Source organism: Lampetra planeri, chromosome 1, assembly GCF_965212315.1.
Source record: "Lampetra planeri chromosome 1, kcLamPlan1.2.h2, whole genome shotgun sequence".
Taxonomy (NCBI): Eukaryota; Metazoa; Chordata; class Hyperoartia; order Petromyzontiformes; family Petromyzontidae; genus Lampetra; species Lampetra planeri.
This window is the reverse complement of record NC_136107.1, coordinates 24,840,348-24,912,436: the sequence shown is the minus strand read 5'-3', so window position 1 is coordinate 24,912,436 and position 72,089 is coordinate 24,840,348. Positions and strand designations below refer to the sequence as shown.

The following is a 72,089-nucleotide window of genomic DNA, read 5'->3' as shown; positions in this document are numbered from 1 at the left end:
GTCGGGCCCGGTACCCTGAGTCCCAGACCAGCGCTGACAGGAGCACCGGCTCTGGATCTCGGGACCACGCCGCTGGCTCGGTCCTGTTCGGCCCTGATAAGGACGGCGAACCAGGGGAGTCCAGGGCTCTAGCTAAGACGTCTTCAGTCTTCACTGGTTAGCTTAACAAGAACCCCGAGCCCTCCGATACATCCCCTTTTATACCCAACCCCCCGCTGAGGGGTGGGGCCCCCCCAGGGTGCCTGGCGCGGACGTCGTAGAGAGCACCTCCCCGTGCACTCACGTAGCCCCGCCCACTGTGTTTGTTTGCCATAAGCTGCCATGCATAACGGGCTCTCTCTCTAACACCCCTACATGGACATCAGGAGGACATCCGTATATATCAAAGTTTAACGAGGGTAGTTAAAATCTGTAATTGGTTCCTGCTAGGGGAAACTGTGTACTAATATTAATGTGTCTACTGATGCATCATATTCTATTACGAGGGCATAGCATGTCTGTAAAGTCAACTAAATACAACTACAATAATTTAAGTCAGAGCTATGTGTAATGGAACTTCATTTTGTTCTACAATCTAAATTCAATATTGGCTATGAAGTGTGTCCACTCTTGAATTTTAAAAACAATTGAGTAAAAAAAACTATTTACAAGGTCAAACATAAACCCACTTTTTCATTAATCCTTTTCCCAGAAAAGGTCTTCTGTTGTGAAAATGATAAAATAGTATAAGATAGCCACTTTCAGATTGTAACCTATCATACCATTTAAACTTGATAACAATGAATGCATCCATTTTGCCCTGAAATAAACTGTCACTGTTTCACAAACTGTTTTTTTTTCCACGAAACCAGAACCATACCATACATCATTCAGTCACATGACAGCAGGCTGTTCATAAAACCATAGCAGACACTATCACGTCTTATGCCTGCTTTATAAATTGAAGATAGCATTTTTTCCGTCACACGCTTTGTCTGAAACAAAGACAATACATGTTTTTTTTTGTATTCACTGTCAATGGAACTTTTAAGAATGTCAGATGGTTCAACAAGGTTTACACGTGGTATTCAAGCCACATTTAAACAAAACCTGTGACCTTAACAGTAAGAGCTTGTCCCTTGCTGGACTTTTGTCACTACCATGCAAAGTCAGTGCAATTGACTCACACGTAGCGTGCTTACATACACTGTTTAACATGTCTTGTTCATACTTGAACAAATACAGATTTGTATAAATGCTTGTGAAGAATGTATTTCGTCAACCCACATGTGTAATGTTACCTTGTTAAATATACAATATTTTATGTCTCGTTCCATATGGAGTCATAAAGACATTACCATAAATGCACCATTGGCCCATTTTTTTTTACATCATAAACAGTTCTGTTATCACAGGTCTATTATCGCTTGTATGCAAATTATTTTTAATGCCAATGGGCTTATGTTAAACGCGTAGCTAGATGTGTAAAAATTAGTATGTAAGGACAGTTACATATGCACTCTTCACAAAGTGAGGGCTTAAACACCCAGTGCATATTTTAGGCGAATCGGGAGCACGCTGAGTTTATCATCCATTGAAATTCCCATTCACATTTGGCTCGATAACTACACCTCCTAAAAGGGATGGGTATTGACCAGCGAATGCTCTAGGAGCAATGGTAGCAACATAATACATGGAATATAGCTGCCCATCAGCAGTATATGGGGAGGCAGAGCTATATTACCCTAGAAAGTGTGTCTTTAAATTTCTCCAATATGATAGGTGAAGCATTAGTAATAGCCTCATATGAAATGCTGTAATGTTATCAGCAGGTGATTATTGGGAGTTTTCTACATCAAGTAAAGGTTTCAGTTAAACAAGCACCGTACCTTAGCCTGTTTCTTGTTTTCCGCCGATGCAAGAGCAAGCGGGAGGTGTATGGCCTTGCAAGCGTGATTGTGCACACTCATTGTGTACGCGCCGCACGTTAATGGCTTGGGAGCAACATACCTCGATTGCTTTGAGTTATTGTGTTGGCTATGTTACGTGGCACATATGCAGCATCTGCTCGGTTACTAATCTTTTGGTGGAGAAATGCTGTCAGTGCGGTCAAATACACACATATTTCCAAGTCATCTCTCGGTCTAACCCAATACATGAATTCAGATTTAGAAAATTGTATACTGAATCAATATTCTACTTGTGTGATGTTTAAACATAATTCTCATAGATAAATGTGCATGTAAACCAGCCTCTGCCACAAAATGCCACGTTGATGGAGAACATGCTTACAGACCATGTTTGCCTGTCCTTGTGAGACATTATATCTCAAACTGGTCATTATGTTTTCAGAAAGGATGAAGAAGGATGAGGCTGACAGCCATAGTCACCACTTTCATTATGAATATGGTCTGAAGCAGGTGATAGCATGAATACATGTAAAACACATTCTCTTATCTGCTGTATATGACAGTGCACATACCATGCAATACGTTATCATATTGCCCTCTCTTCTTCTGTTGCATCCTTCTGCATATGTTACATCTGCAAATGTGAGCCATTCTGATTGTCTGTGATGTCTGTGACATCTCTTTCAATGTGTCAGAGAAAATCCCCTTTGCAAAATGTACAGCTGCAACGAAACACCAACTTGGAGCTGCTGGTGTGATTCTAGACTGTAAAGGCAAACTATGGATTTGAATATCTGGCATAGATATGACGAGGTGTATTTTAGATGATTTGTGTTTTGTATGTATGTATGGTGAACTCCTTTCGTGCCGTACGTAACCAACCATGCTAATCAGAGGTGCGTTATAGGTCGGCAGGTAGTCCGGTGTTTTTTTTAAATATTTCTTTGCTCGGTGGGTGAGACTCATTGCTCATAAAGTCCCTGTGGAAAGAGGTCTTTAACGTACACCACAACAGCGCCGGTGGCGACATCAACACAATTCCTGGACATCTGAAGTGTGATTCTCACGTGCAAAGAAGTGCCACGCAGCCCCATAGAAAGGCTCATGGTCCAATTGTACTAGGTTGAGCACTGGTGCAAGATACTCAACAAGGTAGGGGTCACTTTACCACAGTTGCAGTTGACATTTTTCTTCGATGAGTTGTGCAAGAACATAAAATGCTAGGGAGAAAATGGTGGTCCACGTGTTACTAAAATGCCATGTGATGATGCATAGAATCGTCAATTAAAATCGGTCCCGACACTCAAGAAACATTAAGTTAGTTCTATGTAAAGAACAAATTCTATAAAATGAATACAAATACAATGCTCATTATATACATTTAGTATAATGGAGTCGACAAAGCTGAGACAAAAAATGGTAAACCTTACAAACGAGATTGTAAAATTATATAGAAAATGTTTTAATTGTTTATCATATCACAACGATAAATCATAACAATTCTCCAAATTACTGGGGGCATTGAATGGTTATAAGCATATTATCAAATTACCCATGGCATATCACCATCAATGCTGGCTGTTTGCACTCTTTTGGCGTGTCTGTGTGTTTGTGTGTAAGTAGCACTGTATTAAGTTCAGCGACCCTGGTTTGATTCCATTCAATGAACGCCATCGGCATTTGGTATCTTGGAGTTTGGATTGTGTTTCGCCAAAATTAGGTTATCTTAAAATAAGGATATGGTATTCTCTGTCTACCTTTCTCTCTCCAGAAATTGTATGAACTCTCGCAGTGCGGTGCATCACGCCAAGTGAGAGAAAAGCCCAGAGAAGCTGATATCACGGACTCGACATACTTCTGAGATGACTTCAAGTGACCTCTTATTCACACTATGGGGTGGGACTTCTCCTCTGTTACGTGAAATGCACATCACATAACAGTTAGATATTTTGCTCATCAAGGAAGCGAAAACTTTAGCCAAATGAAGCCCAAACCCAAAGTTAATACGATGGCAAGTTTGTTATGCAGTCATTGGTAGCAGGGTTAACACAATCAACTCACTACACTTGAGAACCCAGTTTAATCACGGGGATATCTGTGATATTATGTGTATGGGTGGTGTCAAGCACGGCAGGAGTTAGGACACCTCCGGATCCTGATATTGACTTAGCCGCAGACAGAGTCAGTGCAGACCTACCTGCAAGAATTTAGATCAAATAACTACGTGGCTTTGCTCACCTTTTCGTGAGTTTAACTGTAATATAAAAAAAAAACGTTTCCAGGATTCTATTTTTAAATAGAAAGGCGCTTGCAGCAGGGGTTCCGTTTAACAGGGGACATAATGAGCATGCCTAGATCACTAAGTATTAAAATCAGATATTCAAACTCATAATAAAATATCCATATTCTAAAAGAAATTTTATTTGTAAAAATGTAATATTTCTTTAATTTTAAACCATCTGAAAATGCAGGAATTAAATTGCATTGAGATTGCTGTGCCACCTGAATTTATTTTATGTTTGTTTCCCTTTCCTGACCTCACTCAACCTATGTAAAAGCTATGGTCTAATGCTTGGATTGTAAAAAGTAAGATGCCTCGGATAAAATTGAGAGACTTTTGCTTGCCTTGTTAGATATAATACTTAGCCTGTGATGATTCATAACCTTATTACCTGTCGTGTCACATGCTTTATGCTTCAGTTGTGTTACCATTTTCTTTGCATATACAGTATAGGAGTGTAAAATATGAGCTAAAGGCTTCAAACAAACAATACCCAATATATATTGGGAGACTATTACATATAGGCTCTTATAGCCCTTAATGGTTGTGTGTATATTACCTTTCAAAATAACTCATTTATGATGGTGTATGCTGAGTATCCTCTGGGGTTCATGAGAATGGGAAGGTTGGGGGCAGGGAACAATGGGGTGAATGGTAGGAACGAAGAGGTATGAAATCACAGAACCAGGTTCACTTCGAGTGTGACAATCTAGAATATTCAAAAAGCCACATCTCATTTACTGAGATATATTGTGAGTGCAACAGCCAAGCGCAATGTTTACTAGGGACATGGCATATTGGTCATGTTATCTTCCACACACACTTCGAATATTCAGACATAGAAGCCTGTTTTTTATAAGATGTTGGTAAAATAGCCAAGTAATTTACAAATTGTAAACAAAATACCACACATTTCTCTGTCGCAGCAAGGTTTTTACATGGTCTAGCGTTTTGATTAGGGAATTCTTCTGGGATGGATGGTGGTGGGAATCAGACTTTAGGTAGGCGTCTGTTCCTGTGCCCGATTCCATTGCAATAATTGAAGATTTGGTCCAACAAGGACTGAATGCTGATGTACCAGCCCTGGCGAGACATTGAATCACCAAAACATACTTCACTTGGTATGGAATCTTCTACAAACAAACTGAAGGCACCCCAATGGCTTCTCCCTTATCTCTGGTTTTGGCCAACATTTTAATGGAAACATTTGAGACAGACGCCATCCAGGCATCCACTCTTCCCCCGTCCTTGTGGAAGAGATTCATGGATGCCACGTTTTTCATCTGGCCAAATGGCTGACCGGCTCTGAAACAATTCCTCAATCACATCAATTCCATACACCCAGCAATCAAATTCACCATGGAGGTAGAAAAGGATGGCATGCTACCGTTCTTGGATGTCTTAATCAAAAAGAGACCAGATGGCTGAATGAGCCACTCTATCTACAAGAAGGTAACACATACTAACGTCTACTTAAAACCTGATTCCCACCACCATCCATCAAAGAAGAATTCCCTCATCAAAACGCTACACCATAGAGCTCAATGTATCTCCGACCATGAACACCTGACCAGTGATCTCAAACACGTACACCAGACTCTCAAGGCAAATGGATATTCAGACTACACAATCCGAAAAGCCATCACCCCAACAGCGAAGAAAGAACCACCTGAGGACCCAATCAAAACCATCACCTTGCCATACATAGCAGGGGTCACCAAAAATATTTCCCAAATCGTTAACAAACACAAGATCCAGGTTCGATTTAACACAGTACATAAAATTCATGATCTGATCCCATCTGTGAAGGATGTGATCCCTGACATGCAATATCCCGGCATCTACAAACTAATCTGTGTCTGCGGCAGTAGTTACATTGGGGAAACTCAGCGACATGTCTCGGACCGTGTTCGTGAACATAAGGCAGATCTGAAACACGGTAGGACCAATACCTCAGCCGTTGCTGACCATTGTTATAATGCTGTGGGCTAGCATGATATTGTTTTTTCCGAGACCGAGATACTCTGCAAACCTTCGGGCTACTATCAAAGGTTTGTTCATGAAGCCATCCAGATATTTATACATAGACATAACTTCAACCGAAAAGATGGATACAAATTGAGCAATCATTGGAAGGATGTTATTCACCAGGTAAAACCTTAACTGTTTATGGTTGTTCCATCATATCTGCCAGGTACTAGTGTTTTTTCCCGAGTTAATTTCCCCCCGCATCCCCAGCATCCCCAGCCTCCCACTTCCAGCCCCGCCCACTTCCCCTCCCCCCCCAGCTTCACGTCCTCTCTCCCCCTAGCGCTCACGAAGCGTCCCCCCACCCCCCTACCCCACACCCCCCCCCCCTCTCTCTCCCACTTTGCTCCTCCCCCCTTTTCTTACCTATATAACCTCTTGCCACGGCAGCTCTCTCGCCCTCTGCATTGGCATTGTTGCTGCATTGGCATTGTTGCTGCATTGGCACTCGTGCACCGCCCATGCTCCTGGTGCTGTTGATATACTTGGGCTACGCCCATCCCCAAACCTTTATAAACGGTTTGCCTTTAGAGGCTGACTCATTTGCCTGATGACGACCGCTTGTGTTGCGATCTTAACGTCGTGATTTGTTATATTTTATTTTATTTCTAACAACGTAACTTTACCGAGAGAACCAAAGAGTATAGATTTCTGCAGTCACGAAAGCTTCAAATAAAGATTTTTTATTTTGTTTTCTATCTACGCTACTTTACTGAAAGAACCAAGAATATAAAAATGTTATGATGCTTCAGTGTTCATTCATTGTATTGATATTGCAAGTATTAACATATGCTGTATTTTGCGCTGTGCTTTTCCATCAGTTTTACCTCGTTCTATTCATTAAATACATTGGAGTCGGATGTTCACCCTGGCTCTGAAGGTTTATTGAATGCGAGGTTAACTACTCAGATAGTGGTGCAACGCAGCGCATAGCGAGGCCGAGACAACAAATATAAATTTTTGCGGTCGTATATATAATTTATTTCCTTCCATTTTAGTTAAATGTGTACATTCATTTCCATAGTCATTTCATTAACTCCACTCCATCTATGTTTCCATTTTTTACATTAAGCATTTTGCCATTAGGAATATAGCCTTTTTCCCTTCCTCCACTATCTTGGTCTCTCAGCACACCCTGTCAGTTAGGTTACCATGCTACATGGGGTGCATACTAATTTACTGTCATTTGATTAGTTTGTCATTAGTTTTTTAAAGTTTATTTTAATAGTTATTTACTGCCATTATTAAGTGGTTTCAATCTTCAGCTGCCACTTATCTATTGGGCACTAATGGGAACTATTCACTGTGGCCCCAGAAGACAAGTGATGGATGCAATGTGAGACGTGACATCATCGATTTATGCTCCGTTAAACTTTCCATTGTGTTTCACAAAACATGAAATTTCTAAACGTTAATAAATAGTTGATGGGTCCTTTTGATTTGTCTATGTTCTAAATGAGCTGGCACTGCTGAGAGGCTGGATATAAAATTCGATTTCAGCCACCCATAGTTAAACTGGGTTCTCAAGTGTTGTGGGTTTATGATCTCAGTCTGGTCACAATGAAAATATAAATAAAATCAAAATTTAAATCCACGACATAAAATCTAGTGTGTCTATATCTTTTTTTGTGGCACTGTTGACTTTAATATATTATGTTTTAAAATAAAAAGCTGTACTAGGCACAAGTACTTACATTTATTTATTTACAGTGTGCCATGTCCCATTGAGATTATTTTCGAATTTCATTGTACATGGTAATTGATATGCAGACTATTTATATTATGAGTAGACAGTGCATATTCATTAATTAAAGAGAGTTTATAAATTCAAAGTGCCATTCAATGACGACTTAAATATTTTATGCGAGAACTTGTAGAAGAGCCAGGTTGGACTGCTTTCATGGTGTATCTGAAGCGTCGGAAATACATAGCACACAACGCCCTGGGTATACTTACCTGTAGTTGCGGGTACGGGCCTATAGGGGGTGCCCCCCCCCCCCCCCCCCCCCCCCCCCCCTGAGCTAGAGAGAGACAGAGGGAGCCGGACCGTTGAGGGGCCGAGTTCCCCCCCCGTCCCCAGGTGAGGGTTTGGGGGGTTCTTCCAGAGCCCCCTGGAAGGTTCCAGAATGGGGGCGGTACCGGGGGCGGAGAGTCCCCTGGAGGTGGGGTATAAAAGACGGACCTCAGGACGGCTCGGGGCAGTGCTCTGAAGACGAAGACAGAAGGCCAGCTAGGCTAGGACCCTGGGACCCCAGGACCCGACGTCCTTTTAAGGGCCGGGGCCGAGCATGGACCAGTGGTCGGACCCGCACCTTGGCTAGGTCTGGTCAGTTAGCCTCCGCTAGGGCACCCTTAGCCGGAGGATCCAGAGCCCGTAGCCCCAGTGATAGGGCACGTCAGCCCGGAGGCTATACCTCCCCAGGTAGTGGGAGTAAAGGGGGGTTTTCTGATAAGAGTTTCAATAAACCCTGTTGCCTCTAAAGACAACGTCTCCAGTCTCCGTGGAACCCACTACATATCTATCATGAATGATACCATTGTGCCTCAAAAATATGGTTGTATTTACCTGCGTGTACTACCTGCTATAGCTCCAAAATGAAGACAAATATTGTTCTCAAAGCACTCTCCATTGTATTACAAGTATAAGAACAAACCTATTTGTAAATATTGAAAATGTCAATTGACATTGTTTTTAAATCACTCACGGCAGAACACAAACATCTATTCCATCTATTTATTTGTGGTATGTTTAATTAATTAATGTGCCCTTTATTGTTGTGGGTATAAAACTGCCACATGGCCTAATATAAAGACAGACCTTATATTTTATAATGTTCCAAGTACAATAAACTCTTTAATTGAACATGTCTGTTGTACACTTCAGTGCTCAATTGATACAGCTGATAATAAACGTGAGAGATGATAAAAGTCCCCTGAAAGTACGAAGTATACTTCATATTACATTTAATCTTTTCTTGAGACAGAGAAATGTGACCACCCGAGAGGCTGCCCCACACTGGATGTTATTGGAATGTCACATGCTGCTATGCCACAGTACAATCCATGCCCTAAAATTAAACTCTATTTATTCCTTCTCACCCCATTAATGGGTGTTACTGGACATGAATGCCAGAGGGGTGACTGCGGCTGTCATGGCACTTCCATTCATATACCACAGCTTTTTTTAAACTCATGCCTCAACTACACCACAATCCACCATAACAAAAAATCCAGAATATACAATACTATGGGATTCATAAATTGTAGATAGTAATGTAACAGGATTACTAAATAAACAGGGGATATGGATCCAGATAGGGCCTTGGGTTTTGCAAGGCATGAAGAAGTTATGTTAGGGTGCAAACCTGTCCTTTAAATTCATCGATTGTACCATGAAATCCATAAAACGCTAAGGCAAATTTAGGAAATTGAAGATAACCCACTTTTTAAAATCAGAGTTATGCATGAATAAAATTGCTAATTTTAGAGCTAGTTAATTATATTTTACATACCCATTTTTTGATACATTATTCTTCATTTGTATTCTCTGCCAAAATGTATGCATATTTACATAAATATATTTGGTGTGTCAATGCTGATTTACAGAAAACAATCATGCAACTTATTACAATGTGAATATGCTTATTTTGTATTTTTATATTCTCATAAATAACATGCGTATTATGTAGAATTTTGTATTCACATAATGTGACCTTTGAGGCAGAACACTCAACAAGGACGTTGAAAACAAGAAAATAAACATATTGGCAGCAGTAATAAGAAACCATCAACTGTTGGGTTATATAATTGAAAGCATTTGCAGAGAGGGCTCTGTGACGTGCGGACCTTTGATCACTCATACAATGGGCTCTTAATGTTCCTGGCCCTCTGGAGATGCCTGAAGAGCCACATCGCCATTAATCAAATCTGACCAAACAATCTCCCTCCCTTGGACCACAGTGCATATAGATCGTCACTCCAGCTTGTCTCATTTGTGCAACCGTGACCCTCAGTCTCTTCATCTTAAATAAAGCCCACATTCGCTGAGTTCGACCTGTGTGTTTTTTGGTTGAAGTGCAGGTGCCTGTATTTCACATCTTAATTGAGGTGGTGTACAAATAACATTTGGGAAAAAACTCGTCATAAAGCAGAATTCATCTTGTTAGACGTGTGACATTACATGTTTCAATATCTGCCATAGGATAACAAATAAAACAAACACATTCAGCATAAAAGGCCCCAGGAAATTGCTGCTGGCAATTCACGTTTTGCCGTATATGCTGGAGTTTCTATAATAATTTACATTTGTCACTTTATTGTACAATTATTCATGAATTGTAATTTTATGTTTAGCGATATTTCAACTACTTAGATGCCACCGTGGTGAGATATTAACTACCTCACTTGCTATACTGGAGGTCGTGGATTTTATCTCAATCCTGACGTCTGTATATTTGGAATTTGCACGCTCTCCCCATGGTGACGTGGATTTTTCTCCAGGTCCTCCGGTTTTTCCCTCCACATTTAAAAGCATGCGTTCAGAATATTTAGCTGCTATAAATGTCTACATGATAAGCCACTTCGTTGAGCTATTATTTGTAGCCTGGTCGCTTCTGAAAAAGAGCTATATAGCGCAATGGGACTTACCTTGTCAGAAAACACAAGTTAATTTTTGGTTATGGTTATTGTGTTATTCTTCACACGATAACTAAGCAGCATTATATGTGTACAAGTGTGTGTGGACTCAGCCTCAAATGAGAAGCATGTGCAGTTTGTCACCATCACCACTTGGGAGACAAAGGCAGCCGAGGATGATGCTGACCACCCAACCCATCGTGTGCTGTGCTGGGCCTTCATTGGTGCTCGCTAACAAAACTTTCTCCAACAGACTGTTCAGGCTATGCGGGGGATCTTTCTGTTTTTCTTTGTGAGCGTGAACTTGCGTTTGTGTTTGATATTCATATGCTGTCCTTATATTTTGCGCGAAATACATGTATGCATTACATACAGTATGCATGCATACAAACTATATTTTATATATATATCATATATATACATGTGCAACCCTTTGTCAGTCCACTCCTCGATTGTGGGGGTTATTTAACTATCCATCACAACGCTGAACCGTGTGGGTTGTTGAACGTGGGGAGCAAAGACGTGGGAACCAAAGGGTAAAATGGAACAATTTGTTTTGCTGCACTGCCCAATGCTGCACAATATGTGGCCCTTCAGGCTATGACAACATTTTTTTGAATGCTGGCCACTCTTCCATTACCGTGCAGGTTCAACCATTCTTAACTAATAATAACAACAACAATATTTTAAAGTCCTTCGTAAATCCACTGCTGGATGAAGGTCCTGGCCATGTCATCTGTGGGAGATGTTTGACCATACTTCACCACACTAGTCTGTGCAGGCTCGTGTCCAGGATCGGTTCAGATATTACTTGCCATTTATCTTGAAATAATTCATATAGCCCCTTATCCATGGTGCTGTACACAGAATTAACAAAAGCACATATGAATGTAATGGTGGAGATAAGGTGAATGAATTCGATGAGAGGAAGTAATGGGCAAATCTGTGACGATGCGTGAATTCGGTGAAAGCGAAATTGATGACAGTAAATTATGATGATTAATGGATTGAATGAGTGGGGAATGAGTGAAAGCCATATAATGAGAATATGAAGAGGGAAAAGTAACGGTGGCGGTTATGAAGGGGGGATTAAGGGGTCTTGGGGTGAGCTCGGGAAAATAAGTGAGTTTTGAGTGCGGAGTGGAAACTGGTGAGCGAATGTGACTGTTTAATGTGGAGGGAAGGTATGTTCCAGTGAAGGGGGCAAGACGAAAAAAAGCAAAATCATGGATTGAACACAAGGAGGATGAGGAACAGAGAGAGACAGCAAATATTGGGAACGTAGAGGGTGAGAAGGCACATAGAAAGATACGAGCGTGGCAAGATGTGGTGGGGCAAAACCATGAACGGATATGTAGACCAGGGTGAGGAGTTTTGTGAGGGCCGTTGGCCCCCGGGGTCCCTCCCGCCTGCATCCCCTATTTCGTTGTCGTTACCCCACCTCCCTATTACCCGCTACGGTTTCGCCGGCATTCGAACGCGACGCCCCTACTGTTACAACCTCGCGCCGCGCTCCCACGCTGTGAGCATACGTGCGCACAGCATCATCAATCAAACGCCACACTCCCCCTCTTTACACCGCTACGTACAGCTCTCGCACACTGCGAGCGTGTGCCCGTCTATAGCCCTGTGCGGCACGTTACCAATGCGCATCCGTATCCGACACGTAACGAACGTATGCGCACTCACGCACACAGCTCTGCGCGGCACTCACTCAACACTGACCACTCACGTTAGGATCGCGCACCTGTATTATACACGTCGTGAACGTGCGCGCACACGCACATACAGCTCCACACGCGATACCCACTCTTGCGCCGCTCTGCGCTGCGCTGGCCGCTCACGTTATGATCGCGCACCTGGGGTACGCCGATTACGCACGCCGCGAGCTTACGCATACACAGTACCACACGCGTTCACACTTATAACACGAGATCACACGAGGCCACGATCAGCTATTAATGATTTATTATCCGCTACCTGGAACTAGATGTTAAGTCAGTGAGTCGACGAGGCTGGCCTACGCTGATACCTCTATACCTATTCCCGATTTATTTGCTAGGATTCTAATTCACCTTCTTACTCACTGTTAAGTGTCCACGGCGGTCCGCTGATCCTTGTGCTAACAGCGCACCTCGGTGCGTCCCACGGACGTCCGGGTCGCTGGCTGGAGCTGCGTCTGGTCGCCTGGCGCTGGAGTAAGTCCCGATTTCCCCTTTGCGCTCCCCATTTATCCTCCCTACCTCAAAGGGAATAGGCTCGCGACCCTCTGGCACGCGCACCGCGGTTCCGGGCGCTTTTGATATGCTACTTAATGCTCAACCTGCGCGGCGCAAATTCCAATCAATCCGCTTTTGATATGCTAATTAATGCTCAACCTGCGCGGCGCAAATTCCAATCAATCCCTTTCTCACGCAGGCCCCCCCATTATCGCAGTTTATGCGGCGGCGTCCGTCACAAAGGTGCGCCATGGGAATTTGTGCACGGCTCCCCGCGTGACCCCGCTCTCCCGATTACTCATACTAACAGCCTTATCCTTTAACTCCCCTAACAATGGTGCCTGCGTGCCCGAGCGTAATTATGCCGTCCCTCCGCTCCCTGTGCGGGGGGTGCCTGATTATGCAATTCAGATGCGCTGCGTGTTTTCTAATGATGCTCCTCCATCAAAATGCTTATTCCCTCTGCCTGCCCCGTCGATACTTGCGTGTGTGGGGTGTGTGGGATGCGTTTCACCCGCGGTGGCCGAGTGGCCCCTAGCTGCGACCTTGCAATCTTAAGGCCGGTCGCAGCGCCGCGGTGCAAAGTAGCGTCGGGGGAGGTCGTCCAATTCCCTGGTCGCCGGAAACCGTGAAAGTTTCATCCCGGTAAGGGCTTCTCGGATAAAAACCGGTCGGCCAGGTGACCTCCCCTCGGAGCTCTATCGGGGGGGGGGGGGGGGGAATGCGTGCGGGTGTGTTCATGTGAGGTGAGGTGAGGGGGACGCGGGGTCGGCTCCGTCGCTTGGTGGTGGCGAGGTCGGAGATGGGGCGCCTGCTGAACGGCTTCGTGGCGGCGGCATGACATAGCCCCCGAGGTGCTGGTCCCCGTCCCGGGTTGACTGGAGCACCTTGCTTGAGTCGCGCCCACGAGGAAACGCTGCGGGGTCCGGGGGGTCCTTCCGGACCTCGTGGCTGGTCTCGGGGCGGGTGGCTCCATCCTCTGCAGCTCCTGCGGCGGCCTCCTCCTCCACTCCAGCGGCTCTCCCTGTCCCTCGGTACCTGCGGGCTGGGGTACAAACTCAGAAGCGGAGGGGTTTAGGGGCCGTCGTCCGCGCCGTCCCCTGGCGGGGTCGGGGCGTCTCGGGGGCCCGGCGGGGCCCATGTAGGGTGCGAGGCCCCCCAACACGAGGGGTGCGGGTACTCCGGGATTTCGGGGCCTTCGGGTGACGGGGTTCTCTCTCGCCGGGGCCGCTTTCCACGGTTTTAAGCGGCGGACGTTGACCACCGTCTCTCGATCCCTCTCCCCGCCATAAATTAGTACCGTCCAGGGGAAGATCTGTCGCACCATGGTCCAGGGTCCCCGCCAGTAGGTCGTCAGTTTCCCCACCTGCCCGGCCCCGACGCGAGGGGTGTGTAGCCACACCTTAGCGCCTGTCAGGAATAAGGGGGGTTCCATGCGGGGTCGGGTGCCCTGTTCCTGCCACCGATGCGCGGCTTCCCCTTGCGGGTATGCTCGGCCTCGGGCTTCTCGCAGGGTCTCCAACAGGTGTTCCATGGGGCGGCTTCCCTCCTCCGGCTGGGGGGAAGGGACGCCGAATAGCAGATCTGCGGGTAAACCAGACTCACGGCCGAACATCATTAAAAACGGGGTTTGTCCCGTCGACGTGTGTACGGTGGTGGCGTAGGCGAAAAAGGCGTAGGGGAGGTGTTCGTCCCAATCCCGTTGATTTGCGGCCGCCATACGTTTGAGTTTCCCCGCTAGGGTCTGATTCATGCGCTCCACCATACCGTTCGCTTGGGGGTGGTACGCTGTGGTTCGGTCCTTCTGGATTCCGAATTCTCGGCACAGTGCCTGGAACAGCTCGGCCTCAAACTCGCTACCCTGGTCGGTGAGGACTCGTTCTGGGATCCCGTGCTTCAGTACGTAATGTTCCACAAATGCCCGGACCACCACCAAGGCCGTTTTATCAGGGATGGCCACTGCCACGGGGTAGCGGGTGAAATACTCTACTGCGACTAGGATATACCGGTTGCCTCGATGGGATCGCGGGAATGGCCCCTGTAGGTCGATCCCGACCAGCTGATTCGTGCGGCTGATGCGGAACGGCCTTAGGGGTACCTGGTATCGTGCCGGTTTCGGCCCGCACTGCTGACAGGCGCGGCAGCCCTGTACCCAGGCCGCCATGTCTTGTGCCAATTTGGGCCAAAGATACTGGCGACGCAGGGTCTCTCGAGTGCGTCGTTCCCCATCGTGGCCCCCGAGTTGGTGGTCATGCACCAGCCGTACCAGCTGGGGTCGCACCTGGGCAGGAACACAGATACACCCCGGCTGGCCGGCCTCGGTTAACTCCCGTACCACTTTGTTCTGCACGCACAACCGGGCATACAAACCGCTCCAGGGTCCTGGTAGGGCGCTCTTTTCCTCCCGCAGTGCCGCCTCTACTGCCGCCAGATCGGGATCCCGCTGCTGGGTCTGTCTCAGCTGCTCGTCGTTCAGGCCCGGGAAGGCGCAGCCGACGTCCTCTTGGATCCGTCCGATCGGGGCGGGGTGATCCGCCGGGTCCCGAGCCGTGGGTCCCGTGCTTGCCGGGCGGTCGACGGGATCCTCGGTGCCACCTGTGAGGGTCTCTGTGGCGCACACTACACTCTCTCTCGCTGGGGGGGAGTCAGTGGCCGCGGCCCCTCGGGGGTCCGTTGCCTGCCGGCAGCGTCCCCCCGTGAAACACGGGCAGGCCTCCTCCGCCCTTGTCTCGGCGTACACCGTGGGCCGCCTCGACAAGGCGTCCGCGTTTGCATGCGTCCGGCCAGCCCGATACTCGATTTGCAGGTTGTACTCCTGCAACTGCGCCAACCACCGGGCCATCTGCCCCCGTGGCTCCTTGAATGTAAGAAGAAACTGCAGAGCATAATGGTCAGTGCGTACGCGACATTTCCTGCCGTATAAATACGGCCGGAACTGCTTACATGCGAAAATCACTGCGTACAACTCTTGGCGGGTCACGCAATAGTTCAGCTCGGCACCACTCAAGGTCCGGCTGGCGTACGCGATGACTCGTTCCGTCCCATCCTGTACCTGTGACAACACCGCGCCCAGCCCGCTGCTGCAGGCGTCGGTGTCCAAAATAAAATCGGTGGTAAAATCGGGGAAAGCGAGGGTGGGGGCGTGGGTGAGGTGGTCTTTGAGAGTGGTGAAGGCCGTCTGGCAGGCCCCCGTCCACTGATAGGGGTGCTTAGGGGAAGTGAGTTGGGTGAGGGGGCGTGCAATCTCACTGAATCCCTTTACAAATCGACGATAATAGGTGGCGAGCCCCAAAAATGATCTGATCTCCGTCAGATTCCTTGGCCGTGGCCACTCCACTACGGCGCGTACCTTCTCCGGATCGGTGCGCACGCCTGCCTTGCTGACGCGATGCCCGAGGTACCCCACCTCGCGTTGTGCGATGTAACACTTACGGGGCTTGAGCTTGAGATGAGCCGCTCGCAGTCGCTGGAACACCTCTCGAAGCCTGGACCAATGCTCAGACAAAGATCTACTGAACACTATCACATCGTCCAAGTAAATCAGGCACTGTTCCCATTGCAAGCCCCGCATCACCAACTCCATCAGCCACTGGAACGTCGCGGGCGCATTGGTGAGTCCGAACGGGAGTACTCAAAACTCAAATAGCCCCATCGGAGTGGTGAATGCGGTTTTCGGCCGATCCTCCTCCGCCATCTCCACCTGCCAGTACCCGGACGCGAGATCGAGGGTGGAAAAATATCGCGCTCCGGCGAGGCTGTCGAAGGTGTCGTCGATGCGGGGTATGGGGAAGGCATCGCCGAGCGTGACTGCATTTAGTTTACGGTAATCGACGCAGAACCGGGTTGACCCATCCTTTTTCGTTACTAGTACCACTGGGGCTGACCAGGGGCTCGCCGAGGGCTGAATTATGTTATCGCGAAGCATGTCCCCAACTGCCTCTTTGATTTGGGCGCGTTCGGGTGCGCCCACTCGGTACGCAGGGAGTTTGATGGGTCGGGCTGCACCGGTGTCAATTTGGTGCTTAACAAGATCGGTCCGACCCACGTCCGAGTCGTGTTCACTGAATACGTCGGCATACTCCCGCAGTAACTCGCGCAGCCGATCGGCCTCTCCCTTAGGTAAATCCGCCCATGGTACATGTAACGCGTCGAGCAGGGGAATGACCTCGGCTCGGGGAGTCGGGCCGACTCGCCAGGCCAGGTCCTGGTCACCCTCAGGACGACCGGGGTCCTCAGCCCAGAGTGCGAACACCGAGTCGTTAGAGTGGCGTGCGTGCAGGGGGTGTACGGTGGCTATCGGGGTGCGCCATCGCAGTATCGCTGGGGTACTGTGGGGGTTAAACATCCGCATAAACAATCGGTCCCCATCTGCGTTTACCAACGTGGCGGATCCCACGACCCCATACCGTTTTGCCAACTCCGGGTGAGGAGTTAGCATTACCTCTCCTGATGGTCGGAGCGCGGGGTCGGTGGGGGATGTTGCCACCGGCACCAGCATCTCGGTGAGCGGCCCGATGGTGACTGCCGTCGCCAGGATAGCGGCCACAGGTGCGAAGCGGGGGCGCGTTGGTTCTCGTCCCAGGAACGGTATCCGCTCGCCGTTGCTCTCCATGGTGGCGCATCGCTGGCGGGGTTGCACGTTGAGTCCCAGCCGTTCTAAGAGGTCGGTACCTGCGATACACTCGTGACACAACGCACTCGACACGTAGAACTCCTGGGTGCACACCTGACTGCCTATGCGGACCTCTAGGGTGGCTCTCCCCAGCAACCCCATTCCGGCTCCGTTCGCCGTGTGCAGCGCGCGGTCCGGGGCCTGCAGGTGACGCACGTCGACCCCGATCGCGCTGCAGTGCGCTGCACTCACGAGCGAGGCCACCGCCCCCGTGTCCAGCAGAATTCGGGTACGCACTCTGTTTACCTCCCCTTCCACCAGCGACGTGGCCCCCATGATCCCCGCCACCAGCTCCCGTAGCCAGTCGCCAGGAGTCACCGTTTCCGTGGGCGTTGTTGCTGGAACCTGTGTGGAGATCACTCGCTCGCCATTATCACTACAGCTTGTTTGTGTTGGGGCTACGTCGATTTCACCCCCCGGTGGTCCCCTCTCTAGGGGGGCCTTAGTGTTTGACCTTAGCTCTTGTCTATCTCGGGCGACCTGAGGACAGTCTCTCCTAAGATGCCCTCGCCGATCGGACACATAACACGCCCGGGGAGGGGTGGCGGCTCCGTAGTGGGCTCTCTTCCCACTCCCTCCTCCCCCAGTGCGCTGCTGCACATACTCTGCTTCTAGTCGGGCTATCCTTCCAGTTAGCCCTCCTACCGTGGAGTCTTGTTCCCCCATCTCTGATCGGATGGTCTCAATGGAGGATTGCAGTTTAGTCATATTGTTATTCGTTTCCTCGCGTACTTGGGTTATCTTACCGTCCATTTGGTGTACCTGGCCAGCAATATCTCCCATGCCGGTCTGTAACCCAGCTACCCACCCGGGGGTTGTTTCGCTGGGTCTCTAGGGCTCCCTTGCCCGTCCCCTTACTGCGATGGCGAGCTCTTCCTCCTCGTCGGAGAGTAGGCTCGCTACGGCGCACTCTCGTCCCCTCCCTCGAGGCTGCGCGCGCTCACCCGAGAGTTTCTCGCATTTGCGCGCGCGCTCGATGAGGGTGTTAAAGGAGAGGCGTACACCGTCGATATTTGGCTGCCACCACGGGGTGCGTGCCAAATATCGTTGGATTTTACCGGCGGCGAGGCCCTCAATTATTTTGGCCTCGTATTCTGGGTACGCGAGCTGGGTAAACATGCGTACATCCTCGGCGTAATCTCGCAGATCCTCGCCGGGTTGGCGACGGCGTGCCTCTAAGGCCGCCTGCGCATCCTCCTCGTCATAGGCGCCGAAGCGCCGTTCGAGTTCGCACATTACTTTTTCCCACTGAGTTTGTGAGCTTGCGGGCAAAGCTTCCACAAAGTCAGCTGCCCGCCCATCTAAATGTAGCTCTAACTGCTGCAACGCCTCCTCATCTGACCACCCATTTACCTTTTTAGCCCCCCTGATGCTGCGGGCAAACGATTTCCATGATGGAATTCCTTTGCCCGTAACTGTGCATTTGATTTTAATCTGGGTTGGGGGGCCTCTTTCCCTTGGGGGTGCGGGGGATCGTCCCGTTTCTGACACCAATATGTGAGGGCCGTTGGCCCCCGGGGTCCCTCCCGCCTGCATCCCCTATTTCGTTGTCGTTACCCCACCTCCCTATTACCCGCTACGGTTTCGCCGGCATTCGAACGCGACGCCCCTACTGTTACAGCCTCGCGCCGCGCTCCCACGCTGCGAGCATACGTGCGCACAGCATCATCAATCAAACGCCACACTCCCCCTCTTTACACCGCTACGTACAGCTCTCGCACACTGCGAGCGTGTGCCCGTCTGTAGCCCTGTGCGGCACGTTACCAATGCGCATCCGTATCCGACACATAACGAACGTATGCGCACTCACGCACACAGCTCTGCGCGGCACTCACTCAACACTGACCACTCACGTTAGGATCGCGCACCTGTATTATACACGTCGTGAACGTGCGCGCACACGCACATACAGCTCCACACGCGATACCCACTCTTGCGCCGCTCTGCGCCGCGCTGGCCGCTCACGTTATGATCGCGCACCTGGGGTACGCCGATTACGCACGCCGCGAGCTTACGCATACACAGTACCACACGCGTTCACACTTATAACACGAGATCACACGAGGCCACGATCAGCTATTAATGATTTATTATCCGCTACCTGGAACTAGATGTTAAGTCAGTGAGTCGACGAGGCTGGCCTACGCTGATACCTCTATACCTATTCCCGATTTATTTGCTATGATTCTAATTCACCTTCTTACTCACTGTTAAGTGTCCACGGCGGTCCGCTGATCCTTGTGCTAACAGCGCACCTCGGTGCGTCCCACGGACGTTCGGGTCGCTGGCTGGAGCTGCGTCTGGTCGCCTGGCGCTGGAGTAAGTCCCGATTTCCCCTTTGCGCTCCCCATTTATCGTCCCTACCTCAAAGGGAATGCGGCTCTGGACAATAGGCTCGCGACCCTCTGGCACGCGCACCGCGGTTCCGGGCGCTTTTGATATGCTACTTAATGCTCAACCTGCGCGGCGCAAATTCCAATCAATCCCTTTCTCACGCAGGCCCCCCCATTATCGCAGTTTATGCGGCGGCGTCCGTCACAAAGGTGCGCCATGGGAATTTGTGCACGGCTCCCCGCGTGACCCCGCTCTCCCGATTACTCATACTAACAGCCTTATCCTTTAACTCCCCTAACAATGGTGCCTGCGTGCCCGAGCGTAATTATGCCGTCCCTCCGCTCCCTGTGCGGGGGGTGCCTGATTATGCAATTCAGATGCGCTGCGTGTTTTCTAATGATGCTCCTCCATCAAAATGCTTATTCCCTCTGCCTGCCCCGTCGATACTTGCGTGTGTGGGGTGTGTGGGATGCGTTTCACCCGCGGTGGCCGAGTGGCCCCTCGCTGCGACCTTGCAATCTTAAGGCCGGTCGCAGCGCCGCGGTGCAAAGTAGCGTCGGGGGAGGTCGTCCAATTCCCTGGTCGCCGGAAACCGTGAAAGTTTAATCCCGGTAAGGGCTTCTCGGATAAAAACCGGTCGGCCAGGTGACCTCCCCTCGGAGCTCTATGGGGGGGGGGGGGGGGAATGCGTGCGGGTGTGTTCATGTGAGGTGAGGTGAGGGGGACGCGGGGTCGGCTCCGTCGCTTGGTGGTGGCGAGGTCGGAGATGGGGCGCCTGCTGAACGGCTTCGTGGCGGCGGCATGACAGTTTGAACAGGCAACGGCAATATATAGGTAGCCAGTGCAGTTGCACGAGGAGGGTCGAGGTATGGGAAACTGTAGGTAAGGTTGAATATGATCTGAGCAGAGATGTTTTGGATGTCAGTTTAACACGTAGGCTTTCACGACCAATATTGTTCATAATCAATGATTTTTGGGTTTAGATCGCGTTATTTATAAATGTGTCGTAACCCTCCACCACCCGACACGGCCAATCAGTAAAAAAAGTGTCACGTGGAGGGTTACGACACATTTATAAATAACGCGATCTAAACCCAAAAATCATTGATTATGAACAATGTTTTGGATGTATTTAAGGGGGGCAAAATAGTAAATGGGCAGTCCAGATGAGTATAGATAAGGGAATGGATGGGGTGTTTTGCAGCAGAGGTGGAAATAAGTGGTCGGATGTTGCGAATGTTGAACAAATGAAACCGGCAAGCACATGGTAGTGGCAGAGATGTGATCAGTGAAGGAGAGGGAAGAGTCAAAGATAACACCAAAGTTGTAGGCTGAGGAAATAGGGTAAATTGAAAAAGGAGGGAAAGAAATGGTGGGACAGGGAGGAGGGGAACGGGTAGCAGGGGAAAATATTATTTGAGTTTTGGAAGGTTTGGTGGACAGAAAGTGACGTGACATCCAATATTGGATAGAAACCAGGCAGGATGAGATGCAGGAGGCGAAGTCAGGGAAAATGAATGAAAGGAGAATAAACTTTGGCTGTCATCCACGAAGAAATGATGGGAAAAGTTCAGCGAAGTGAGGAAGAGATGCAAGCAGTGCGATATATAAATAAACAAATAGGGGACAAAGAATAGACCCTTGGGGAACACCAACAGTGAAGGGTGCTCGGGGGGAAGGTAGCATGATTGAATGAGACCGCAGAGGTATGCAGAGAGAGGTAGGACTTCAGCCAGGAAAGTGGTGTGCCAGACATAGCGAGAGAATAGAGAGGAGAGAAAAGAGTCGGATGGTCAATCGTGTCAAAAGCTGGGGACAGGTCGAGGAGTATAAAAATGTAAGAGAGCCCAGCATGAGTAGAGTTAGCCAGGTGATTATGAACAGAAATACGTGTTGTTTGGTTGAATGAGAGAGACAAACCCGGATTGAATTTGGGGGTAGAGAGAGTTGGAATATACGTAGTGGGTAAGGCGGGAATATACCAGGCGTTCTAACAGTTTGGAGAAATAGGGGAGAAGGGAAATGGAACGGTGGTTGGCAGGAGAAGAGGTATTAAGAGAAGATGTTTTGAGTAGCAGTACAATAATCGTCGACTTATAGATTGTGGTCAAGACACCAAAGGAGAGGGAGGAATTGAATAGGAACACTAGGTAGGGGAGAAGTAAAGGAAAGATTCGGGGTCAAAGGGAAGCAGGGATGGGATCGAGGGGAGAGTAAGTGGGATGGGCCTTCGAGATCATAGAATAGAGTTCAGTCATAGAAGTTGCAGGGGAAATTGTGAAAGCACAGTCATTATGGATTTGACGTAGGGGGAGAGGCTGCTGAGGTGAGCTAGGGGAAGATGAGGATAGAAGGGTCGAACGAACAGAGTCAATCTTGGTGGAGAAGTCATAGGCGTAGTTGAGAGCTGAAGGCGTAGAGGATAGGGAATCATGGGTTGGGGTCGGAGGCTGGAGGAGAGTAAAGAAGAGTTGGCGGGGGTGGCGAGCAAGGGAATAGATGAGAGCCAAACAATTGTCTTGTTTGGCAAATTCTAGGAGGGAGTGGTAGGAGGAAAGGTTCCGGGCTGAAGGAGTAGACTTTTAAAGCCTTTCATATTGACGTAGGTGTCGCCGCTCTGATTGAAGGGATGTTATAAGCCAAGGTTGTAGAGGCTTAGATGAGGTGGAGCAGAGATGGAGGGGAGCTAGGAGGTTGAGGGAAGAAGAAAAATAATTAGAGAATGTGGAGGAAGCTAAGTCAGGGTGCATGGAGGAGAAGTCGGAAATCGGAGGAAGTAGAGATGAGATATGAGTGGGTATTAGTTATGGGTGTAAATTAAACTCAGGTCGCAGGTTCATTCATCCACTCTGAGCACATGTTTATAGTACATAAACATATTACATATAGTTGTATGACTTCTACAAAATTAAGTATTTCGATACATTTGATTCTTGCACAACATTTTGACGTACACAATAATTAAAAAGCGATATTAATAATATAAATCATATTACTCTTCTATTTGATAACTATACAAATAAATAATTATATAACTGTGTTAAAACGTGTACATTTATTTTAATGAGTAAATATTGGTGTTCGGTTATTTAAATGTGTTACATGCTGTCACATACTATTTGAAATGTCGAACATATTCAGTGAGAAGGTGACTTCGATGTTATGGTGATATCATGTACCTCATAGAAAGGAGACATTTCAAGAAGAGCCTTTGGAAAATCACTGCATGTATTTCACATAACAGCCCAACAAAAAGGTCAGATGCGATGCCAAAATAACCAAAAAATGACGCACACTGTAATTCAATGTGGCTTTTGTTATATTTTTTTCAGGAAAAACGATATTGGCATAAGTGAGCATATTACAAACGTGGCAAAGGCATTATAAAAATGTATATTGATAAGTGTAGAAACATGTGTCGAGGTTTGCCGTTCGATATGCTTAAACGTGTAATTGACTTGCAGTTACATATTAAATCAATACTTAATTTTAAGTCGGGTTGAGGCTGTTTAGGTTTAAAAAGCACACAAGCTTGCTTACAATTTAAGTTGTATATATCACTTTCATTGTCACCGTTGCTTTGGGCACGAGTTAAACAGAAACATATTAACAGCCTATGATTTGTATAAGTTTTATTTGAAAACCAAACTAAAACACTACAGTGAGACAACTGAACATGATTTAATGAGTGCATGATACAGAGAGCACAGACCGCAAACAAATATCACACGCACACTTTTTTTAATTTATTTTTCCGAATGCTGTTGTTATGCAAACTGGTAAACTTGTTATTTTCTTGCGATTTGGGGAAATGCTTCAAAGGCAGGCATTCGGTTTCAACTGTGTGAGCAGCTTGCTCAGCGCTCTGTCTCCCGTCTCCAAGAATCTCCTGTAGTTAAAAGCCAAATGGCAAGTGCAATGATTTACCACCGGACATTCATCATATATCTGTCGCTTCCCCATGCGTTACAAAATTGCAGCCATAAAGGAGGCACTGTTTATGAGCAGATGTACAGCGATCAAACACTGTACACTGTTAGGCATTCTGGATAATGCATGCAAACAATTTATCTAATCATTAAAGCCAATCTTGGTATAAATAGTGTTGGATATTACTAGTGTTTAAACTACGGCCGTATACGCTGTAGGGCACACTGGCTGCTTGTAGTGCCCATCTATGATTACGATTTTTTTGATTTTGTAAATGTTGACCTCGAGTGAAGTACATGGGAAATTAATAAGATTAGAAAATAAATGACATTTTCAATGACAGTTGAGATCAATTCATGCAGAAAATTGTAACAAAAAATCAAGTTAATTAAAAATCTGAGGCGAAATAGACAGGACAAATATTTTAACCAATATTTAAGGATCTTGACCATGGCTGCAGACAGTGCAGCATTTAAACACCCACATTATAAAAGTCACGTTCATGTGCTGAAATCAAATTCAATGTTTCCTCCCACCTCCAACAGTACAATTATGAAACACAGCCACCATTATACACTGCAGTTGTACTGTACACGTATTGCTCAATATATGTATTTTATACTCCATTCTTGCTCCCTTTGTAGCTGTTTGTATATAATCTCTCTGCTAATGGCCTTTCCCAGTGTGCGATTGAACGCGTGCACATTCATGCTCCGCGTATACCTCCGTCCTCTGCCATTCTCAAACACACGCACGTCAGAGGTGCTCATGGCGTGTGGGTTTGTGGGATTGCTCTCACATCGTGCTGAAGTTGGATTGAATACTAAACAGGATACTCCCGCCTTCAGCTCCGAGTAGGTATGTCTTCCCAGTAATGGATCTTGCAAAATTTGAATGAGCCTGACAACTGTCTATATTGCTGTGCGTGTAATGTGTGAGCGCATGCAAAGCCGTAACCAACCATGCAAACAGTGAGCCAAACAGCCCGAAAGGTTGATACATCAGCCTCCACAATACTATAAGACCCCAGACTCTGCCAGCCTGAGTGCAAGTCAATTTTGATGGGGCTGGTAAGCTGGCAATTGATACACAGAGTTGACTACATACACTCAGTCATGTTAAGCTAGCCAGCGATATGACTGACTGGTTAGTCTCTATTCATATAACAAGCAGGCAGGGCAGTTGAGCTAGCCAGCCACTCGTCCATTTAGTCACCTCGCTATTTGTAGAGATGTTCCATGAATCCGCTCGGCCAGCAAGTAAGCCAAAGAGTTAGCCATCAATCCGTTGCCCCATCCATACGTCGATTCAAACTGCCAGCTCACCATATAATTCATCCAGCATGTGGATGAGCAAGAAGAGAACTGTCCATCCATCATTTAATCCATTCTTCCATCCAGTGAACCAGCCATCGCACGACCTGGCCAAATAGTCTATGTTAATTCAAATGGCCAGTAGACGACCCAAAGATCCCGTCCATCCATTGTTTAATCCGTCAATTCTTCCATCCAATCTTTCATCCAGCCTGCCAGCCAGTCGGGTCAGTCTATATTAATGCATCCAGCCAGCAGGCGAGCCAGTGAGCCGCGTGTGTGTGCGCGCGCGTGCGTTTGTGTGTGTGGCGTGTACGTCGTGAGTGTGGTTGGTGGTGGTTGGAGGAGGAGGGGGGAGAAGGCGTTGGGTTTGCCACGGTGCTGCGGGGGAGGAGCCCCCGCGAGGAGCACTCGGGCTCCATGTAGCAGCGAGGACGAGGAGGCGCGCTGTCTGTCGATCAAGGCACACGGGAGCATGGCCCCCGCGCGCCGACTGCGTGCACTCTGGTGGTCGCTGCTCGCGCTGGCCCTTCGCTCGGTCCCCGCAGAGTCTCACCCGGCCGCCGCGTCCCCGCCGGGCGCCGACTCCACGCTGTCGGCGCCACCGGACTACGTGCTCGAGGACTACCGCGGCAAGGGCTGCCTGGACGAGACGGGCTACGTGTACAAGCTGGGTGAGGAGTTCTCGCCGGGACACTCGTCGTGCCCGTGCCGCTGCACAGTGGACGGCCCCGTGTGCCCCAAGCCCGAGTGCCCGCGCATCTCGGCGTCGCGCTGCGCCCGCGTGGAGCACAACGGCTGCTGCCCCGAGTGCAAGGAGGTGCGCAGCGAGTGCGAGTATCGGGGAGCCACCTACGGACTCCTGCAGGAGTTCAAGGTGCGTATCGCTTGCCCTGCTCCACTCGCCTCGTCGTGATGGTGGTGGTAGTAGTTTGGTGGTGATGGTGGTTAGCGTAGTGGTTCGCTACACTAACCACCACCAATAGCACGGTCAGCTACACTAACCATGGGTAGCTACACTAACCATGGGTAGTGTATATCGGTTAGCGCGCTGCGCTATGAACCCGGCTCCCGAGTTCGACTCCCGCTCACGGCCACCAACACCAGTGGCGCTTATCTGAACCAGTCCCTCTAGGTCGACTCAGACCTGGTGCCGTGTGTAAACATGGCAACTGGGGAGACAAAGGCGGCCGGGAGTGGCTTTGGCCACCCACCCGATCATGCGTCGTGCCGGCCTTCATATGTGCTCGCTAACAGAACTTGCCCCAACAGTCTATAGAGGCTACACGGGGGATCTTTGTCTTTAGTGGTGGTGTTGTTTATTACGTAGCTTAGCGCAGATTCGTTATTGGCGTTGTTATTTGAGTTTAAATAATGCAGAGCGAAGTTCTGTGCGAGGATTCTAACTAGGCTAAGTTAGGGTGGTGTAATATTCTGGTTCTAGGTAGTGTGGCGATAAAACTACAGTACTGTATAACGTATTTAGAACGGGATTTGTTTATAGTGGATATAGGGATTGCACTCGGAACTCTACTGATTTTGGGATTCAAACTCAGGATGTTCCCAGAGTCAAACTTAGAGTATGAAACTATGGGACAGATAACTTAGGTTCAAACGCCAGAATTCGGCCGTTGATGAGAATCAATTAGAAACTCCATTACGAGCTAATTGAAACACCTGTCAAGCCGGTATGCACAGAAACGGAGGTTCGATTCCCACCAGTCATGTGTCCATTATTGCGAGGTGATTGTTCTAACAACTTTCCGTTTGATCATGCATTGTGGACATTCTTACAGACCCGATTTAATTACTGTCTGCTATAGATTAACTATTGCCAGCCGTTGTCAAAACCCAGCTTCCCATAAGTGAAGTAGATTGTGAAGTAGATTGTAAGAGATACAGTACTCGAACGATATCTGTATAGCTTCCGTCTTCAAGGTAGTACGTCAATCTCAGTGCACTATCACCTCGTGATATTAAGGCGATCGAGCAACTATATTTATCAAAACGCATTGTCACGCCGCGCACAACGTGAGGAAGGAGCACCGCGGGTAGGAGGAAGCTTGAATGCCATGATGACACGTTCTGTGTTAGTCATGCAATCAGGAGTAGAGGACAAATGATATTACTATTCTAAAACAGGTGGTAGCGGTTTGGGATTTGTTGGTGTTCTCTTCGTAAAATGAATACCTTTCATTGTTTTTTTTTACGGGCTAGCGTACGCGTGTGTTAGTGCACGTGGGGAGAGGCATCGTGCTGGTGGTAAGCGCACTGCGCTATGAACACGACGATTCGAGTTCGATTCCCTCTCGAGGCCAACATCAGTGACGAATATCTAAAACTGCCCTGCGCCGCCCCCCCCCCCCCCCCAAGGTCGACTCAACTTCAAATGTGTACCTGGTGCAGATATGCAATAAACATTATCACTGGGGAGACAAAGATGGCCAGGCGTGGTTCTTACCACCCACCTCCTCTTGTGCCGTGCCAGCTTTCATCGGTGCTCGCCAACTTCACTTACCCCAACAGTCAGTGTAAACTGCAAATTAATTCAACATGCGACCAGTGACACTTTTCATTTGACACATCTACCAAGGGTGACCGCTTTTCCAACAACAACAAAAACTCCACTTCAGTGAGAGCACTCGATATGTGTGTGTGTACATCTAAACGCCGCTACTCGCGGTTGGTAGCGGCCACTGTCAACTCACAGAAGGAGAAATTGGATACGCTCACGACGCTGCTTACAGGGACGGGGATTCAACATAAAAAACGTACGGGAAATCAATAACTATGTTTTTTTCTTTAAACCAAGCGCCGTGGGTCAATCGGCGTAGAACGGGGCCGCCTGTCACCGGTTCAGCACCACGGACAGCGCTGTGTTAAGGGGGGGGGGCGGTGGCGGAGGGCGGTCTGCCTGACATCATACCAGCTCCTCCCGTCTTTGTCACTGCGTAGATAGATGGCCATTGTTGAAAACAAAATGTAACTAAGGCAGTCTGCAGGCGCATTACGTGAATGTATATCAAGCTTGCTGGATTTCTCAGATGCTGAACAATTATGTTTTTAACGTGTTTAGGAAATGCCAATTGTTTGGTTTGTTAAACTGTAAATGCTGCTGGATGTAAGTTAGAGTATTGGCGTTACTGAAAATGGTTGTATAATTCTTGTTGTGAGGATGAACGTCAAAGATTTCAACATGCAGCAAAAAAAATCCTGTTAATAGACTTCATTTTTCAGATTGAATTAATAAATTTTATTAAGAACACTGTGCCTTTATGTAGCTAAATATAGTATTATATATCAAACAATCCTGATTTGCCAAAACACATACTGTAAATGTGCACTTGCATTGTGTCAGCAATTACGGTAAAGTACAAGCAAGCTGCATACAATTCCTTGCACGTAAAGATACGCATGTATCTGTTGGTGAAACATGTAAATGTTTTGTTGAGCTCTGACTGTTTCTTCTTTCCTTTGACACCCTGGCGTGTCATGAATTAAAAAAGATGAATAGCATTTTATTCCACAATTATCATTGAACATTCTTGTTGAAGTCAATGAATATTCTATATGTAAAATGATAGCACACAGTCAATTTAATAATGCCAACTTTAAATACATCTAGCCCCACCACGTAATCAGAAATGTTCTATAAATGTATTGCATTTTATGGTGAATTACAGCAGAGGCCATGCCAAAGCTTCCAAGGAACATATTGAGCTTTTCTGCATGTGATATACACAGGCTGTCAGTTGGAGCGCAATTTATTTTGCTCTTGAAATTAAATGAAACATGAATATTTTATAAAGCACTGTGGTATTTAATCAATGTAAAAAAAACATTGCCACAAAGTTGAGTGTCACAACATACACCGGATAATAGGTTTATTGTACGTATGCGAGCTGTGTAATCCAAGTCTTCATGGTGGCGTTTGCGTGGACTGTGTGGTTGCATGCGGACTGTTACTGGTGCAGCCTTCCCCATGCGAGCGTTGCCGCTGTGAAGCGAACGGGGAGGTGTCCTGCGTCGTGGCTGACTGCGCAGTCCCAGAGTGCGTGAACCCAGTTTACGAGCCAGAGCAGTGCTGCCCGGTCTGCAAGCATGGTACGGTACGATACGCCATGCCACACTACACAATATTGCAGAATATTGAAGCCAATTCACGCCACATCATGCAGGGTCCGTGCAAGACCTGGTAAAACAAAGCCATGTCACAGTGTTCTCAACATTCCTAATACATCACATTTAGTCACAGGCTATTCTGGTAATTGAGAAATCATAGTTATTAAATTGTCCAGCACTACTTTTTTTCTCCATCTCTGGCTCCATATTTGTGCATTCACATGTTTTGCGTTTTAAATGTTGCATTCGTACCTATTGACGATAACTTTCATTTACCAAATATATATGTTAGCACAACATTGCTAACATACATATGACTCGTTATGCACACTGCACAGACATTTAAAAAGGTAAAAAAAACTTGGTAATGTTAAATAAATTGAAGTGTTCAAACCTTCACATTTAATTAAACAGCTGAAAGATGTATGCACAACTCAGAAGATTCATAGTGACACAAAAGCACTTCAGATTAATCTTGACATGCCGTAGGAATTTAATGACCACACTGTGGTGAGGTTGTGTGCTTAGGCACTGTTATATTTCAATAACCAAGATACTTATTTGATTGTGATTTAATTTCGTACGAACACTTCAGCCTTTGAAGTGCATAGAAACATTTGAATGACAAGCAATATGTTAGTATATTCAATTAAATATATTTACAATTAGTTATTTAAAGGCGTTGAGCAATACATCTTAACCCTTCCTGGCTCACAGCTAGGTTTCAGCGAAGTTGAGAGCTAATTTAGCAAATGTCTGCCATATTGATGTGAAGGTAAATTGTGTGGAGATATACAGCACTATGAGCAGCCGAGGCTATTGATTAGCTCGCTAGAAAAAAAGAACGCTCATATTAAAGAGGTTATTTTTACTAAGCAACTCTTCCCTATGTTGTTTACATTCAACCATACTACTGTAAGCATGGTTAACATGCACAAATGTAGTAGTGGTTAGACCTAATTGCATCGTGACTTTATATAATAATTAATACAAAATCAGGAATTTAAAAGATGGTATCCTGTTCTTAGTCAATTATTTTTAACATCCACTACTCCTGCACCTACCCTGTTGTCATCATGTCTGATGACATCGGAGGTCCAAATGACTGAGCATCATGCTTCAGGCTACGCTGCCATTGGATGAGAGATACGCGACCGTAAGATATGTGGAAATATATTTGACCATGCTGACCAGTGCTGGTTGGAGAAGATACCCACCTAAGATGTGAAGCATACTCCTCAATTTCAGATGACTCCCGTCAACTTGGGAGCTAGCCAGGAACACGGTTCGCATCGCAAGTAACGGTGCAGGATGAGGTCCTGTTTACCAATAGACAGTCAGCCCGAACACCGTTGAAGATTTATGTTGAAGTATACATGGTACAGTTATTGAAGGCAGACTGGGATAATCATTCATAATATAGGTTTTTGGGTCAGATCGCGTTATTTATAAATGTGTCGTAACCCTCCACCACCCGACACGGGTTTGTCGGGTGGTGGAGGGTTACGACACGGGTTTGGCCGTGTCGGGTGGTGGAGGGTTACGACACATTTATAAATAATGCGATCTGACCCAAAAACCTATATTATGAATAATATTGGTCGCGAAAGCCTAAGTGTTAAACTGGGATAATCATGATGAAACTGAACCGAATCATACAAAAGCAACATGCCGATGTGCCTAAAGAAGGATACCCTTAATCTTAATTTTGGAGCTTTCGTGACTGCAGGAATTATTCTTTGGTTCTTTCGGTTAAGTCACGGTCTAAAGATAAAATAATAAATTAAATAATAGCATTTTACGACGTTTCGATTGCAACACAACAACCTCTCTCTTTGTGCCGATATGTGTTCTCTCTCTCTGTGTCCCTGTCTGCTTGTATGTCTGTCTATAGTTTTCTAGTTAGATTTTTATTGCTATTTCTTTTATGCCTGATGATGATTGCTTGTGTTGCAATCGAAACGTCGTAATATGCTATTATTTCATTTATTATTTTATCTTTAGACGTGACTTAACCGAAAGAACCAAAGAAGGATACTCTTAATCAGTGTATAATTTTACCTGCTATGATATAGAGGAAATACATGGGCATTCATAAATAACATGGAACAAAAGCACGAAGAAGCGTGAGGATTTGTACCTGCTTGGAATTACATTGTGGCAGAGAAAGAAGGACATGTGGGTTAGAGAAAATGCACACGTTAGAGACATGTATATATACTGTTAAGAAAAGTAGGCAGGATACATCGCTAGAATGATGGTTGGTGGTCGAGAATAACGATGGAGTGCATCTCGAAGGAAATAATGTACTCAAGAGGGCGTCCACTTTAGAGATGCAGAGATGAAATCAGCGTGAGTGCAGGTGCTAGACATGTTGCTGCATCACAAGACTATGAGAAATGGTGATGGTTTGGGTAGCCTTTCAACCAGCAATGGATAGATGATGATGATGATGATGACGAATAACTTACAGCCCTTTGTCAATCCACTGCTGGATGAAGGCCTCCCCACGTCGGGTTGGGCACATAGGAATTTAGCCATACTTCACCGTGTTAGTTAGATTGGTGAACTGGGACCCAGTACTGTTTAAATATCACTCACCACCGATGGAAACCATTGGCTGGGAATTGAACTCAGGTCGCTAAGTTTATAGCACAGTCCACAAACCACTGTGCAACCGATCCTTCCTGAGTTGATGTATAACATTTAATTCAGTGTATTTATACAGAACATATACACTATTTATGTAGCACCAACATCTTACAATTATTTGTTTTAGTTTCAATATAGCAGGGCAAGAAGAATGTTGTTTCATATTTCATGAAAATATTTAATTGAAGGGAATTTCAACAAGGTACATAATTGTATTATATTTACGGTTGTATTAGTACGTAATTTTATATTCCTTTTGCGAGTGAACATGTTGTAACTTCATGTTGTAACTTAGGCAGATTGAAGGCTTCACTTAAGGCTGCATATTGAGTTTTAACTTTTTTGGTAAACATCTCCAAGCATCTGCTATTGCATAGCATCAAACATTGCCCCTCTGGACTGACTGCATTCCACACATTTACATTGTGAATGTGAAACAATCATATAATTACGTTGTCCATGGTTACATTGTAATGCCCCACGCTGTATGTAACCTTCATAACAGGGGCTAGTCAAGGGTACCATTTCAATAAAAATCCATCTCTTATTGACTTGCATTGTTTGTTTTCAAATATATACACCAAGTACTTGCTCATTTAACCTAACATTTAATTTACATGAACTAACATGTTATAGGATGGCACGAAGAAATCTGAATTTCAAATTTAATATTGTTGAAATAACATGAGGCAGTGTCGTTAAGTTCTTTCTCTCGTATCGGAGTAAATGGTTTAGGTTGTCCACAATAAAATGCAATCATTGTGTTCCCTCAGTATTCTCTTGCCATTGTAGTGTTTTATGATGACTTGCAGGAGCAACCTAGAACCAATGTCAACCTTACATTAAAGTAGAAAAACTGACCTCCCCTCCCAGAAACCATAATCATAGTGAGCGATGTTATAGGCACTGTCAATGAGAGGAGTTTTAAGGACACAATAAAGCTCTGACCGTTACATTCGGACATTGAACTATTAACTAATGTTGTTGTATTGTGTCCCATATATATGTTTTACTACAATATTTATGTTTTTTGAATCAATGCTGGGAAAATTGTTCGCTCTCAGAATGCCGTGGAGCTGATGGTTGTGTGAAACAAATTTTTAATAAAAATACTCCACATTTTTTTACGTAGAGAGACATATTTGTGAAGGATATGTATTGTCTGCTTAACTATTCTATAACTTGAATTCTCCACAATTATCTAATTACTAGTTTTGTTATAATTGCAAATAGGCATTCTTTCCAAAACAGTTCAAAATGAATACATTAATACAATGCAATTAAAATAATATGATATATATTTGCATTGACGTTTAAGCTGACAGAAGTAGCTTAGAAGCTATTATTTGTTAATATACCTTTAAAACAAGTTAAATATAAATGCTATTCATAGTAAACCAACTCTGGATACATACGCCTGCTTAAAACAGACCAATACGGTCACACCACACACAACATCACAGCACATACATAATATAAAATGCACAAAATGCTGCAAACACAGAACAGAATGCATTCAGAAACTACTATTCAACAAAAAACATTATTTTACCAGGTAAGGCCCAATGAGCCAGATGAAATGGCTTATCATGTGTAAATATATCACAGCCAAATATTGTAAACGCATGTTTCTAAATGTGGAGGAAAAAATCGGACTAAGTGAAAAATCTATGCGACCACGGGAAGAAGATGCAAACTCGAGATATACAGGCATTCACGGCCGTGATCGAACCCGCACACTCCTTTATACCAGGCGAGGGAGTCAACATCTTGCAATGACGCCCCCAGAATTCACTCAGAGAAAAACCGAACGGACTATACAGAGAAGCAGAATATATAGTGTAAATCACAATGGATAAATACACAATAAAAGGCACTGATGTATGTCCTCCATCTCCCAAACCTCATTCCCTGCAAAGACATTAAACTAATGGCAATATTTATGCAGCAAGGCTAACATTAATGTTTCCTGCTGAATTCCTCCTGGGCCAATTTAGTTAATCGAGACCCCTACATGTGCCCTGTGGGTCTCTAAACTCCTATCAATTTGCAACAGCAACAACAATTGTCTCTGAGATAGGTGTGAAGTGCGTGCGTTTACCAAGGGTTAAACAAACAGCATCGAGCTCTGATTATCAAAATGAAGAAGACGAGTGAGAGCAGGTTGGAGTGCTTGTGGAACATTCAACGTGGATAATGGAAAGCAACACAGTAGTGTTTCCAAAGGAAGAGCGTTTTCAGTCAGTGCACATTGTCTGCTACGACGTGGATTGGAAATGGAAACTGGCAAGAAAAAAAATGGAAGAGAAGTTGAACAGTGTGCAAAGGAGCATGGGGAGAAAGGATGACCACCATGGTAATGGAGCGATGAATTCAGCCCATGTGCAAGATTCAGTTGTATCGTTGCATCATGAGACAATGATAAATGATTACGACTTGGGGAGATCTTCATCCAGCAGTATATAAAAAGCAAGACTAATGGTGATAGTTCTTGACTAAATTCTATTCACATTTAACTCAATATATAGCCCAATGTTTGAATGTTACAATATATGATGTCCTGTAAGAGTGTTTTGCAATGATGAGCATTGTGGCTTCAAATGTTCCATTGTCAAACTTATCGGTTTACAGTTTTGGAGATGAATATGGGCCATAGTAATTATGATTTCAATAATAATAATCCACGAATTGGCTTTGATATAACACTTAGGCTACCTGGGGCCAACTTCTAAACAATTCTAAGCCTCTGCCATGCATATGCATTGGAACATTATTCCGCAATTGTTAGGGGGTACTATGATTTCACACCTCTGTAAAGTTTAATGGATTCTGTGACCTTGGGGATTTGGCTGACTGAGCATTCACCTTCATTGAATTGTTACGTGAAATGTTATCTCTTTTGACCTCATTTTATATATATTTGCCAATGCACCATGCCTAAATAAATGCACAAAAATCGGGATTTTGATATATTTAATGAATGCAACCTTCTCAACAAAAAAACATAGCCATCTGCTTCAGACGTGCATTTTGACAAATTGAGTCAGTCTTCTTCAAAAAGCGTTCATACCACTGTGCATTGTGTTTAGTTGTCCTCTACATTGTCAATGTCATGCACTACCACTAACCCGTTTCAATACTATGGGTTTTACTGAAAAAAATAACCAAAAGACACATTTCCCATTGATCATATAGAAGTGTGCATTCTACTCTGAAATGTTTCTGCAATAACACATGTCTCAAATCTGTAAATCAGTAGAATAACTCATCATAACGTAGTAATATTGCAGGCTGGAAAACAAGATGCAGAAATGTGTAAAAAAACACAGCCATTGTGAATATGCAATAAGCATCAACATTTGATGTGCATTGTGGTCCTCTTGTCTTAGACAACAATAACAATAACTTTGCTGCTGCTATGAGTTGGTCACATTTGCTCAACTTTATTTTAATGGTGATCTCAGACACGTATGTATGTATGTATGCTGATCTTTTTTGGCACCGTACATAGCCAACAATGCTAAGCATACTACAATGCACTTTAGGAAATGCTGATATGTTTTTTTGCATAAAGGCTGTGTGCACTTTACACATTTGTGTTTCTTGTTAATAACTAATAGCACATTTTGTTGCCTGTGCACAGCAACGTTTCTTCAAAGCTCATCTGGTGACACGTGCTGCCAAAATTAATTTCCTTGTAACGTGCCTGCCCAACTGCAGAAAAGGGAGTAAACATGAGACAGTGCGGAACACTCTTTAGAGAGATAACCACATATGTCAACCATGATAAAGGTTTTTTGTTTGTTAGCTCACGTAAATATAAATGTGTCGTTAAACCCACCACCACCCGACACAGCCAATTAGTAAGGTTTGTCACGTAAACAAAACGTAACAATTAGTTAGTATTCCAGCAAACTGGTGTGTTAGAGGGTAAACCCACAACATTTACAATTCGAGTACGACGTTTCGCTGGTGATTACACCAACCAGCTTCATTAGGCGACAGCCAGAATTGTGAAGAAATCCTCCTGTTTTGGTCTTAAATAGGAGAATAAAGGTGATGTCATCACTGTGCGCCTATCAGATGCGAAGACTAGAGGAGGGGTTCATGTCGTCATAAATTACAGTGGATCATATTAATCTCAGAATATACCGTATCTATTATTGGTTGGCATAGCAATGTTAATTTCAGCAACAGTAGCGAAACACATCGATCATAAGGCAGACTCGCGTGTCACAGCATTTTTTGCAACAACAACAAAACAAAACTCAACACGGCCCGTCATTCACACTGCCGTAAAATGGGTGAACATGTTCAGTGTTTTTCGTTTTTTTGTGCTTTTGCACCACTGCCAACGCTGATCACAAAACAAGTATTTTTTTGTAGTTCACTACGCATATATAAACATATGTCTTTAAATGTGATCTAGCACTCAGTTATTTGACAGTAAAATCAATGTGGGTTAGCCAAGGTGAAGTGTGTCTTTGTGTTACCGATTTGTATGGCCCAACACTCTTTAGAACCAATTCTGTGTCAATGTCTTTAAAACCACTTCCCCTTATCTATATATATAAAATCGCAAATCTGTCTGTCTGTGTGTGTGTCTGTGTGTCGCCGGACCATACGCAGTTTCATTGGACGGCGGTTGCCCCTGGCAACGGGTAGCGACGCATTCGCTGCGGGGTGGACGCCATTTTTAATTCCCGTTTAAAATATGCGCACGCATTAACACGCGACTCTGAGGTAAATTCATCAAAGTTTCACGTCCTCTTCACTCCCCTCCCACCCCAATGTGTGCAATTACTATTATAGGGTCGGTAGATAATAAAATTATAGCGATTACACAGTATTATTGTAGCGAGGGGGGGGGGAACGCTAACCGTACCCAGCCTCAGCCGGGTGGGCAATTTAGGCGAGGCCGGAGGCTCTGCACGGTACTAGGCCTCGACACCCCACCCGTGTCAAGCGACGATTTTGTGGTATAAACTCGATATACCCAGCGTTGCCCAGGGGGAAAATACATTTAAAATCTTCTGAAAACTTTCAAACATTACATACCAATGAAAAAACAACTGTGTAATTACTTTTAAACCCGACGTGCCAAGAATCGATTCTCTGAATCGCGCAAAGGAATCGAAAGTTGTAGATTGCTTTAGATTCGGACGATTCCCGTTTACTATAAGTTGATTAAAGTCGATATAAACTGCTACGAACGGGAAATATCCGGCGTTGACCGGGGCAAAAATGTAATTAAAAACTCCTGAAAAAATAAAAAAATAAAATAACAATGAAAATGAAACTATCATTCAAAATGTAAACCCCCAACATGCCAGGAATCGATTCTTTGAATCGCACAAAGGACTAATCGAAGGTTGTAAATTACTTTAGGATCGCGCTTCCTGTTTAATATAAGTTGCTTATAAAGTTGATATAAACTGCTACGAATGGAAAATATCCGGCGTTGACTGGGGCAAAAATATAATGGTGAGGGCGGTTGTGAGTGGCGATTGTGAGTGGTGATTAGTGAGTGGTGAGGGGAGGTTGAGTGGTGAGGGTCAGTGGTGAGGGTGAGTGGTGAGGGTGTGATTGGTGAGGATGAGTGGTGAGGGAGAGTGGTGAGGGACAGTGGTGAGGGTGAATGGTGAGGGTGAGTGGTGAGGGTGAGTGTTGAGGGGTGATTGGTGAGGGTGTGATTGGTGAGGATGAGTGGTGAGGGAGAGTGGTGAGGGAGAGTGGTGAGAGTGAATGGTGAGGGTGAGTGTTGAGGGTGAGTGGTGATTGGTGAGGATGAGTGGTGAGGGAGAGTGGTGAGGGAGAGTGGTGAGGGAGAGTGGTGAGGGAGAGTGGTGAGGGAGAGTGGTGAGGGAGAGTGGTGAGGGAGAGTGGTGAGGGAGAGTGGTGAGGGAGAGTGGTGAGGGAGAGTGGTGAGGGAGAGTGGTGAGGGAGAGTGGTGAGGGAGAGTGGTGAGGGAGAGTGTTGAGGGAGAGTGTTGAGGGTGAGTGGTGAGGGAGAGTGTTGAGGGTGAGTGGTGAGTGGTGATTCGTTAGGGTGTGATTGCTGAGGATGAGTGGTGAGGGAGAGTGGTGAGGGAGAGTGGTGAGGGTGTTATTGGTGAGGATGAGTGGTGAGGGAGAGTGGTGAGGGTGAATGGTGAGGGTGAGTGGTGAGGGTGAGTGTTGAGGGTGAGGATGAGTGGTGAGGGAGAATGGTGAGGGCGAGTGGTGAGGGTGTGTATATATGTAAGGTTATTAAGACATATATTTTTCACCGGGGCAACGCCGGGTACTACTGCTAGTCTATATATATAAAATCGCAAATCTGTCTGTCTGTGTGTGTGTCTGTGTGTCGCCGGACCATACGCAGTTTCATTGGACGGCGGTTGCCCCTGGCAACGGGTAGCGACGCATTCCCTGCGGGGTGGACGCCATTTTTAATTCCCGTTAAAAATATGCGCACGCATTAACACGCGACTCTGAGGTAAATTCATCAAAGTTTCACGTCCTCTTCACTCCCCTCCCACCCCAATGTGTGCAATTACTATTATAGGGTCGGTAGATAATACAATTATAGCGATTACACAGTATTATTGTAGCGCGGGGGGGGGGGGAACGCCACCCGTACCCAGCCTCAGCCGGGTGGGCAATTTAGGCGAGGCCGGAGGCTCTGCACGGTACTAGGCCTCGACACCCACCACGCGACTCTGAGGTAAATTCATCAAAGTTTAACGTCCTCTTCACTCCCCCCCCCACCACAATGTGTGCAATTACTATTATAGGGTCGGTAGATAATAAAATTATAGCGATTACACAGTATTATTGTAGCGCGGGGGGGGGGGGTAACGGCCCCGGTACCCAGCCTCAGCCGAGTGGGCAATCTAGGCGAGGCCGGAGGCTCTGCACGGTACTAGGCCTCGACACCCCACCCGTGTCAAGCGACGACTTTGTGGTATAAACTCGATATACCCAGCGTTGCCCCGGGGGAAAATACATTTAAAATATTTTGAAAACTTTCAAACATTACATACCAATGAAAAAAACAACTGTGTAATTACTTTTAAACCCGACGCGCCAAGAATCGATTCTCTGAATCGCGCAAAGGAATCGAAAGTTGTAGATTGCTTTAGATTCGGACGATTCCTGTTTGCTATAAGTTGATTAAAGTCGATATAAACTGCTACGACCGGGAAACATCCGGCGTTGACCGGGGCAAAAATGTAATTAAAAACTCCTGAAAAAATAAAAAAATTAAATAACAATGAAAATGAAACTCTATCATTCAAAATGTAAACCCCCAACATGCCAGGAATCGATTCTTTGAATCGCACAAAGGACTAATCGAAGGTTGTAAATTACTTTAGGATCGCGCTTCCTGTTTAATATAAGTTGGTTATAGAGTTGATATAAACTGCTACGAATGGGAAATATCCGGCGTTGACTAGGGGAAACATTTAATGGTGAGGGCGGTTGTGAGTGGCGATTGTGAGTGGTGATTAGTGAGTGGTGAGGGGAGGTTGAGTGGTGAGGGTGAGTGGTGAGGGTGAGTGGTGAGGGTGAGTGGTGAGGGTGAGTGAGGGTGAGTGGTGAGGGTGTGATTGGTGAGGATGAGTGGTGAGGGAGAGTGGTGAGGGACAGTGGTGAGGGTGAATGGTGAGGGTGAGTGGTGAGTGGTGAGGGTGAGTGTTGAGGGTGAGTGGTGAGTGGTGATTGGTGAGGATGAGTGGTGAGGGAGAGTGGTGAGGGAGAGTGGTGAGGGAGAGTGGTGAGGGAGAGTGGTGAGGGAGAGTGGTGAGGGAGAGTGGTGAGGGAGAGTGGTGAGGGAGAGTGGTGAGGGAGAGTGGTGAGGGAGAGTGGTGAGGGAGAGTGGTGAGGGAGAGTGGTGAGGGAGAGTGGTGAGGGTGAATGGTTAGGGTGAATGGTTAGGGTGAGTGTTGAGGGTGAGTGTTGAGGGTGAGTGGTGAGGGTGTGATTGGTGAGGATGAGTGGTGAGGGAGAGTGGTGAGGGAGAGTGGTGAGGGTGAATGGTGAGTGGTGAGGGTGAGTGGTGAGGGTGTGATTGCTGAGGATGAGTGGTGAGGGAGAGTGGTGAGGGAGAGTGGTGAGGGTGTTATTGGTGAGGATGAGTGGTGAGGGAGAGTGGTGAGGGTGAATGGTGAGGGTGAGTGGTGAGTGGTGAGGGTGTGATTGGTGAGGATGAGTGGTGAGGGAGAGTGGTGAGGGAGAGTGGTGAGGGAGAGTGGTGAGGGAGAGTGGTGAGGGAGAGTGGTGAGGGTGAATTGTGAGGGTGAGTGGTGAGTGGTGAGAGTGTGTATATATGTAAGGTTTACACTATGAGATCTCTTTTACCAGTGGCAAAATATAATGGTAGGTTTTTACCCTTTTAACTTGTACAAAAATGCCTTGAATAAAGGTGTCAGTTTTGTACCAGTTAAAAGGGTAAAAACCTACCATTATATGTAAGGTTATTAAGAAATATATTTTTCACCCGGGCAACGCCGGGTACTACTGCTAGTTCATATATATATTATCTACGGTCAAGCCTTTCACATGTTTGTGGTAATTTACTGCTCGTGGCAACTTTCTAAAGGTTGTTTTTTCTTCTACCTAACATGATACAATATAATCACTAATAATATGCAGCACATTATCAATCGACTGCTGGATAATGATCATTTACATTTGTAAGGCGCCTTTTATCCAGAGATCCTAATGCGCCCTCTCCATGCCTTTCTGTCATGGGGATTGTTTGACCATACTTAACTACGCTGGTAAGTTCGGGGTTGGTGACGGGACTGGGAGGGAAAGTACCACTTCAGATATCATCAGCCATGGATGGGAATTGAACTCGAGTTGCCAGGTTCAAAGTACAATGGGCTAAGCACTACACCATTGCTTCATCCGATGTGAAATTATTTAGTGAAATATTGTGCGCACACAAGGCATGGAGGTATTGAAGGTGTGAGAAGGCATAATTTATTTTGCTATGTCTATCAATTTTTCATGTTATAGTGTGAGCTATTACTATACCAAAGGTCAAGAAAAAAACAATCTGAATATGTACTGGGTATATACACGAAATGGAATTTAAATACAGACAGTAATGCAGCCCGTGAGCTGAGGACGTGCACCAAATAGAGGAGTCCTTGGAGCAATGTGCTCATTCAAGCGTGAGAAAGCAGATTGTTTAGCTTGCAGTGAAGCAAGGTTTGTGACTTTTAGCAGTCAAAACAAATAATTTAACTGCTTCCTATTGCCAATTGTGCCATTTTCCAGATCATATCCCACAGGCATGCTAGTGGATTCATATATTTGGCATTTCCATGCTACAGCATTCAAAATGTTTTGCATAACTTTCTCTCTGGCAATTAGATACAAAACATACAGTTACAGATAGTGTCTTTAAAATAATAGTAATTGGCATCTCGTCACTGTAAGCGCTGTGGATGCTAAGATAACTCAGAATATGATTTGAACTGGCTGATAATAACTGTCTCATAGCACTGGTTGGAAATATGTTATCATGTGTCAGTGTCAAGAGTATATTTCCTGAAAGATGTCATTGATCATCCACATCACTCTAAAAGGGCATTACATATTTATTCAGTTATAAGAAGTGACCTGGCCACAAGTGATAACCCAATGAAATGGCTTATCATGTGGAAATCTATAGCAGTCAAATACTCGAAACGTATGTTTTTAAATGTGGAGGGAAAAACCAGAGGACCTGGGAAAAAATCCACACGACCACGGGGAGAGACATGCAAACTCAAAATATACAGACGTTCGGGTAGGGATCGAACCCACGACCTCCTGTATACCAGACGAGGTAGTTCACATCTCGTCACCACGGTGCCCCATGTTACTTCATGTTATGGTCGATGGACAAGCAATAGCAACAAGGAGGGGGGTATTTTGGATCTTCAAAAGTTTATTCTGCCACTCCTAGGAGCCTTGGTAAGTTGATTTAGTTTCTCTGCTGGAGCTTTTGGCATTTACACTGAATCTTCAAAATGCAATGTGTGTGGCACATTAGGAATAGACCACTCTTTTAATAAGTCCTTATGTTCTGTGCAGTACGTCAATACACGTGTGTACACCAGAATGTGATGACCGAGTTGGGCCTGTGGGGGAGCTGGCAGGGTTAATGATTAACCGGACGTGTACACCAGTCCCGTGGGTTAATGGCGACTCGGTGAAGAATGTGTGACACAGGTAAAGGACCCAAAGGTTGTTTTTAATCGTTATAGAAATGTTCTAGACTTGTTCTAGACTTCGAGCTTGGCTTTGAATTGTTAGTTTGTGATATATTCAATTGGAGGGGTTTTAGCACTGTGCATTGTAAAGGATGACTTACTGTAGTTAATACTTGTGTAGTGCTGAACTTTACGCGGACAACTTCTTTCTTTTCTGTCGTCACTTTATTTCCAAACTCAGCACATTTCGCCACCACTCTCCAGCGCGTTCTCCACTCGCTCGCCGCGCTCCGCCGGCCTCGCTCGCTCCATTGCTCCCTCTCTGTCTCTGTCTCTCCCGACTCTCCTCTCGGCTTCTCCGTCCCACTTCAGCCGTCGCTCTCTCTCGGCTTCTCCGTCTCACTCTGACTGTCGTTCCCGTCCCACTGCTAGCCTATCCGTCCTCTCGTCTCCTCTTCTTCCCCTGCTCCACCGCTACCCTATTCTACCTCTCATATCTTCCTCGTCTCCGTCCCTACTGCTACCCTATACTTCTTCTTCTACTCCACTGCTACCCTATACTTCTTCTTCCACTCCACTGCTACCCTATTCTTCTTCTCATATCTTCTTTTACTGCTCCGACCGTCTCCGTCCAGCTCCCAGCACAACTCCCCGTCTTACTTTGACGCTCCCGTATTTATCCCCGTCCCTATTAATTTCCAATTAATTAACTGGCGTCCCCCCCAATGCCCTGCGCCCGCCGCCCCCGCCGCCACCTGTTCCCATTCCCAGACTTACAGGCGCCACCTCGTCCCTGACAACAACAACCGGCCAATCACTGCCCTGCATCCCATAATTGCCTAACGGGCTGTTTCTGTCCCCCAGCAATACCAGCATGTCCCGATATGACCCCACGATCCCCAACCCGCACGTGTTTACAATTACCACCCTTGGCACGCGTTAAACCACTACACTTGTAATTCTTAATTTTCTAACCCTAATACTGTTTATTATATGACCATGCCCATGCACCCAGAGTATGACTACTTGCAATGCTATTGAGAATAGAACACATGTAAAGTAGTAAGTTGTACAATGGCTACAAATACAGTAAGTATACTGTACACATGCAGTACAGATAATGGGTGTAAGATACCGATATAAGTGGATGATATAGATAGACATACAGCTTAGGTTTAAAGTAATATTCGAAAAGTGAAGTGCAAATGTTATTGTGAAAGACAAAGATGGTTTATCAATAGGAGCAGTGGGTTTAAGAGAAAACTGTTAATGATTAACTGGACGTATACACCAGTCACGTGGTTAATGGCGACTCGGTGAACATTGCTGTGTGTGACACACGTGCTGTTGCATTCTACAGATTAACCACAATAAATGTGTTTGCCCGCGATTTGGAGCACCTGCCCAACTTCCTTCAATTCGAGTGTGCAACATATTTTGGAGAGCCTGGAAGGAGAGTTTCCCAGAGTTCACTGACGGGGATCAACTCTTCCAATGAGACGGACCAAGCAATTGTAAAGGCAGCATATGTAAAGACAGTCGTGCAAGGATCTGAACGGTCTTCACATCATGGCACTGGAAAAGCTGCAGGACAAGGCCAGTACTGCATTGAATCAGCTGCAGAGAGCCCAGCTCATGGAAACATGCAGATATTTGAAGTGTTTCCATTATGATGAGACTGGTGAAGATAAAAGCAAACGGGCTTTGATTTGTATGGCAGAAAGAGTACTTGATGAAGTTGAAGACCAAGAATAAGATGATGAGGCCTGTGCATATGTTCAAAACCTGATGTATTTCATTGAAACAACACAGCAGAAAGACAAAGACAGCAATGGAACAGGTTAAACACTGCCACCATCAAAACTATCTGAAGATATGGATGGTGAAATACAAGAGTCACAAGAAGAATCCAGAAAAACCCTTGAGGAAAAGAAAACCTCAAGTGAAGGTGGAACAAAAACCACAGCATCATTGGATCCCATACTAATCGCCAGACTAGGAAATGTGCCGGAAGTCACAATATGGAGAGAATTCAGGATCTCCGAGCAGATTGGTGAAAGAGGGCAGAAAGACAAGTTATCTTACACCAATCTGATGCACCAGATTGACAGAGTAACCCGTAAGGGCCGTGCTGAGTTTAACATCATTGAGGCAGTAGTCGGAGCAATCAGTCCTGGTCTAAATTTAAGGGACATGCTATAAATTAAAATTTAACACATGTGTAGAGGTGTTACAGGAGGGCGAACAAACACACCAGGGGTGGTTATGCCCGCACGCGGAAGGATGCTTATATCCACGTCCGCATCGTTTAGCCTGGGGGGCTGAAACGGCGCTGTGATCCCCCACGGCCCCACCCCTCGGGGGGGGAGTTGCTATATAAGGCGGTGAGCCGGTGGGCTCGGGGTTCAGTGTTTAGCTTAAGCCAGTGAAGAAGGAAGACTGGCTAGATAGGCCCTGGGACTCCCCTGGATCGCTGTCCTTCTAAGGACCGAACAGGGCAAGCCAGTGGCGTGGCCCCGAGAGCCCAGAGCCGATGCTCTTGTAAGAGCCGGTCTGGTGACTAAGGGTGCCGGGATCCTAGCTTGGCCAGAGCTGGATCAGCTAGCCTCCCCTAGCTCTGTAGTGGAGTACCTGGGAGTAGGCTAGCCGGGAAATAGATAGTGGGATCTCCCTGTTAGACGGGTGAAGGGGCCGATAGCCCTTCGAGTGTTGTATACCTTGGCCTGTATTGAGTGAAACGTTAAATAAATAAGTGTGCCTCCGACTACGTCGTCCAAGTCTCATTGAACCTACTACACATGTGTAGGGGTGTCAGGGGAAGGATTCCCACCAATAGGAGGGTTAGTGGGAGGGGTGATCGAGTAGATATAAGGGGAGAACGGGCGGGAAGAGGGGGCCTTTGGCGGGAACGAGATTGGGACGGCTGGGGACAGGTGTGGATGGGAGAAAATGATTAAAAGACGAAACCCCTGCAATCTTGTGTCGGCTCTCCTTTACATCTGGTGGCAGCGGTGGGATTTACAATGGCTATGAAGAAGAATCCCCGCGGAAAAGAGCCAAGAGAAGAGGAAGCAGGGGCCGGGGATCCTTCCCATCCTGTGCAACAAGGGGGCCTGCTACCAGAAGCAGCAGCAGGGGGCCTGGATCGCCTGGAGGACCCCATGGAGGACCGCATGGCCCGCGTGGAGAGGGCACTCCAGGAGCTACTGCAGCGGCTCCCTATGGGGGGCCCGCCAGCACCAGGACCCCCACGCGTACTACGGGAGGAGAGGCCATGGGACCCGGAGGCCGACCAGCCGGCTGGGCAGGAGCCGCAACCAACCTCGTCACGCCAGCCGCCGCCACTCCCGCCAAAACCCCCAGGGCTAAACACCCAACACGGAGAGCAGGTGGCAGGACGGCCGCGTTGGCTGGGGCCCGTCGACAAGTTTGTGGCCGAGGAAGAAGATTGGGAGGGGTTTGTCCGCCGATTCGAGGCTGCCTTCCACGCTCTCGAGTGGACAGACGAAGAGGCACTACGAGCTTTGCCATCCGTTCTGGGCGAAGAGGCACTCTCCTCTTACACCTCTCTTCCCTCGCACAGCAAGACCACGCTACAGGCGGCCTACGAGGCTTTGGGGGAGATCTATTGCCCGGCGGAAGGAGCCTTTAAACAGTTCCAAGACCGCCAGCGAGGGGCTAGAAAATCCCCTTTAGCCTACAGGGGTGCGCTGCTCGTGTTGGCGAGGAGGGCTTTCCCTCGCCTGGCTGAAGAAGCGCTCGAGGACCTCGTGGTCGAGCACCTCATCGCCTACGCTTGCTGCGCCGGCGTTGTAATGCCCGTGGTGACGCCGGAGGAACGCACCTCGCTGTAGGCTGCCCGGACCTTCCAAGCCCACGAACAGGTCATGGGCCGGGCGCCACCCGTGGGCCAGGTGGCTGGCGCGGCGGGGGGGAGCAGCCGAGCCGTTGCCGCGGCGCTACTGGGTCCAGCGACACCAATCGCCGAACCTGCACCATCGCCACAGGCTGCCTGTGGGGCAGCTGGGAACGGACCCCCGACATCTGCGGGAGGTGTACGCGGCAATCCGGGGACTGGCGGAGCAGAGGGACCAGGGACGCGACCAGCCGCTGCGTCGCTGGCAGCCACCTCTACAACATCGCGGCGAGCCCCCCCGATGGAACGCCCCGTGGGTCTGCCACCATTGTGGTCGAGAGGGGCATGTGGCGAGGAGGTGCCGCACGGAGCCGGAGGCCGCCAATGCCACCTGGAACCCGCCGGTGCCGAACGCCGACAGGATCCAGGCGAGTGACGCCGTCCCGCCCGGCCTCTCGGTCGGGCCGAGCAATTACAACCCCGACGCCGCGAACTCACCGGGAGTCTCCTCGGGGTGGGCGCCGTCGGTGTCGTTCCCCGGTCCCCACTGTCCTGGTCGGGGGAAGGGGATCGCACTGGGGATAGCGCCGGGGCCGGTGATCGCGTCGCGACCAAAAGTGGCGTCGCGACCAGAAGTGGCGTCACGAACGGACGTGACGTTGCATCCGGAAGTGACGTCGCGGCCTAAAGTGGTGTCGCGGATCGCGCCGGGAATTGCGCCGGGGCCGGGGACCGTGCCGGGAATCGCGCCGGGGCCCGCGCCGGGGATCGCGCCGAGGCCGGGGACTGCACCGGGAATCGCGCCGAGGCCGGGAGGGACGTCGCGACCGGATGTGGCGTCGCGGACGGGCGTGATGTCGCGGGCGGAAGTGACGTCGCGGGCGGGAGTGAGGTTGCGGCCGGGAGTGACGTCGCGGCCGGACGTGCCGTCGCGGGCGGGCGTGGTTTCGCGGGCGGGCGTGACGTCACAACCGGAAGTGACGTCACTAGTTAACTACGACGCCGGCGAGTTGCCAGGGGCAACGGCCCTTGGGCTGAGGCAGCACACAAAATTGACATTGCGCCCTGGAACAGTTCCACGGCCCGCCTCACCACCGCTTTGCGGCGGAGCGAGACGGAACCAGGGGGACCACGCCCCCGTGACAAAGGAAAGGGAGGGGAGAAGGGAGGGGCTCATGGGAAGGCCCACCCCCCAGTCCCCACCGCCTCCTACAATGACGTAGGATGGGCCCCCCCACACCACAAGGGGGGCCCATCCTACGTCACCAAGGGGGGGCAATTTGCACCACATAGAGAGCCCAGCCCGCAACCCAGGGGGAAGCCCACACTATGTAACAAGGCCGCGTTCACCCTGCTGCGACGCACTCCAAAGGGAGGAACCCCATCTTCGGTCCATTCACATCCATCCCCCATCATCTCACCATGCACCATAGGATAACGAGATGCCACCTGGTCAGTGGCCGGATTCAGCCACACAATGGAGGAAGCTGGCGAGGCGGGTGGTAGCGGCCACGTCAGGAACCTCGGTCCTGGTCGGTGAACTCGCGGGAGTGTCGGCACGTATCTTGGTTGATACGGGGGCATCAGCCACGATCATCTCGAGCACCATGCACGAGATGCTGCCGGATAAAATTCGACCTTTAGTCCCCGTCAAGACAACGTTCATTGCAGCAAATGGAGGCAGCATGGGCTTCCTGGGCCAGGTTGAAGCCCCGATACAGATTGGGCAGCTTTCGGTAGCAGGACCCATCCTTGTCTCCACAACATTGCTCGTACCCTGCCTGTTGGGGACGGACTTTCTGAGGCGGATGCCAATGAAAATCGATCTGGCCAATGGGCGGGTGGAAGTCCAGGGAACGCATCTCCATTTCCTAAAGGCGGAGGGGGCCAACCGGGGTGTACCCTACGTGCAGGCTCTGGTCAGTAAGTCTGTCTCCATTCCCCCGGCAGCCCAGATGCTAATTCCGCTGCGATATCGGTCCCCCCTCGTGACAGCCCGACCAGACTCACCCATCCTGGTGTCTCCGGCGTCAGCTGCCATGGATCGTCATGCGCTGGTGGGAGCCGAAACTATTGTACAGAGGAACCAGCATCTGTTCATTCAGGTGCTGAACACCTCCGATAGAAGAGCGACGGTGCAGGAGGGAACAGTTCTGGCCCACGTTAGTCCCTTGTCACTAGGAGCCCCAGGGACAGAGCCCGAGCTTGTAGCAGCATCAGCCAGTCCGAGGATAGAGGGGCCGAATCGTGGATGGATCAGCTGGCGGGGCCTGAGCCGGGATTGCTGCCCGACCAGAAACACCAGCTGCACTCGTTATTGCATGAGTTCTCGGACGTGTTCAGCTGGGGACCGTTCGACCGAGGGCGCACAAATCTGTCGCAGCACCACATCAACACGGGAGATGCCGCACCCCTGCGCCAAAACACATATAGAATGAGCCCAATGGAAAAAGGGCACATTCAACAAGCGGTGCAGGAGATGCTGCGGGCCGACATAATTTTTCCATCCTCGAGTCCCTGGGGGGCACCGGTGGTCTTAGTCAAGAAGTCAGACGGGTCACTGAGATTCTGTGTGGACTTCCGACGCCTCAATGCCGTCACGCTGGCCAACGCATATCCCCTACCACGTATCGACGACTCATTGGATTCATATTCTTAGGTTTTTTCGGTAAAGTCACGTAGGTAAAACATCAAAATTAATAAAAATAAAATAAAATAAAAATCACGACGTTTCGGAGGCAACACAAGTCTCCGTCATCAGGTGGGACCATCACAGCCGGATTAGCTGCATCAAGTGAGGCAATGATTCAAGATGTAATCCCTTAAAAGCATCATTGCCTCACTTGATGCAGCTAATCCGGCTGTGACGGTCCCACCTGATGACGGAGACTTGTGTTGCCTCCGAAACGTCGTGATTTTTATTTTATTTTATTTTTATTAATTTTGATGTTTTACCTACGTGACTTTACCGAAAAAACCTAAGAATATGAATCCTTGCAGTCACGAAAGCTTCAAATCTAGGACTCTTTGGATGCACTGGCGGGAGCAAAATTTTTCAGTACGCTGGATTTATTGTCCGGGTTCTGGCAGGTCCCACTAGACGCGGACTCCCGGCCTAAAACAGCGTTCCGGACACCACAGGGCCTGTTCGAGTTCAACTGCCTGCCTATGGGCCTCCAGACTGCGCCGGCGACGTTCCAACGCATAATGGAGTTGGCCTTAGCAGGCCTCCAATGGGAAACGTGCCTCATCTACCTGGATGACGTCATTGTCTTCAGCCGATCATTCGAGGAACACATTGACCGATTACGTCAGGTATTCCTGCGGTTCCGGAACGCGAACTTGAAGCTCAAGCCGTCGAAGTGCCACCTTATGCAGTCGTCGGTACGCTACTTGGGCCACGTCGTCAGTGAGTCTGGAGTGGCTACAGACCCGGAAAAGACGGCCTGCGTGAGGGCCTGGGCTGTTCCCACAACGGTTCCAGAGGTACGCCGGTTTGTGAGTTTCGTTTCTTACTACCGCCGGTTTGTACCCAACTTCGCAACCATTGCCAAGCCCTAGCACGTGTTGACGGCGAAGAACCAGAGGTTTTATTGGGGCCGTCTGGAGGAAGAGGCATTCCAGCAGCTGCGCTCACGTCTGACAGATGCACCACCATTGGCCTTTCCGGATTTTGGCCTCCCCTTTACCCTGGACACGGACGCCAGCGATGTGGGCATTGGCAGTGTTTTGTCGCAAGTCCAGCAGGGTTGGGAGGTGGTTATCGCCTATGGTAGTCGCGTGCTTTCATCAGCGGAGCAGCGCTACTGCGTCACACGTAGGGAACTCCTGGCAGTCGTTCACTTCATGCAGCAATTCCGACCCTACCTGTATGGTCGCAAATTTACGGTCCGCACTGACCACGTGGCCTTGCAGTATTCGCTCCGCATCGACCAGCCTTCGGGCCAGCTGGCCAGATGGATAGAGCGCCTGCAGGAGTACAGGTACCAAGTAGTGCATCGCAAAGGGACCAGACACGCCAACGCAGACGCATTGTCCCGACTGGCGCCCCAGGGCCCTTGTGCATGCACCACAGGCGGGGCACTCTGCAAGGAGGCGAGGCCGGAGGGGACGGTCGTCGCTCCCGTACGCACGGCGGAGGGCGCACAGGGTGAGGTCCAGCTGACCGACCACGACCTGGGGCTGACCTTGGACGATTGGAGACGGCTACAGCTGGAGGAAGCCCCACTGCGAACACTACGCGCCTCAGCAGAGGCAGGGGGGAGGAGTACATCGTATGGGAGGACCTCCTCATGCGATGGGACCCGACAGGGCGCCGGCGATGCCTGGTAGTTCCGGAGTCACTGCGTCAACAATTGGTTATGGACGTACACGGCCGCCAGCTGCTGCACCTGGCGGGGCGGAAGACACTGTACACATTACAGGGTCGATACTTTTGGCCAGGTATGACCGCTGACGTGCATCGATGGGTCGCTACCTGCGTTGAATGTGCGCGGCGAAAGCCCCCTCCCCGGGGCAAGCCGGGTGCCCCAACAGCCCATCACGGTGACCAGGGTCAACGAATTGGTTGCGTTGGACATCCTGGGACCACTGCCGGTCACGCCACTGGGAAATAAATACCTGTTGGTCGGAGTCGAGTACTGCACGAGGTGGCCGATGGCGTGGGCCCTCCCGGACCAAACGGCACAGACCATCGCCGATGCCTTCGTGGGAGGCTATGTCCTTGATAAGGGGGCACCGGAGCGGTTGCTCATGGATCAGGGCAGGAATTTCTCCTCACGGCTATTGAAGGACGTCTGCTCTATCCTGGGCACTAAAAAGGTCCGAACATCTCCATATCATCCCCAGACCGATGGGATGGTAGAGCGGCTTAACCGCACCATAGCGGCCATGCTGTCCCAAGTGGTGGACAAAAACCATTCCGACTGGGACCTCCAGATTCCGTCGGTCTTAGCGGCGTACAGGGTGGCCCCGCACGCGGCAACGGGGTTCTCGCCATTTTTCCTGATGTACGGACGGGATCCCATTACGCCTATTGAGGTGCAGCTGACGGACATTCCCGCAAGAGCTGACGCATGGCCGAAGGCACTAAAGACCTCCCTCATTTATTTGAGAGAGGCCCGCCAAGCAGCCGAGGCTGCATCGGCCACGAGCGAAGAGAGTAATGTACGGATACGGGAGAGGACAATGACAGCCAAGCCCTTTAAAGTCGGGGACCAGGCATGGCTACACTGTCCTCAGGTGCCGGTTGGCCTCTCACCAAAGCTGCACCGACCCTGGAAAGGGCCGGTCAAGGTCATTAAAGCACTCCGACCGCAGTGCGTCCAGGTCCAACTGGGTAAGCGACGATGGTTTGTACACCCCACCCGCCTTAAGCCATACATCTCTCCACCGTCATCTTCACCAACATCACCACCAACATCACTGCCAACTTCATCATCATCATCATCCCTACCCAGGCCAAGGTCGCCGACCACCACGCGCCGACCGGCAGGGGGTTCGGTGCCCTGTGTTCCCTTGTCACCTACAGCACCCCATTTGAGGCCTGACGGAGCGGCGGCACGAGCGGGAGCCGGAGAGACAGCGGCGCCAGCAAGGCAACACCGGCACCACCGAACCAGGGACCGCGACGAGAGGGCTTTCGAAGGAGGGGGCCGCCACGGTCATCTGCTGCCTGTGGATGTCCGGGGTGTTTTTACGGGACGCTGGCTGGAGACCTGGGCAGGCCGCGCAATTGATTTTGTTGTGTTATATTGCATTGTATGGTTGTGGGGGGGTTAAGGGCTGTCGTCACTGTCAGTGGTGGGAGGCATGGGGAGACTTAAATGGTCCATGGGGGAGACAGAATCGAGGATCGCTTTTTTTTCTCCGGGGGTGGGGGGTGATGTAGGGGTGTCAGGGGAAGGATTCCCACCAATAGGAGGGTTAGTGGGAGGGGTGATCGAGTAGATATAAGGGGAGAACGGGCGGGAAGAGGGGGCCTTTGGCGCGGGAACGAGATTGGGACGGCTGGGGACAGGTGTGGATGGGAGAAAAGGATTAAAAGACGAAACCCCTGCAATCTTGTGTCGGTTCTCCTTTACACATGTAAAGTAGTAAGTTGTACAATGGTGACAAATACAGTACGTATACTGTACACATACAGTACAGATAATGGGTGTAAGATACCGATATAACTGGATGGTATAGATAGACATACAGCATAGGATTAAAGTAATATTCGAATAGTGAAGTGCAAATGTTATTGTTAAAGACAATCAGTAGGAGAAGTGGGTTTAAGAGAAAACTGTTAATGATTAACCGGACGTGTACCCAGTCACGTGGTTAATGGCAACTCGGTGAAGATTGCTGCATGTGACACACATGCTGTTGCATTCTACAGATTAACCACAATAAATGTGTTTGCCCTCGATTTGGAGCACCTACCCAACGTCCATCATTTCGAGTGTGCAACACGTGGTCTTGTGTGACTTACGCAACTTGCGGTGACCCACAGTTCTTAAATACACTGGTTGTGAAGCTTTTGCTTTGTTCGCTTAGCTAATTGCTATTAACAGTGCTGTGGTATTGTCCCAGTAATCACGTTTTAACGCGTGGATGCTCTGGCTTTTTGCTTGACACGTAGTGAGGTGACCTCTGATTTGTACGGTTGGCTACTTGTAATGCAAAATAAGTTCAACATACATATGTATACATAGTTTGGTTTGCAACAGCAAGTGGACATTACTGAATGTGTTGTGTTAGACATGGATGAATCTTAAGTGGATGCACAAGTGACACGTAGACACCACTTCCTATCTGCCTCATTTAAAACATTGTTCGCACTCGTATACCGTGCATTTTTTAAGAGACCATGCAATTATTAATGAACTTCTATGATGAAATAACTTCCATGTCAGACACCATCACCTTCAATGTCACACAGCTATGTAAAAACAGCTAAGTTCGAGATTTTATGAGCAGTAATGTCCCATTCCCCTTCTGAACCAATAATTATAAATCTGGAGGCCTTCATGACACAAAATGTCAAGACAAATGCAAAATGAGCTGTATGACTACACCTGGCATATACCGGGCTGATGGACATTACTGTCTCATAAATACCTTGTTTAGGTTATAACAAAAATAAAAATCACTACGTTTCGATCGCAACACAAGCAATCGTTTTCAGGTGAAAAAGAGGGAAAATCTGCTGAGGCAGGCTGTTTATAAAGGTTTAGAGATGGGCGGGGCAGCTAATGTTAATGTAGGAGCGAGTAGGCGAGAGAATTTTGCTTGTAAATCTAAATGTAAGCTCGGCGGGGGCCAAGCTCGGCTCGGGCCCGGACGACGCAGTGGCAACATTAACATTGGCATTAGCTGCCCCGCCCATCTCTAAACCTTGATAAACAGCCTACCTAAGCAGATTTCCCTCTTTTTCACCTGAAGACGATTGCTTGTGTTGCGATCGAAATGTCGTGATTTAGATTTTTGTTATGTTTTTCTCTCTACGTGGCTTTACCGAAAGACCCAAAGAATATGAATTACTGCAGTCAGGAAAGCTTTAAGTGAAGATTTAATGTGTCATATACATTTAAACTTAGTAAATGCTGAAATTTTAGACATATCTATTACGTAGTTTTATTTTACTTTCTCTTTAATATCGATATTATATTTAGTATAGTGCATTGATTTTTCTAGCTTTACATTTTAAATTATGTTTGGCTAATGCAGTAATGAATATAATATCAAAATCTGCTTTGCAGTCTTATATCAAAATCTGCTTTGCAGTCTTGTGGCTGGTATGTACAGCCGTCTTGTCAAATAACCCCGGTATCATGCAGGTCTTGGGGCTTTGTTTTAACATACTTCACCATGCTGGTAAGGGCTTCTTCGTGATGATCAGGACCATAGAAGTGCAGTACACTGATATGTTGTGTTGTACTTTGCTCTGCAGCCCACAACATCTATGGCATCTGTTTTATGTATGGGGATCGCCTATACAATACTATCCAGGCTGCGGCCTGCTTGCCTTTCAACATATGATGAGATTGAGCACGTTCGTGGGGATTTTGACATCGGTATTTGACACTAAATATGGCTTTCTATAAGCCCACGTTAAAACGGTAAAATACAGTAACACCACTTATTTTGTATAAATGTTACATGCCTGAAAACCATACGGAATGAACCAATACCATGGTGTAGTCGATGGTGCAGGTTTTGTCTTTATATTCCCATATCAAACTGATTCATTTTGAGGAAAATAGTGTGACTTTATACAGCATAAATCCAATAACAAGAAAATAACTTGTATTCAGAGTGGCCCCTTTGAAGCTCACAGCTTTGAGAAGGAAGTTAGCGCTGCGGCTTCATAGAGTATGCGCTGCACTGAAGTCAGCTAAGAGTTACATGGCTGATTGACAGAAGCCAAGGGTCTCGGCCAAAGTTCCTTCCGAGTTAGCAGTTGCCCGAATTTGCAGTCGTGCAGGCAACCCAGCAAGTTACCAGTCACCCACGAGAAAAGGGCCCAGTCAAGGATCTGCTTGTTGATCATACGCTACTTATTCATACAAAAAATATTCACTTTCTACAAGTCACAAAATACTTTTTCACGAATTTCCATATGCCTGGTCTCAATATGTATCCTCACAGTATATTTACTACACTACCTCACTGTTCGAGGATTATGGGCCAGGCACAGCCTAGCACTCAAATTCGTTATTGACAACTCCTAGTTTAACACGTACGCTTTCGCAACCAGTATCATCCATCATACAGGGTTTTTCGGGGGTTAGATAGCGTAAATACTGTATGCAGTATTTGTAAAGAAAAAGTTACTGAAGAGTCGCTATATTGCACTGACTTCAAATTAAGTGCATGCATCTTCTTGGTTCTTTCGGTAATGTCACGTAGAAGGGAAATAATAAAATAATTAAAATAAAACATTATAAAATACAATTCTCACGACGTTTCGGCCACAACGCAAGCAGCCGTCCTCAGGTGAAGAACAGGGCTGTCAGAAAGACAGCGTCTGAATGAACACCGCCAAGCTTGGCAGCGTATATTTAAGCTGGGTTAGAGGAGGAGGGAGCCTTGACAAAGGAATTTGCATATCAACCAGAATTTAGCAAATTTATGGAGAATGCAGATATGGGATTAGTCACTACTTGTGGAATGTGTAGGTGATGGGGGGGGGGGTCAAAGGCATATTATGCTCGTGTATTATGTAGGATTAGCAGTAATAAAGGGAGGAAGTAGTATTAGCAGTAATAAAGGGAAGGAATTTTCATAGTAAGGAGCTGCAGCAGTCAAACCACCACGTAAAAAACTAAAATATAAACTACATCAATATCATCAATACACTCAATATACTCTCCAATAAGCTGAGCTACTAACAGTAAGTCATACATTACAATTCTATGTCGCAGTAAGGTAGACAAATTATAGATCACGACGTTGCGATCGAAACGTCGTGATCTATTATTTTTCAACCTACGTGACTTTACTGAAAGAACCAAAGAGTATGGATTCCTGCAGTCACGAAAGCTTCAAATCAAGAGTGTAATATCGTATTGTAGACCCAACTGAGCATAGCAAAATCACAATGTGCACAAAATCTGCTCTGTTACCGAACGATTATAGGAAATGTTGTTCTGGACCTAGTCCTGTCTATTTCACTGTTTACAGGTAAATAAAAATTGATGCGAAACATTCGCTTTTTCAAAACAGGTTTTAATAGAGATCAAAGCAAATAATCATTAAAGCTGTTGATACAGATATTTACATTTGTGGTATTTTCCATCAGCTCTGTTTGTTCAAAGCAATTTGGTCCAAGACATTTCTTTGAAGGCAAGATTCCTGATTGTGCACAACCTAGCGTGGCTCCCAATTTTCTAAATGGTAAGGTACTCCGAAATCCTAGACCATTCCATAGAGATCTCACAGATAACATTACTTTTCTCACTCCTTGCCAGCAACTATAGTTGTTGCCTCTTATTTGGGTATTCGCTATTACAACGTTACGAAGTAATTGATAACTCTCTCAGGTTATATTAAAAGTGCATGCCAGGAGAAGGCTTCCAACATGAACAATGCAATCACACAAGAAAGGGATGGTGTCTCCAACAAAGAACAACACTACACAGAAGGTTGAAAAGTTAAAGGATACTTGTCAATTCAAAAAAAGACAATTTCCTCCCCAAGATTGCACACTGTTGGGAGTGTTTGGCAGAAGAAGAAAACACTTTCAGAAGTGTAATTGGATAAAGGGAAAATAATAATAATAATAATAATAACAAAACAGGCCCTCCTGCATGAATGACCTGCACCTCGCTGCTTTACTGCACATGTAAAAAGAACAGTGGCTTTGGTCTTGAGTATAAAACAGTTGTGAATCAACCCGATCAATAGCGTGAAGTATTACATGTGGTGAAAATTAGTTCCTAATCTTTATTTATCATGTTTTGGAAAGAACAGTGGTTTGGTCTTGCAGTTCAAAACCAGAAACAAGTCCAATCAATGTATCTGCACTGACATGGAGGCCATCTATGCAATACAGTGCAACGATATTACAAGGGTTCTTTGATAGATCTTTGAAGGTACAACAAAACGTGTTCACACCTTCCCACTCGACCGACCTCCTGGTGTGATGAAAATAGCACTACAAGACGCCTCTGCAGTGGGAAATGTCGGCCAGATGTATGAAGAGTGATGAGGCCCCAGCAAAACCCCAGCAAAGCCAGTATCTGGTATGGAAGCCATACCACGAAGATTGAATTCAACCAACATCAACCATGCAAATTGAAAGCTACAGGAGGCTCAATATTGTGCTGCAGAATGATCAGAGTAGTTAAGCTTGCGGCTGAAATGAGATACGTTTTTGTTTTATGAATTTCAGAGATGAAACATGTTTACATGAATATCACTACAGTGCACGGCAAGTGAAAAACAGCAGTGAACGGCATTTAAAAGCTCTTTTAAATGGCATATTTCATTAAATTTATATTTCATTTTAAAAGCTAAAAAAATTCCAGTCTCTGTTTTTCAGTTCCTGCGTGAGGTTGCATTGCTCACATTGTGGTTGTAGATATTGCTTACCAGCAGGAAAGGCACATGATTAAATGTTGCGGTGTAATTTGCTAAAAATAGCGTATCTAATGGTGATGCCACTAGAAATCTAATTTGTATGAATCTGTAAAAGTGGCCTCAAAGCCAGTTTACTGAAACTGAGTTTTGGGCCATTGATCGTGAAGGAGCAGTTTTGTTGTGCAATAGCTAAATTATTATAATATGATCTAATTTGTGTAATGGTAGTTACAAGGCTCTGAGTTTAATGTATAGGCTATTTGCATGAATGCAAGCTTCATTGAGTCTCAAAGTTGCTCTTTCAGAAGAGTTCTGCACAGCGATGTTTCACCAATCCCACAAGTAATTGCTAGGCATGTGCGAAAAATCTGGTACTATTGTACATGAGAATAATAAAACACATAATTTGCATAAAATATACAGTATGAGAATAAGGCCTATTTCATACAATAATTACACACACATACATGGTGATAGTGCATGCCGATAATTTGACTATTCTTAAATGTGTTAACTTTAGTACATTTATCTAAAATGTTGTAGTATTTCTAAATGTATTCCTTGACTCCATTGTATTACTTGAACGCTGTATTAATAAAATATCAGGTAATTTTGTTTAAATACTCTAATGCCTCTGCTCTTATTTAGGTGAACAATCAAGCTTATTTATCACTGCAATATAGCTTTATTACTCTACTGTGTATTTAAGGTTCATTATAGAGTTTTACAGTCTCAGCAAACAATATTAGTTATACATTGTACTATTTGTTGTCATGTTTTTAGCTTTACATTTTGTGTTTACGCATTTGCATATTTATTTGATTTGAATTGATAATATTATGATTGAGCAACATAATCAATACAAATGTAGATGACAGAATACGTTTGAATCTATAAATTTATCATAGAAAATATAGTTATGAGTGTAAACCATCTGAGTAGTTAACCATGCTATACCAAAGTCTAATTCTTGCAGTCTTACATGTATTTGATTATTTAAATCCACGCCTATGTTTTCATGTTATTGTAATGCGAACATATAGTCAGTAAATGTGCTTTTTTGCGTGAATAAGACTACGATAATTACATTGAGAATTTTTCACAGATTTACATGACTTTAGTTTACGTGCATTCATGAGCTCGCGATGTCTTGAAATGTACACCTAAATTATAACTGCAACTTAATGCTAAGATATTACGCTTGGAAGCTGAAATGTTTAACCCCATCTTTAAAACAAAAGTATACGTCTGCAACAATCTGGCATGGTAGGTTAAGCAAGAATAGGCTTGTGTGCTTCTTAAAATAAATTGTTTAAATATCCCAACTATGTTTTGGTCGTTATCCTGTCAAGTAAAAACTGTGCCAGGAATGAATTTCCAATGTTTTTGTTGTGTGCATATAGCCTATTATGTATGAATCGGTTTTATTTTTGGGGGTATTAAGGTACAGTGGTTAATGGTACTGTATCTGAATCTGGCCTGGACCTTCCATAGATCAACTAAACAAAATAATGAATACCTGTTGTACCGTATTGCATGAACATTAATGGCCAGGATATAAAGATCATATTCATGATGTTGGCTGGACTATGTCCTCCTCTGTTTCGCCGGCCTTAATAGTTGCTCTCTGGTAGCATTTAGCCCAGCATTCTTTTTAAATGGATGTATTTTTCTATGTAAGGGATGTTGGACAAAGTGAATCAATGGCAATCAATTAATTTTCCTCTGGGTTCAGGGTAGGTGGTCTCTTTTTGAACCTCAATGCTGCAATGCACTGCTGGAACATTATCAATCACAATGATATCTTCTGGCAAATCTATGTCTTTTGGTACACACAGAGGGTATGCACTTGTGCAACCATAAATGTATAAATACACAATCATCTTGATAGTTATAGCTTTAAAGTACTAATTTGCCTTGTTTTTTTCCGGAAAAGCTCTTCTGAATTTAATAGTAATCCTCTGTTGCACATCACATCTTTATTTCTTATTTATACGAAAGGATAAGTTCAAATGTAAATTCCTACCTACACGTGCTCCATCTGCACTACAGTAAAATAGCAGTCTTTCCACAAAGACCACATTTCCCCAGTCTTGCTTTAAGGGCATTAGGGAGATTACATAAAGACATGCCCTTTATTGAGATCACTTTTCCAGATACCATACATTGCATAAATCACAGGGAAAGCATTCTCTTTCTAAAGTAGGCTTGGTGAGCTTTACCAAGATTGTAGCACTTAAAGCGCTGGACTTCTGCTGTACATACATACTCATGTTTATGAAAAGGATTTCGGGCGAGGTAAGTATAGCTCAACTTTATGGTTTATTCGCAGATAATGTGCAAACACATAGAGACCATACTTATCGAGGCTTCACTCCAGAATGCGCCCGAAATCTCTCGGGCCCATTATGCATCCTATACTCCCATTTCTATCAGGTTATCATCTCTTCCTCCATTCCCCATTTCCAACGGTTAACAGCCGTCAATTGTTAATGTTGCACACTCGAAATGAAGGTGTGTAAACCCTCTGGCCATTGGGGCTTCTCTTCAGGGACAAAAAGCATCACTTCATCTTCCTCCAGCTGTCCCAAATGAGCACAACTTCAAACCACCGTGGCTTGAGCTGGTGGTAGCACAACTCTCTGTTTGCCTGTCTTGACTGCCCCACCATCACTGTCCCGGTTGCCAGAAGACAACAGGTGGATGAGGACGTTTGTGTCTCTCGGAGTGATGGAGAAAGCCGCACCCACGACCCCCATTATAACGGGGTCCGCAATTGGCTCTCCTCCTTCCACCAGCCCATTGATGACCTCGATGACATTAAAACCAATAATGGAATCTTCTGCAACCCTAGGGTCACTGGATACCAGCTTTGGAATGAGAAAGAACTGACTGGTCCCTATATTGCGGTTCAATCTGAATGCCACCTCTATCCAGCATGTGAATTATATTTATGTTTGGTTAACTTCTATTCCAGTAATTGTACCAGTCCCCAAGAGCACTTCAACTGGTCTCACTCTTTACTTAGGTAGAAGCTCATTTCGCCATGCTTCATTTGTTACACTGGCTTGAGCTCCTGTGTCCCAAAGGGCAGAGGTTGATACGTGGTCCAGTAAACACTTTACCATGCATTTTTTCCCAATTAACTTTAACAGTCTGTTGTTGCATTTAGACCTGGTAAAGCTAACCTTGCCAATATTTGGGTTCCTCCACTCTGGTGTCTTTTGACATTCTGTTTCGTTCTGTAATGTGTTAATTGCTCTGCAGAGTACGTTGTCCTCTTGCCAGTGTTGTTTTTGGCAGGTATTCGACCAGTATTGTGCTGTGTGACAACCCTAGCACTTCTGCAGTCTTACAACATAATTCTCTTCACATAAACAGTACTGACACCCATGGGACCCTGGCGTGTAGGTTACTGCTGGTCCCCCTGCAGCAACCCTCGCCAGTTTCCCTGCTGCTGTCGAGAGGCTCGACATCCATGGGCCAGGTGTCCCGGCTGGCCACATTTGAAACAATGGTTACATGTACCACCTGCTACAGCCTCTTGGCACATCCTACAGCCTCTTGGTCGCATTGCTCTGTCTTGGGCTGGTTGTTTCCATTGTCCTCGCTTTGTGTATGGGGTTATATCATCCTGTCACCTCCTCCTGATCTCTGAAACTTCAGCCCTTAACTCGCTTACCATCTTTTCAATCCCATCTCGAGATGGCCTTTCAGTTGCAGATATCTTGTTGCCTTCTCTGTTTTGGTCCTGACATTTCCATTGTTTGAAGGTTGTATTGGTGATGTAACCGCTTTAAATGGTCCCTGTGAGTCTTGCTGACAGCCTTCCCTATTACCCTTCAAATCAGCTGGCAAGTTCATTCATCCTAGTGATTTTGGGTGCCAATTTCTGTTTGAGCATGTTTTGTCTCTCAAGTTCCAAGTTGGCTGCTTCATTGACTTTTTCAATCAGCATCTCATCAGTGACAGTGGTGTCATCCATATGGGGCTTTATTTTGAATTTTATAGGGTCACTGAGGAATCCTGTGCCAATCGATCTCAGGAATATCCTGCGTACCAAATCTGGATTGTACTGGTCATCAGCTCATTTTTCTTTAGATGCAAATAATAGTCTGTCTTTTAATTCGATATCTCTGAACAAAATGTTTTGTGCAGTTTTTCTTGGTTCCTGAGAGATGTGCATCAACTTCTGATAGAGATCAGATGTGCTTTCTTCTCTATAGTGTCCCTTCAACATGGTTTTTAACTTGTAAATAGTCAAATCAGTTTTTATTTCTAGCATTTACCTCAAATTTAGAAGAGGACTGATTGCTCTGACTACTGCCTTAATGATGTCGGACTCAGCATGGCCCTTACGGGTTCCTCTGTCGATCTGGTGCATCAGATAGGTGTAAGATAACTTGTCTTTCTGCCCTCTTTCACCAATCTGCCCGGAGATCTTGAATTATCTCCATATTGTGACTTCCGGCACATTTCCTAGTCTGGCCATTCGTACGGAATCCAATGCTGCTGTGGTTCTTGTTCCACCTTCACTTGAGGTTTCCTTTTCCTCAAGGGTTTTTCTGGATTTTTCTTGTGACTCTTGTATTTCACCATCCATATCTTCAGATAGTTTTGGTGGTGGCAGTGTTTGACCTGTTCCCTTGCTGTCTTTGTCTTTCTGCTGTATTGTTTCAATGAAAAACAGCAGGTTTTGAACATATGCACAGGCCCCATCATCTTCTTCTTGGTCTTCAACTTCATCGAGTACTCTTTCTGCCATACGAATCAAAGCCCGTCTGCTTTTATCTTCACCAGTCGCATCATCATGGAAAAACTTCAAATATCTGCATGTTTCCATAAGCTGGGCTCTCTGCAGCTGATTCAAATCAGTACTGACCTTGTCCTGCAGTTATTACAGTGCCATGATGTGAAGACCGTTAAGATCCTTGCACGAATAGTCTTTACATATGCTGCCTGTACAATTGCTTGGTCCGTCTCGTTGGAAGAGTTGATCCCCATCAGTAAAGTCTGGGAAACTCTCCTGCCAGGCTCTCCAAAATATGTTGCACACTCGAAATGAACGACGTGGGCAGGTGCTACAAATCGAGGGCAAACACATTTATTGTAGTAAATCTGTAAAATGCAACAGCACGTGTGTCACACACAGCTATCCTCAACCGAGTCGCCATTAACCACATGACTGGTGTACAAGTCCAGTTCATCAATAACCCTGCCAGCCACCCACAGGCCAAACTCAGTTGTTGCATGCTGGTGTTCACACCTGCATTGATGTACTGCACAGCATATAATGACTTTCACAAAATCACACTTTACTCCCTTGCTGCCCGAGGAAATAATTAAAAGAGTGGTCCATTCCTAATGTGCCATATTAATTATTTAAATCTTCCCGCTTCTTCCCTTTGCACCAATCTGATTTGAATGATCCAATGCCTTTCAATCAGATTGGTGTGATGGCATCACCGACCAAGTCGGTTGTCAGTGGCTCTGCTACTTTTAAACTTGACTTGCCTGTGAAGTCGTTTAAGACTTCTGGCAGACTACCCCACACACATAGGGTGTAATCGTGGTGTGCATTAATCAAAAGCAGAAGTCAAACCGGCAGTCTCAGCGGTGCCACCTGAGGGCGCTGAGCTTTTGACCCACCCGGCCACTTTCTGCTTGGAGTTTTATTCAAGATGAACGTTTCACGTTCATAGTAAAGTATTATTTGGGTTAGATTGCGTAAATATAAATGTGCCGTTAAATCTGCCACCACCCGACACAGCCAATTAGTAAGGTGCGTCACGTAAACAGAACATGCCAATTCGTTACTAGTGTAGTGACGTGTATGGAGTCACTGTAGTGTAGCGCCAGTACTGAGAAAAGAGTGGTACTGCACATGTGGAGCCTCTCTCTAGCACCGGAGTATGGCACGGAAGGGCTCCCTAGGGGTCATAGTTCTGGTAACAGTGAGAGAGAGGTCAGGTGAGGACATGATAGTTTTGGTGAACCCGAGAGGGCACGTGACCAGACGAGGTGGCAAGGGGGCCCCCAAAAGGGGGTGAGAGGGACACGTGAGATGGGACCAGAGTCCCCGAGAAGGTTTTGGAAAGGGGCGTGGCCAAGCGCGGAGCCCGGCCACACCGCGGCCCATAAAAGCCTGTCTCTGGGAATGGAATCCGCCGGCTACGTCTTCAGTCTTCGCGCACGACTTCGTGGACCAGGCAGCGTGTTAGCTAACCTGGTCCGATTATATAGTTACCCCATTGTGTTAGCGAATAAACGTGTTGCCTTCAAGATTGAGTGTGCGCCTCTGTGGAACCCACTACGACGTGTCGCCAGTAATTATAATTAGCTTCATCAGGCGACAGCCAGATTTGTAAAGAAATCTCCTTGTTTTGATAATTGGTTTTTTACCCTTCTATCTGGCAACAAAACTGACACCTTTTTACAAGGAGTCATGTTTGCATAGACCGCAATACCTGCAGTCATAATACAAACAAAAGACATAACTCTGATAATGTGCACTGTCCTTGAAGTTGATTGGTCCACACCCGAGACAGCTTTCCTTAGAGCCTAGTCTCACATGGGTTGGACCAGATTACGCCAAAAGGCGCACAACTCAAAGACAATGCACCATCAGAGTATGAGAGCTCGGGGCAAGCATCTACACTATGGGAACCTCATTTGCCAGTAAAAATATGATAATTGGTTTTTTACCCTTCTATCTGGCAACAAAACTGACACCTTTTTACAAGGAGTTATGTTTGCATAGACCGCAATACCTGCAGTCATAATACAAACAAAAGACATAACTCTGATAATGTGCACTGTCCTTGAAGTTGATTGGTCCACACCCGAGACAGCTTTCCTTAGAGCCTAGTCTCACATGGGTTGGACCAGATTACGCCAAAAGGCGCACAACTCAAAGACAATGCACCATCAGAGTATGAGAGCTCGGGGCAAGCATCTACACTATGGGAACCTCATTTGCCAGTAAAAATATGATAATTGGTTTTTTACCCTTCTATCTGGCAACAAAACTGACATCTTTTTACAAGGAGTCATGTTTGCATAGACCGCAATACCTGCAGTCATAATACAAACAAAAGACATAACTCTGATAATGTGCACTGTCCTTGAAGTTGATTGGTCCACACCCGAGACAGCTAGAAGGGTAAAAAACCAATTATCATATTTTACTGGCAAATGAGGTTCCCATAGTGTAGATGCTTGCCCCGAGCTCTCATACTCTGATGGTGCATTGTCTTTGAGTTGTGCGCCTTTTGGCGTAATCTGGTCCAACCCATGTGAGACTAGGCTCTAAGGAAAGCTGTCTGGGGTGTGGACCAATCAACTTCAAGGACAGTGCACATTATCAGAGTTATGTCTTTTGTTTGTATTATGACTGCAGGTATTGCGGTCTATGCAAACATGACTCCTTGTAAAAAGGTGTCAGTTTTGTTGCCAGATAGAAGGGTAAAAAACCAATTATCTCCTTGTTTTTTTCTTTAAATAGAGGGATAGATGTGATGACGTCACTTGTGAAACTAAAAAATATTATTTTCACGTTGCATTACTGCATGCAACATTTTTGAGCTACAGTAACTCTTAAAGAAGAACTCTGCCTGTGAGACAGCTGAAGCCTTGCTTGAGTGGTTTTTTTCTTCTTCTGTACCATGTTAATCAGCTGGTTGCCAGATGACCTTAGATATAGAGTGAGCAGGCATTTTCAGTACAATATACTCAACTGAAGATAAAAATGAACTTTCCTACATGTTAGGCAATTTATATTTCTACCCAGAAATGTTCTCGTTAACTAACACTAAGCAATCCCCCTATCCCTGGTCTTCCCTTTGTATGCTGGTTAATTTTCCCTCCCCTACCCCCTCCCATATCAAATCTTCACTCTTCCTCCTACGCGGGGTCCCCACTTGTTTGGGGTAGCAGGTCCTATTTCACCCCTGCTATGAATGTTCTCGATGCATCGATCGGAAATTTCCACGTGTTTTTTTGTCCCTCTCCTATTGAACATTGACGGGTTGTACTGGGCCCACGTTTTGTTGTCGAAATAAAAAAACATTATATATAAACAAATATATAACACTGAGCAAGATTTGAACAACTTCTCTTGATTGCTTTCAATGTACCCCCAGTCTTGTTCAGACATATACAAGCAGGATGTCTGTCTTTGCACAGATATTCAGAACCTCTACTCAAAGACTGTATCACTTCAATAGCATGTTATAATTTGTTCCACTCACCATAGAAATATGCTTGATAGACATCACCTTCCATTTAAAGCTCACTCACCTCCGATTAGCATCCTTTTATTCACGTAAAGTATTGTACCACTGCCAAACTTTAAATTTCACAATCACCTCTGAATGAATAAAAAAAATAAAACTCGTCAACAACACTGCTTTATAAGAAAAATATATATATAATCGGCAACGTTTCAGGAAATGGCCCTTCTTTGTAGCACCTTTCAATGAACGGCTCAACAGAATATATAATGCCACTGCTGTCAAACACCTTTGGTCACTTCATCCAGGGTTCAGGACATCACGATGTAAGAACATGGCTCCCTTTCCTCTATTCATCTTCCCCAAACTCCTCACCCTTTTACATCATCCCCCTTGCCACCTCATTATTTCCTCCACCCCCTCAATTACAAATAATTCAATGAGCACTACTTTAATTTAAGATGTACAGCTTATGGGCTACATTTTGCCCGTGCCCAATTCCCCTGCCCTTGGACAACCGTGATTCATCCTCGGCACCCCAATGAGAGGCACCACATTAACCACAACACTGGCAGGCAAGCAATGTGAGCAGCATAAAATAACTCGCAGAGGCACGCGCAAATAAAATAGCCCGCTGATAACTCTTCAAGCAGTGGCAGCCCTTTTGGTAAGCAAAGACAAGCATTGTGGATGAAATTCCCTAATTTGATCTATTTAACAATTTTTTTTATTTTGCCAAGTAAGGCCCACTGAGCTATATAGCTCTTTTTCAGAAGCGACCTGACCACAAATTATAGCTCAACGGAGTGGCTTATCATATGGAAATGTAAAGCAGCCAAATACTCGAAACGCATGTGGAGGAAAAAACCGGAGGACCTGGAGAAAAATCGGCACGACCACGGAGATGACTTCAAACTCCAAATATACAGTAGGTGTAAGGGTCGGGATCAACCCCATGACCTGCATACTCGGCGAGGTAGTTAACATCTCCCCATCTTATTTTCGCTTGGTCAATCTCAAGGCCTGATGCATGCTGCAGACTGCTTATAAGTACTTCGTGAGTCCACAGTTCCAATTTGGGCATCCCTGATGTAAATCAATCGCTTGTGCGATAGCCCATAATGGGCCTACCTGCTGCTTCTCATTGAAGCTTCAGAGGGAGGAGCGTTATGCTCACCACCACAGATGCTTTGGAATGTAAAAAATAAACGTATGCTCCAAATTGAAAGAAATATTGCACTGTGCATTCGAGGCAGTTTTGTTTGCAAAAATATACGTCAACAATAGCATTTGAAAACTGATCTGTTTACATCACAACACCTTGCACAATAAAAGTACATGATCCGCAGTCACACAATTTACGTCCTTATTTGGTAAAATTGCATTGTGTTACTTTGATTTATTGTTTTGCTCAAATGGTACACAATGCATACGACATTTGCTGATATTCCACACATGAGAAGAAACTCAGGATATATACATATTTTTTTCAGATCATGTTGTATAAAATAAATGACTTTAAATACGATACTGTACTATATTAAATTTCAAATAAACAGCATTTCCGCCTTTTTGTTTAGAAAGGGATAAAAAAAAGCCCTGCATTTTCAGTGCTCAAATGTTTTCATGACATAATATTCTTTAAAAAAAACAATCAATGGGCTTTGGCAGATTTTACTGATTTTTAAATACTGCATAATGAATGTTCAATAAACCCTTTCGGAAAGCAAAGCCCAAAATTAGATGTGTGAAAATAATTCGTATTTTAATCACTTATGTAAAATTCAGATAATGACTGCCTAACTCTGGCAGATATTGAATTGTTGTCAGTAAATATGAAATATCCATAATGTTTTGTTGTGAATAAATGTGCACGTGCTGTGTGCATACATTCACCACCTTCATTTCATGACAATATTCTTCCGATCAAGATTATGTTCAAGTTTTGTGAACATTCCTTTTAACAGAACATTATAGACAAAGTGTTTTCGGAGGCAATTGTGCTAGCACTATACCACTTACCGACTGGTATTTCTTGCCATTCCATAGTATTAACATGTGCCATATTTAATATGAAACACTGAACATATCGTACACTATAAGTAAACACGATTCATTTGAAAGAGAAAAAAACTATAGACAGAACATTTGCCACATGCTTGGAAATAAACGGCAGTTCTTAGCCATGCAAAGAGGGTTGTGCGTTTTTTCATCTCATTTCATTCAGACAACTATCGTCTGTACAAGTAGTCCCAAGCCTACCTTCCACCTCCTGTATATGAGAAAACTCCTTCCTACTGGCGATACAACAGCCCAAAGTTCCACCACAGCTTTCATTTTCGACTGGATTGTCATACACGTGTGGCTGTTTGTGCTTACATGCATGTGCGTATGTGTGCTTGTTGCACATTAAATGTAATAATACATAAGCACGCATCGGTGTGTGTAAGCACCCACCCGCGTGTTCCCATCTGTAGTTTGTGTTCACGCCTACACATATCCAGCTACACATACACGCATATGCCTTATGCACACTTTTGTTTGCATAGACCAGCTATGTGGTCGATCAAAACAGGATCTAAGAATTTCTCATATGACGTGGGGCTATCTGTCTTCACACAGATGAGAGAGCCATAGCAGGGCTTTAAACTGTGCTGATCATCCCTAATTACTTTTCAATATTGCAGAACCATTATAAGGCATATTATTGGTTATTTTGGTAAAGTCACGTAGAAAAGAAATAATAAAATAATAATACATTTTAAACAATAAAAATTCTCACGACTTTTCGACTGCAACACAGGCAATCATCATCAGGTGTCGATTTCACATCGTCGTGAGAATTTTTATTGTTTGATTGTTTTATATTTTTATTATTTTATTATTTCCTTTATACGTGACTTTACCGAAAGAACCAAGAATGTGAATCTCTGCAGTCACGAAAGCTTTAAATCATTATAAAGCACTCATATTACTCTGGTGCTGCAACATTTCAATCAAACAAACTTGTAAGGTTAGTGAAGGCGACATCTTTAGTGGGGCTGCTGTGCACGAATGCACCGTGGTTGAAATTTCAAGGTAGCGTGGCTTCTTCCCACAACCCCGCGAGACTCATATATCATTCATGGGCACTTGTGTGCATTTGACAGCTTTTGTTTAGAACTGCGCACACAACCTAACCGCGCTTCGTGTTCGCCTGTGATGCTCCCATCATTACATCCGCCCGTCCCTTTCCGAAAATGCAGGCGCGAACTGCTACGCGGACACGCGTGTCATCCCGGCCGGACACGAAGTGAGGATCGACACATGCACGGTGTGCTCGTGCCCACTACCAGGCAACAGCGGCTATGCGGACCGGCAAGCCGTGTGCATCAAGCAAGACTGCCAAGGCAGCTAGCCCTGCCAAGCGGCGCCGTCGCAGAAAACCTGACGCGGCCCGCAAGCAGCATCCAGCACCTCCCGAGGGTGCAGTTGAGTGTCCATCAGACCTGGAATGGCAGTGTAAAGAATGTATGTAAAAAAAACTATGATAATACTAATAGTATCCTATATTAAAAAAGTCAAAAAAATCGAGCATTTCAAAGAATATTTATATTCAATGTTGTTAATTGCTATTCCATTAATAAAATAAAACACTTCAAATTAGTATACATGTGATTAATAGCTAACTGTTAATAAGTTACACAAAAATTAAATGATATTATTTTTCGTCGTACTTTGTATATATGTAGGGTTGGACAATTATTTATAAATAAGGGTATGCCACAGTTTTGCATTGTAGTTCATCCAAGGGGCAGTGCCCATGAGTGGTGGATGGAATACAACAATTGCTGAGACCGTTTGATGGTGGGGTTATGGCAAGAGAGATGTGGGGCTGTGCAAGGATGGGTAGCCAATCAGGCCAACCGTTTTCTCTAGTACATCGTTGCCTAACCAATTTTGAAATGTGCCTGCATTAATTTGTCAGAACAGTGCAGCAATCCAGACCTGCCAATTCTAATCAAAACAGTGAATGTAACCTGCATCATTCGTCTAACCTTTACACAGTATGAGTACTCTGGTTTTCCCGTTTCCTTGACTGGTGAGGAAATGAATAGAGGTGAATAACCTGTGGAGACTTAGCTGGCATGGAATTTTAGTTTCGTAGTTGGTTTGGAACGCATTCCACTCATGTGCAAAAGTGTGTGCATTCAGTCTGTGCTCGGATTAAAAAGGTTAAAGATTTTGAAATGTTAGTAAAACCCATTTAAAATTACCTAATTATAATAAATATAGTTGATTGGCATAGCACATTTCTATTCTATTTCTCAGTCTGTGTTATAATTGTTGGCTCTCCACCAATGTCCAAATATCGACCACGTGACATGCATGGCTTTTGGACATAATTTAAACTGTAGCTTTAGAACTCCCTTGTTTTTGCTTGTGTTTTATTTTAGATAAAAAGGTCAGCAATGTGACTTACCATATTAGACAATACATGTGTAATTTATATATGTAACTTCCAATGCATAGCTGAAAGGAAACAGTTCTCTTCAAACATTCATGTATAGTATATCCATGAAAACTCCTCTTATTTACGACTATTTTAACCGTGACTCCTATTATCCATGGGAGCTGTAGGGTCTGCATAAGCTCCTATTATCCGTATCCCAATTCTTACAAGTATCCACCATCATCCGCAATTTGTCCCATCAGTCAATGTGGAATGGCAAATAACTCCAATAACTTGAGACCAATGCAAAATGTATCGTATAAAAAAAATGCTGCGGGTGACACACACTTTAAATCAACTGCCACATACAGGCGACACGCATAGACATCTGGATCTGGCTTCAGGCCTGGAAAATCTAGGGGTATCTGCAGATTATCCATGGATAATTACCGGCCCTATTTCCCAGCCTTGGCTGCCGGAAAATGAATCGTAAAATTATCCTCACATGTTTTGCAGATTATTGGAATTGAATGGCAAATAATTTCAATTATCTGCGATTTTACTCACATTTTTTTCCTGTGGATAAGTGGAGTAAATTTGCACCCGATCTTGGAGAGAGAGTGGATGGTTAGTTGGGCATTGTTTGCATATTGTTTTGCTATAAAATAAATTGTATTGTACTTCTACGGTCCAGCATCAATGCGTTTCGGCTTCACCGACGCGAAATGACCAATGTGGTAAAGTATGGTCAAATAACACAAAGGAAGGATGCTCTCATCCAGCAGTGGATTGAAAATGGGCTGTGTATGTACATACACATATACACTATATATACAAGCTACATTTGTTTCTGTCTGACAATTATCCTCTTGGAATTACACAAAATATTAAGTGGAGCACTTTAATGAATTTAGAGCATATGTATGTCTAATATTACAAACCAGCTATATACAGTATAATGTTATTATAGTACAGCTGTCGTATGTTTGAATACTAAGAACTTTTGTTGCAGCACATATGGATACATTCAAACAATAAAGTTAATCCTTGACTGACCCTAAATGGTTAAAGTTGGCCAACATACTTCTGCTTTCTGTTAAAAAAAGTTCATTCATTTTCTAACAACTTACAATCCCAGGTAACTGGATGATTATTTTCAAGAAATATAAGAGCGGAACTAATGTATCTAATTTGGGTGCATTAGGATCTACAGGAAAATGTTTTGATAATTAACCGTTCAAAAGAAGATGAGTTAAAGACACAGCAATTATTAGAATTTATAGGGATTCATGAAAATAAATTATTAACATCTTCACCAAACAATACAATTTGGAGTTGTGTAGCCTCTAAATACAACCACATTTCAAGACACCCAGAAATTGGACAAACCACTTAGGTATTTACATTTACCAACAATTGTACAATCCGAACTCATGGATTATTTTAAAGTAATTACCTTATTATGGGAAAAATTATGTCAATAGAACACGAAGTAATGTGAAAGTCCCAATAAGGCAAGGTCTTTGTGTTGGATTCAGCTATTTATGTACCCAGCAATTGCTAGGTGACCTCATTTGGCTGATGTCACGATTGTGCAAGCACTGATTGTCACTTATATTGGTGTGTGACAGCAATGGTTGTTGGTGAATTAATATAATTCCGTTTTACAGTCTGGTAATTGTGTTTGTGTGTAAATGTTCATTACAAATAATGATAAGGAAACATTCTGCCGGTTCTGAAAAATAAGTGGCTGTAATAGTTGTTTCTTGCTCTTTATACGGTATTTTTATTATCTGTAACTCTGTAAACACAACCAGTTCCATCGTTCCAGTTGTAAATTTCAAAACAATATAAAATATTTGATGTCTGCAAACTGTTCATGTGTCGTGTAAATGTGTGCTTGGCTTCAGAAACTGTATGCTAAACTCAATTTATGAAAATATTTTCTTACATTTTGTTACCATTTTTAAAATTGCCCGAGTGGAATTTATATTTAAACTACTCAAACCAGGTAAGCCCGATGACCTATTCGCTCTTTGTTCAGGAGCGATCTCCTGCATACAAGGCGTGGGAGATAACATCTCGTCACAATGGCATGGTGAACTGAATTTCACAATATGATAATTGGTTTTTCCCCTTTTTTTCTGGCAACAAAACAGAATCATGTCTGCATTGATTCCTTGTAAAAGGTTTCAGTTTGGTGTTTTAACATCTTAACACCTGTTTTGTTGCCAGAAAA

The 72,089-nt window shown here is 45.8% G+C and overlaps 1 protein-coding gene across 1 annotated transcript; it reads left to right on the top strand.

Annotated features, from left to right (window-relative positions):
- Positions 1-25,730: 25,730 nt before the first annotated feature.
- LOC144720602 (von Willebrand factor C domain-containing protein 2-like) lies at positions 25,731-68,960 on the top strand. Its single transcript, XM_078597461.1, has 3 exons — positions 25,731-26,178; positions 29,276-29,405; positions 68,664-68,960. The coding sequence occupies exons 1-3, from the start codon at positions 25,777-25,779 to the stop codon at positions 68,813-68,815; spliced, it is 684 nt and encodes a 227-aa protein (XP_078453587.1). The 5' UTR covers positions 25,731-25,776; the 3' UTR covers positions 68,816-68,960.
- Positions 68,961-72,089: the final 3,129 nt, after the last annotated feature.

Coding starts and splice junctions, on each gene's coding strand:
- LOC144720602 (XM_078597461.1), top strand. CDS start 25,777: ATGGCCCCCGCGCGCCGACTGCGTGCACTCTGGTGGTCGCTGCTCGCG. Junction 26,179..29,275: donor GACTCCTGCAGGAGTTCAAG/GTGCGTATCGCT, acceptor TTACTGGTGCAG/CCTTCCCCATGCGAGCGTTG. Junction 29,406..68,663: donor CTGCCCGGTCTGCAAGCATG/GTACGGTACGAT, acceptor CCGAAAATGCAG/GCGCGAACTGCTACGCGGAC.